This window comes from Eurytemora carolleeae, unplaced genomic scaffold (genome assembly GCF_000591075.1).
Source record: "Eurytemora carolleeae unplaced genomic scaffold, Eaff_2.0 scaffold514, whole genome shotgun sequence".
Taxonomy (NCBI): domain Eukaryota; kingdom Metazoa; phylum Arthropoda; class Copepoda; order Calanoida; family Temoridae; genus Eurytemora; species Eurytemora carolleeae.
Window position 1 is genome coordinate 139,704 of NW_019396414.1, and position 72,089 is coordinate 211,792.

Sequence of the window (72,089 nt, forward strand, 5' to 3'; positions counted from 1 at the left end):
TCATTGAATCCCGCTACTATGAAATCATTTCTTGTGATTTAAATTAGAAGTTTTCTATTAAATCTCAACAAAATTTACTGCAGTCAAAAATTGATCCCATGCTAGGCAAACTTGCCCGTCAATGCTTTTTCTCTTAAAAACACTTTTAACATATTTTAAAGCACATTTTCTTTAAAGGATAAGATTTCAAACAACAATATATTTCAATATCTACAGTATTTATGTAACAATTATCAAGCAGGAATATAATCAAAACAAAGCAAATATTCAGATATTGTTAAAGGGAAAGTTGACATTATTTTAAGCCATTCTTCATATGTAAAGTGACATTTCCGATTCACAACGGTACTCTTATTCTACCTTTGTCTGATTAGGGGTGAATGAGATATATAAATAAAGAGTCACTTGAAATTTTGTCATCATTCCCTTTAGCTTTATATACTATAATTTAGTTGCAGACTAAGTATTTAACAAAATGTAGCACCAAGGAGTTTGACAATTATAAAAACAAAGGAAATGAGTTTTAGCCACAAACTCTGATTTTCTTATCAATATATCTTTGCAACCCAATCTCGCAGACCTTGGATATTACAAACTAAGAATTATGTTAGATTAAATAGTCTAAGTTTGAAATATCAAAAGTTCACACCATTGGGTTGCAAAGATATTGTAATTAAAACTGTGAGTTTGTGGCAAAGACTCAATTCCTTTTAGTCATAATTTGTCAAATCAAAAAATTACAAATTCTCTGAAGCACTCAGCTCTAAATCCTCTGTAGAACATCTTCTCCTGAAACAATAAGTATTTTCAGAGGAATCGAAAGAATTTATAAAATGTCGTTTTGACAACTTTTCAATTGGTTTTATACTTATACCTAAATCTTAGTAATTGTAAAATAAAACTATGCGGGAAACAGATTTAAGAAGCTCCATATAGTTATTCAAATAAAAAACGAAATATCTGCAGCATTCTGCATTTCATTAACGGTAGGTTTAGAAAACGACATTTTATAAATTCTTTCAATATCTCCGAAGTACTGGGTTTAACTGTAGTTAAATTATGGATTGTTATTAGGTCCGTTGTAAGTAAACTTAAAGAAAATCTAATTTTGCAAAGTGTCAAAACTTGAAGGTTTTTTAAAGTATCTCTCAAGCCAGAAGCTTTAAATGTTTAAAAACAGACCTGAAAAAGATGTCCATAGGAAGATGACTTTTAGACTCAATAACACAACAATTGTCAAGTGTAAACAGACCCATTTCACTTATTTAGTGATTTTCAAGCTACTGTGCTTTATAGATATGACAGTCTAACAGTATCAAAGAATGTTTAAATGTCGTTTTTTTGTTCCAAAGTTTTATAGGCCCTAGTTTAGATATGAAAATCTTTAAATATTTAGATAGGTTTGAAGGTTTGTTTAGAACGCTAAGAAAACTAAAAAAAAATTTAATATTTTTTTTATAAAACTGAATCAGAAAAAAAACAATCAGAACAATTATAAAATTATCAAAAAAACATCTTAAAAAATCAGGTTCATTAAATAAATCAATGTATTTTTTGCGAAAACATAAAACTTACATAAAAGCAATGTTTGCTGAGGCAACTCTTGTTTTAGCCTCATTCCTCCTTTTCGTCATAATAGCCTAGAGATAATAAAATAAAGGGAGTGTGCGGGAAAAATTAAATTTTAAATTTTTAAGTTGTCAGCCCTGATCTTGGAATTAATGAATAAGGAAAAATATTAAACTTCATGGCCACAGCTAGTGCTGGGCAACGCTCCGTAAAGGAACGACAATTTTTTTTAATTAACGACTGATTCCTTTAATGAACGGCAAAAACTTTTAATTTTGAAATCGTTAACGAAAAAAATTAACGGAAAATAAATAAACTAAAGAAATTTATGACGACTTTTTTAATGTTTCAGCGAAAAATTGCATGTAACTTAATTTTTTTTTAAAATAATTAAATGCTTATGTTGATATTTTAAATGTCGTCTTCTAATTTTCCCAACTATATTTACATGAAGTGATAGTGAACGAAACGCGCCAATTACGATTTCTAAGATATATTCTGTTCACGCCTTTAATTAAAAAATTCGTTAACGAACGGTAAATTTAGGAAAGAACTGAATATAATCCAGCTACCTTGAAAGCTGGAAACGGTCAGCTATTTCAACTAACATTATCGAACAACTTGAAAAAAGACTGAACGTTCCCAGCCCTAGCTACAGCTATTTAAACTATACTATCCTTATTACTTATTGCCCGCGAAATAAAAAAATCGTATTTTAAAGAAGAAAAAAAACTTTTTAAGAATTAAAATCGTTTTTTAAAAAAAAAATTAAAATTATTTTAGTCTATGTTAATGCTATGGGTTCCCTCAAAAAATGTCAGCCAATTTGGTCTAACGGTTTGGCCAACTGTAATATGAGCGAAGAGCTTTATCATAGATATTGTCCTTACCCTCATCCTTGTTTTAGCAGTACAGCAGAAACAAAGTATCTCTATTGAAGCTTGTCGTAGTCCTCTACAGTACAAGAATAAGATTTATTATGTGTAAATATAATAATTACACTGTAATGCAGTATTATGCATAATTTACTGATTCAATGCACCAGCAAAAGAAACTCAACATATGTCTCTTATACATATAAAATCCTTACATCTTTGCAACCAAATGGCGTATACCTTTGATATTTAAACTGTGGCTTCTGCAAAATCAATTAGTTAGTGAAATATTAAAGGTTTACATGATCAGGTTGCACAGATAAGGGATGAGAAAACTAAAATTTTGTGACTAAGAATCACTTAATTTATTATCATTGTTTTTTTTTCGAATTATCAATTATTTCAAAATAAAACCTTCAAAAATTTCAATATTAATGAAGACTTTAATGACATGTGTATATACTGGCTAAGATTAGAACTAAACAATATTGTCCTTTGACTGTGTTTTCCTAGTTTTGCAAGAATTATTTTTGTTTTGTTTTTAAACAAATTATTCCGGGATAGAGTTGAAAAACTTTTCCTGGAATAAAAATGTTAAAATTCGTATCCTAAAAGTTAGGTAAGGACACGTTTTGACAAATGATAGCTTGTCCACCATATCTTTCCATTCTTCACCCACTCCACCCATTGCTTCTCCCCCCTCCACCCATCCCTCCTTCCCCCCCTCCCACCTCCATATATTTCCATTCTTCCCCCTGACTCCTTCAGCACACAATTTATTTTCTTATTACGTAATGGAATCACAAAAAAGTATGTTATTTGGAAAAATTGTAAAATGTAAAAATATTTTTTTTTTCAAAATATATTTTCTGGGATATTAAATTGTGCAACCACTTAAATAATATATATAATTTTTTAGCCATTACAAGACAATGTCTAAACCAGATTGGGCATAGAGATGGAGTGAACGAAATTTTTGAGAACGAACGAAATTTTTTGTGAAAAAAGGTGTTGTTCAGAAAAAAACGAACAATACCGATGGAAAACGAAAAGGATCGTTTAGAGAAATGAAAAACGATAGTTTTTTTACTGAACGAATGATTTTTTGGAACATACTTTTTATAAAATGATATTTTTTACTGAACAAACGATTTTTAAGAACAATGTTTTAAAAACTATCGTTTTTTTACTGAACGAACGTTTCCACTTGACGAACTAAATTTGAAGAAAAATGTACAATAATTTTGAGAACAAACAAAATAAATTTGTTTAAACGACTGAAAAAAATGGGTCGTTCAAGAATGATGAACAAACGAAATTTAAAAAGTCGAATGTGCCCATCTCTAGTTGGACAGAATATTGGCCAAGCCCTGCGTTCAAGAATGCATTTGTTTTTAAACAAAGTAGGGGGGAACTTTAAATCCGCATAAAAGATATTGATTAAAGAGTCCACTGACCTGTGAAGAACAAGGAAAAGTGCAGGGTTTACAAAACTGTGAACTAGAGCAACATGTAATGTTACTTCATGGGCTATTGACTGCTTGCCCTATATAAAATTAAATATATTTCTTAGAGAAATTTTGATATTTCCTTATTTTTTTATATATATCTATTTATATAGTATAACAATTAAACGTCGCAAAAAAAGTAAGCGACGCGACATTTTTAGCAAAATAACTTAATATCTACGTCATTTGTTTTGTTTTGTTCCTGGTTATCACTGTTTATGTTATTCATTATTCCTGAATAACCGTTGCATCAAGACAAGGAAACAAACATTTCATAAAATTTTCTATATTTCTTAATTTTTTTATTCTTTATGTATCTCAAAGTTCTTTTTTATTTTTTTCCACGCTATAAGCTAAAAAAGCATAAACCTTCTCGATAAAAGGCCAATTGTCTGTCCAACACTTTATTGCTAAGCGAATAATAGTGTTATATATATATAAATATAGTTTTTTTACCTCTTGCAGCTCCCATCCGTAGTTAAACAAAGTTACAAGGAAGAGAGGTCCCCAAAATATTAAATAGGCCAGAGTTATTATTAGAAACATCTGAAATAAAGAATTTATAAGGAACAGAGTTTTAATTAGGAACATCTGTAACAAAGAGGTTTATAAGGAACAGAGTTATTATTAGGAACATCTGAAATAAAGAGGTTTATACGGAAATGTAGCTGTTATTAGGAACATCTGTAATAAAGAGGTTAATAAGAAACAGAGTTATTATTAGAACATCTGTACATTGAAGATGGAAAAATCACAACAGATCTCTACAGAAAACCCACAGATAGATGCATGTACCTACCTACTTCCATCATCTTGCCACCCAGCACATATTTCTAACAACATACCTTATTCACTTGCATACAGAATTGTACGAATTTGCAGCAAACCAGAACTTAGGGATGCCCAATTCTTAAAACTAAGGGATTTTCTTCTCAGCAGGGATTACAATTCTTCAATTGTTGACTCTGCTATAGTCCGAGCTAAAGCTATACCTAGAGAAGTTGCTTTAAAGAAAGTGGAGAAAAAGGAGAAACCAGATCGAGTTATATTCTCTATCTCATTTAATCCCCAGCTGCCTTGTATCTCCTCCATCATACAGAAACATTGGAGAACCATGGTCCNCCATCTCATAATCTGAGTTCTTTTCCCTTATGTCCATTTGACAGCCCAAATTTTTATTTTGAATAATTTTTTTGTTTGTTTATATTATTGTGATTTTTACATTTTTTTTTATTTTTTTAATCGATTTTGATGGTTATTATATCGTTAGAACTGACGAGGGTCAACCCAGACCGAAATATATTTTCAATAAATGTGGAACTAACATCTACTTTTTTACTCTACAGAGGTTTGGTCCATCACCATCACTGAATTTTAAATAGAACATCTTTGATAGCGAGATTTATAAGGAACAGAGTTATTATGAGGAACATCTGTAATAAAAAGGTTTATAAACAAAAGAGTTACTATTAGAAACATCTGAAATATAGAGGTATATAAGTATTAGTAAGAGCTTCTGTAAAAAATCGTATATAACGAGCAGAGTTATTATTTGGAAAATCTGTAAAAACGAGGTATTATAAGGAACAAAGTTATTATTAGGAACATCTGTATTACAGAGGTTTATAAGAAACAGAGCTATTATTAGGAACATCTGTAATAAAAGGTTCATAAGGAACATAGTTATTATAAGGAACATCTGTAATAAAGAAGCTCATAAGGATCATAGTTATTATAAGGAACATCTGTAATAAGAAACTGAGTTATTATTAGGGACAGCTGTAAAAAAAGAGGTTTATAAGGAACAGAATTATCATTAGGAACATCTGTAATAAAGAAATTATAAGAAATAGAGTTATTATAAGAAAAGTCTGTTTTAAAGAGTTTTATACGGAAGGGTGTTATTATGAGGAAAATCTTTGATAGAGAGGTTTATAAGGAACAGAGTTATTATTAGGAACAGCTGTAATAAAGAGGATTATATGGAACAGAGTTATTATTAGGAGCATCTGTATAAAGAGGTTTATAAGGAACAGAGTTATTAGGAATATCTGTAATGAAGAAGTTTATAAGAAGCAGAGTTATTATTAGGAACATCTGTAAAAAAGAGGTTTATACGGAAATGTATCTATTATTAGGAACATCTGTAATAAAGAGGTTAATAAGGAACAGAGTTATTATTAGAACATCTTTGATAGCGAGATTTATAAGGAACAGAGTTATTATGAGGAGAGAACACCTAAAATCGTAATGTAGAACCAGTGAGAAAATTTTGAATTTACGAATTATTTTTTTTTTTAATCTTATATCCTAATATTCTATTTGTAATTTTGAAAAAAAATTTTCTCATTTCCAAATGTGCTCTCGGTAATTTTGATATTAAAAGGTCTGTAAATGTAATTTTAAGTAACCTTCCAATTATTGAGTATAACTGTCCGATTAACAAATCTTTGTATGTTCAAGTATGTGCATGTGCATACAGTCCCGTTAACAGTGGATTATTTAAAAAATATTAAAAGTGAATCCTAGCAGGCAGCTGGGTAAAATATTTGAAGTGAATCCTAGAAGGCAGCTGGGTAAAATATTTGAAGTGAATCCTAGCAGGCAGCTGGGTAAAATATCAAAAGTGAATCCTAGAAGGCAGCTGGGTAATATATTTGAAGTGAATCCTAGAAGGCAGCTGGGTAAAATATTTGAAGTGAATCCTAGAAGGCAGCTGGGTAAAATATTTGAAGTGAATCCTAGAAAGCAGCTGGGTAAAATATTTGAAATGAATCTTAGAAGGCAGCTGGGTAAAATATTTGAAATGAATCCTAGAAGGCAGCTGGGTAAAATATTTGAAGTGAATCCTAGAAGGCAGCTGGATAAAATATTAAAAGTGAATCCTAGAAGGCAGCTGGGTAAAATATTTGAAATGAATCCTAGAAGGCAGCTGGGTAAAATATTTGAAGTGAATCCTAGAAGGCAGCTGGGTAAAATATTTGAAGTGAATCCTAGCAGGCAGCTGGGTAAAATATTTGAAGTGAATCCTAGAAGGCAGCTGGGTAAAATATTTGAAATGAATCCTAGAAGGCAGCTGGGTAATATATTTGAAGTGAATCCTAGAAGGCAGCTGGGTAAAATATTTGAAGTGAATCCTAGAAGGCAGCTGGGTAAAATATTTGAAGTGAATCCTAGAAGGCAGCTGGGTAAAATATTTGAAGTGAATCCTAGAAGGCAGCTGGGTAAAATGATTGATGTATTGGATTCACTCACTCTTCATAGATATAAACTCAGTCAGAATCTATTCAATCAAATCCTTTAAACCATAAATGATATTTCTAGAAATGTTCAGATATGATCAGACCTACACTCTAATATATACATTATACAATCCATAAAAAGCTTGAAAAAGAAATTGAAAGCTATCTTCCCTCCACATTGCTTACCTAACTCTGTTTTTAAATCTCATCGACAGTTCCATATCAATAGTTGCATATCCGATTTAAAACGTTATATTGTTAATTGTTTTATTAAAAAGTTGCTGAAGGCTTTGCGTTGCCCGTGGAATTGAATAAAAAAAATTTAAGTTTTAAAAATGTCAGCTCATGCGGTCCAGCCAATTGGCCGGCTTTAGGGAACATATATACGAATGTCTTGTTTTATTATTTAGATTGACAGTTTTCAGACTAGCGAAATGCCACAGAGAGACAACGAACAAAATCTACAAAATTAAACGAAAACCTATGATAGTTTCTTTATTGTGGTGCAGTAAAGGTGTTTGTTGTGAATCGGGCATTCAACTCTTTAATTGGATCTCACTTGAAATTACATTGATAGTTTCTTTAGTAAAGAATTTGAAAGCTTAAAGGGAGTAACTGGCAATGTATGGTGGTTGAATTGATTGTGCAGTGTTGTAGAAAATCTTTCTAGGATTCATTTGAGACATATAAAACGTTTCCACGATGTGTAATTACTGAGTTGGAGTGCAAAGTTGACATTCAAAATTATGAATTTGGGTGAGAATGATTACAGAATCGGATTTTTTTTTTAAATTATTAAATGACGACGACAAAATATAAAGTAAAAATAATACAGTAAACTAATAGATGGTTAGGAACTTATTTCTAAAATGCAATTTGTCAATAAATTAATGTTAGAATCAATTATTTCGTTTTCATCATTATATCGAATTTCTTATTTTCTATGAATTTGTTTGCAGATTTCTACAAATTCTTTAAATGTCGTCTTTTCAATAACATTCCAGAAAATCTGCAGAAAATCTTAGTGAATAATGAGATGTTATAGAAACTAATAATTGAATAAGATTACTTATTTTCGATGATAAGAGTCAATTTTTATTCTCTCAACCTGTTCCTAAACAATTAATTAGTTTACTGTAGAATTTTGTTTACATTTTTTGTCGTCGTTATTTAGTAATTAAAAAAACGGTTCTGAAAACGAACCCACCCAAGTTCATGATTCTGAACGTCGACTTTGCGCTCAAACTCAGTAAATATACGTCGTAGAACCGGTTTATATGTCCTAAAAAATATGTCAACAACACTGCATACTCAGTTCAACCCCCATATATTGCCGTTCACTCCCTTTAAACATCTTGAAGTTTACCAGCTTGAAATCTAACTGAGAAACTACAAGTTTAAAGTAATTTGCTTAATAGAAATTATTCCCTTTGAATTTTATTTTATTAAATAAAATGAAATTAACTGAGTTTTTATTCTAATTCCTCTTTGTTAAAGAAGAATAAATCTTTAAATAAAGTTATTAATTATCTTTTCAAACTAAGAGAGTTTTACTTTTGTATAAGAATCATTATCAACATTGCAAAAAGTGCATATTTGATTTCTTAATTAATTTAATTTATTTAATTAATTAAATAATACATAAACTGTTCACTATAATTTTTTGTTATGACCTTAGAAAATTTTTTAGCTGCTGCTTTTTTATTTTTAAGCAGAGCTTACATTCTTCCGAAGTTAAGATTTGTCGAATTTCATTATTGCATACCATTGCATACCATTGGAACAGGTCAAAATACCCGCCAAAAGTAGAAATACAGTAGAAATAAGAAAACCGTAACCTACTTGCATTAATCCCAATCTTATTATGGTTGTACGACCTAATAAGATCATTCAAACTTTTTACTTTTAACCAATCATATTTTTTGCACAAAACTTTGCCAAGAAAGGTTAAGATCTCTTTGACTAAAAATAATCTCAAGAATTTCCAATAAAAAGGAAACTTTTCTGCAACTTTCCTGGGAAGAGGACTCAGCTCAGAAGTTTGATTAACGTATAAAGATTAACCATTCAAGATTCTAGGTCAGCTCAACCAGAGCTCGGAACTTTTGAGGAGAGTATCGTTAATATTGAACGCTTGATCTCAATATCTTATGTGGGCACTTTTCAAGTTGAGAATAAATTCCTGTTCTTACAAAAGAAATTCCCTTTAGAGGTTGGAACTTTTGTGTGAAGTATTGGTAATCATGCTTGGCCATAATAACAGATAGTTCAACAATTTTTTTGTTTCATAATCATAGATATATATATATATATATACAGGGTGATTAGCGGCGTCAGTTGCAAAGAAATTGTTCTTTTTGTTCATCTCTCCTGAATGGTGGTTTTTTCAACATTTTTTGAAAAAATTTTCTTTCTTTTGGTACTCCAATGGCCCAAAAAAATCCGCGAAACTTATAAAATGTGTATTTATATTGTTTTATCAAATTCTAAAATTTTATAAATATTGAATCAAAGGAAATTCGCAAAATTGTAATAACAAAATTCGCAATTATCAGTTCCATTCTGGTCTAATTTTTAGGAAAAAGTTGTTTTTCAATGGCTCTTCAGGTTTCAACTGAACAGCATACATTTATAACTTCAGAAGATACAAAGAAGAAAGGAACTAGAGGATTTAAAAAACTTTTCTTTAAAAATTTTACCAGAACTGAAACTTATTAAATTTTGCAAATTTTCTGTGATTCTGTAATTTAATCTTTATAAAATTTTAGAATTTGATAAAAATTATATTTTTACACATTTTTGCTTTCCTGATGAGAGAAAAAAATGGTTCGCGGATTTACAATTTTGCACCAAGCGCTGCTAATCACACTTTTTTTGACACACCCTGTATATAATTTATACATACACATACACCTTGCTTGTTTCTTTGTGTCCATTTCCAATAAACGCGAGAACGGTCTAACCGATTTGGTCCGATTTTTTGTGTGGAAACTAATATAACCCAAGGACCCAGGGAAGATTAAATTTAAAAATCTTGTCTGAATAAAATGTCGACATTCATAAGTTTAAAAAATGCATGGATTTAACCAGAACAATTCCTAGAAAATTTGCGGTATTTTTTAGAAGGAAATGAAAAATACTGACTTTTAGAGTTAAAATTGATTGCTATTAGAAGATTGGACACAAAGTGACGTAAAATGCGAGTATTATTTAATTGGTATATTTTGACAAAATTACCTTGACTCGTTCAATTCCTTCTCTTTCAACCTTGTTGAGGTAAATCTTTACTTTCTCAGGATCCGCATACAGTATCCTAAAACTTCATAGATAGGAATTGAGTATTTGCCACAAACTCTGATTTTCTGGTCCCTATATCTTTGCAACCCGATGTTGTAAACCTTAGATATTTTAAGCTATAAATTCTGTTAGATCAAATATTCTGAGTTTGAAATATCATAGGTCTATGACATTGGGTTGCAAAGATAAAGTGATTAGAAAATCAGAGTTTATGGCAAAGACTCAATTCCATTAATTATATTAAAGGAATTGTACACGTAATTTGAAGAATCAGACCGACTTTTAGGCTGCTGAAGCAAGTTGTAAAAATAAATTAACACAAATCATCCCATTCTAGTGAGATTAATATCACATTTAAAGAGGGATATTTCCGGTTTACAACGCGGTACCCTTTAAACAATTCTAAATTCTAATTTTAAGAACAAGAAAAGAATAAGAAAATCCTAAATATTTTAAAAAGAAAACTTTCAAATTAATTGAAGAATATTCCTGGAAAATAATAATTATAAAACCTTGGTTTTGTTGGAGAGGAGAAAAGAGACTGATTGTGATTACAGGAATTGTGCAGAGCAGCACCTTCGTTAGTACCATTGGGTTTCTTAGCAGTACCATTCAGTTCCTTTGGTCGGCCATTTTGTTTCTTAACAGCACCAGCTGCTAAAGATATAGCGGTTGCAGCAGCAGTAGCAGTAGCGTCGGTGGGGATACCACCAGTTGAAGTATGAGCAGAAGTAGCATTGGATAAAGTAGCAAGGTCATTATCCTCTTCTACAAGAAGTATATTTTTAACTTGGCAAAAATGGCGCTTTGTGCCCTTATTCTTTGTATTCACAGGCAATTCTCAATTTTTAAATATTAGCATTTAAAAAACCGCGTATTTTTCTGTCTGTCTATTGTCAGGTTTTGCGAAAAATTTTAATTTCTTTTGCATCTTTTTCATTTTCACCAACCATAAATCTGCTATGGTGTGATGTTAGCTAACACAAAAAAATGGGCCCGATTGGTTCAGCCGTTTTGACATTAAATGCAAACATTTCAATGGACAACCAAAAAATGTATATGGAGGAAAGACAATTCCTTATTGAAGTTTGACTTCTCATATGCCGAAATGTTTTAAATTGTTATTTATTCACACATGGTATAAAATTTTTACAATAGAATATGTCGAAAAACATTTGATGGTGATTGCTATTCTTATTTCTATCTGTTGCGTCTTTAAGGAGAAGATTGTTAAAAGCGACTCATATCAAAGAACGTAGCCTCCATACAAATTCAGAAAGTTGCAACATTCAACTCGGATTGTAAACAAATCAAATTGATTCCAAACAAATCATCAGATATAACAATCTATAATCATTGATTTTTTTAGACGCATTCATATATAGTTGATACTTCATAATATTATTTTATTTGCTTTAGATATACAATTGAACTTAATACGACGATTTTCAGTCCGCTATGTGTCTCTGCCACGCGGAATAATGCAGAAACATCGAGAGCTGAGAAACTTGGCGGCCAACTAACCGCCGTTTAAATTGTATCATATATCAAATATAAAATATGATATACGAATGCGTCGAAAAATAATCAATGAATATAGGTTGTAAAATCTGAATGATTTGTTAGGAATTAATTTGATTTTTTTACGATCCTACCCAAGTAACAATTTTGCGGAAAATCCGCAGAAATTCCCAGGAATCTTTCACAGGAAAATCCGGTGAAAATGCCTACAGCTATTCCGAGGAATTTCTCGCTACCCATTCCGAGGAACCAGGTCCGAAAAATTTCTTGAGTTGAATATTGCAACTTTCTGAATATATGTATGGATGCTACGGTATGAGTCGAATTAAGCCATTTTCTCCTTATAGACGAAACAGAGAGATGTAGCATCACCATCGAATATTTTTTTATGAAAGCTTATACCCCCCTTTCATTTTTCGCGAACACTCCCTTTAAGATTTTATCATTTTAACAAACTCTGTATGTGTAAACGTGAAGGGTAACAACAAAAGATGTAATTGAGCAAACTTTATTCCTTCTTTTGATGTAATTATTTCAGAAACTTTGTTTAAAGTTTTAAAATAAGATAAAGCCAAATAAAATTTGGGATTCACTTGTTTGTTTCTAATGCAATTAGAAGTAGAATGTTGGTTGATTCTAATTTAATAAAGTTCAAATTGAATTTGTGCAAATTTCAAAGAGAATTTTTCAGATTTTTATTTTATTTCCGGTGGGTTGAAAACAAATTAATGTTATGCATGACATATTCTAGATGAGTTTGTCCTTATAAATTACAATTCAAGCAAAAATTCAGGAAACTTATTATTTTGATTCAATATCAAAATAAGAATTCTTAGAACACCGGAACAGTAATTTTTAAATAAATAAGAATAAGTTAAAATATTTCTACTTTTGGTGTTACTTTGCAAGTTTATGTATTGTGATAGATTCAAAAAAATAGATTTTGGAAAGTTTATGCTATTGTTATGCAGGCCGAATTAATGTTCAGTGCCTGTGGGCTGTGATCTAATGAATCTAATAGAGTCTATAACATTGAGTCTTGGCATTTTTCTTCATGCTGATGCTACACATACATTATAGACTTTCTAGGAATAGAATATACAGAAACATTTATATGGAAGGACATTGGAAAATTTGAATGATATTATTGTGAAATTAACAATATTTATTTACCCACCCATACCCCAACATGACGGAAAAAAACAAAGGGTTCCAATGAAAGGTTCCCAACAGCCAATATTAAGCAAAAATAGTCTATTAATGATATTTATGTTATATTACCTGGATTAAGTATAGATGTAACTAGTGTAGCAACCCTTAAAGCATCCTCGCTAGTTTGAGAAAAGTATCTGGGTACATTCCTTTATCAATCCATTCAAAAATAATCAACTATTTATTTTTTTTTGGCAGCCAGGGTTTCTGTGCTCATCTAGTAAGCCATCAAAATACTCAATTAAATGCATAAAACAAAAATCAAGCTATAAATCGTCTTATTTTAGAGTTTTTACAGTCTCGTTATAGTTAACCATCTAAAATATAGATTTATTATATTATGAAAAGTATGTATGTATATATATACATCATAATATTGGAAATTAATTCTTAAAATTAAAGTCTGTCCCACAAAACATTATGCAAAGTATGTATGTATATATATATATACATTGCATGAATATCATAATATTGGAAATTAATTCTCAAAACTAAAGTCTGTCCCACAAAACATTATGGTTAAGAGACGACTCAAAGACCATCTTCGATCTTTTGGATCATTTGCCAGATTCATTTGTCAACCTATTTGAACTTTATACTTTTAATTTATGTCTTATTTATCTGTTCCCTTCAGTAAATTGTCCACCTTTGAAGAAAAGGAACAATTTATTTATGAAAACGAGAATAAGACTGATTCCCTATATTATTCATAATTTATATTTGTCTAAAGCAAAATTACATTAAACAATATAAAAGTTTACAATTTAATACAAATACTCTTTTCTCTGGATATCGCATTTAATGATTGACAGGGTTTGCCAAAAATCAAGTGCAACAGAAAAGGGGTTTCTTGGTTCCAGTCCAGCGTTTCCAGATTTCTAAAAATGTGGTATGATGACAGCACTGCAAGGCTTGATAGAGTTTTGCACATTGCTTTGAAACTAACACTTTGTTTGCAGAGCTTATGCAGTTTCTTTAGATTTGCTTTGATCGTGAGATATAGCCTCTTGAGCCGATTTCAAAAGGGTGAACAGACACATCCCTAGTTGCAGTACAGATGCATTATGCATGAGGAAGTAAGAAATAGTGATGAGAAAAGAGGTAAAAACTCTTAACGCAGCAGGAGAACAGAAACGGGGGGTAGGGGATAATGAAAGTAAAAAATAGCCAAGAGAAACAGATGAAAAACTATGTTAACCCCTGTGCATGAGAATAACATAAATAAAAATGAATAAAAAAGGAGAAAAAAAGAATACAAAAATACCAGTTCTTCTGCTAAAGAATAACAAAAAAAATTTTAAATCAAAGAGAAAAAACATCATTTCTAAAGATAAAAAATGAAAAAAAAGAGAAAAAATAAATAAACAAAAAATTCTCCATGAAGTTTTGAAACTTTTTGTTTTCTAGATCCTAGTACACGAGTACGTCGTAGAAATAATGAAAAAATGAGAGTCAAAGGTATGGAAAACGGAAGTAAGATTAGATGAAGCAAAAAAATGTTGTCTTTAAAATTAAAGCAAAAGTTTCCAAATATATCCGAATTTGTTCATTTCTGTAATTTTGAAGGCTTAAAAAATGGAAAATTACATTCAGGAAATGCCAAAACTATTAGCACTAATACTTTGTAATTATTGGTTCAATGATTTTACTAGTAAAATTGGGTTATATATGAATGCTGCATATTATTTCAAAAATCAAAGTCGGCTTGTAACTGTCATGCTTTGTAAAACACCCTGTATGCTGTATACATTATCTAATGACTCGAAGAGATGAATTGGTAAATGATATGAGAATGCCTGTATAGTTTAAGAAGATGATATATTGTAAGAAGGATACAGATTAAGTTGATTGAGATCCACAACAAGTTAAGGATATAATGTCTATAATGGTTCAAATTAATAATATGGTTAATGCTAATGTATTAAATTAATTAGCATCTCTAAAATCTTTCGGATAATTATCATTAATTTTTAAGAATACAGCATTTTAGAAATGTGAATTTAGTGCATAAAGAATAAGATACAAATTGTCGAATAGTAAACTTATAATCATCTTAATAGGACATTTAAAGAGGCGTGCATGTCAGATTCACAACGGTGTTCTTTAAACCTTTTTCTCAGTTACTGGAGTAATTCATGCAAGTCAAAGAACGTATTACGGAATTACAGAATTACTTTTTGAGGTCATTGAGCCTCAGAAAAAAATGATTGAAAAGTACCATTGTGAATTGTTCATTGTGGAGGGAGTGACAGCAATTATCAAAAATGCCAAAAATAGGAATTTCCCAAATGCCTGGGTATCTGGGAAGTTTCCCAAATACCAACAGATATTTGAGTGTGGTATATTTTTAAGATTTTGGGAATTTCTCAAATGACTGGAAATTTCCAAGATACCCAGGCATTTGGGAATTCCCCAAATACCCAGATATTTGAGGAATTTCCCAAATACCCAGACATTTGGGGAATTTCCCAAATGTCTAGGTTTTTGGGAGACTCCCCTAATATCCAGTCATTTGAGAAGTTTCCAAAATCTTTTAAATTTACCATTCTCAAATACCTATAGGAATTTGGGGAATTTCCCAAATGCCTGGGTATCTGGGAAATTTCTCAAATGTCTAGGTTTGAGAAATTTCCAAAATCTTAAAAATATACCTCCCTTAAATACCTATAGAAATTTGGGAAATTTCCCAAAATGCCTGGTTATCTCGGAAATTTAACAAATGCCTGGGTATCTGGGAAATTTCCCAAATGCCTTTTTTTAAAAAAAAGTAAATGCTGTCGTGTCATGCACTCTTGTTAGCCTGCAGTCCATTTAAGTAGATCTTTTTTGTAATGGATAATTATAATTACAATTTTTTTCTGAGAATTTATTTGAACTATTCCTGTATGGACCCTGCACCAGGGGACAGGATGGCTCTCGCGGCCTAAATATAAAATTTAAAAAAAAAGTATGATTATTTTATAACACTGTAAAACGAGTTTTAGAACGTCCGTCTAATTCTAAATGTGAAATATTAAAGGTTTCCAAACTCCGAATAATATGAGAAAATTCTGATTTTCTAAAATGGTTTTTCACCAGCTGTTATGTGTTCTAACATAAATGTTTTGACTGACACCATCAAGGGCAAACTTGTGATACGGGATAGCACTAAGCTTTAGCGACTAAACTAGATATCCACTGCACACACTTTTAAATTAGAGGTTAATGTTTTAAATAGGAAAAAGTTATCTATATCAGAGGCAATTGGGATTTTAAAAATTGAGGAATTATCCCAATCATTTGAAGTTAGCCAGTCAATATCTAAATTAAGCACTGCAGATCAGCTCTATCTCACTTTAAAAAGTTTTCATCACTAACAAAATTTAGAACTTGAAAAGTAAACAATATCACGCTTGATTGCAGATTTCATCTTTTCTTTCAAGAAAATCCCAAGAGTATGGGGTGAAATGAGATCATATTGCAAAAAAAAATGAAAAATATTTACTCGTTCAAACCAAATTTTAAATAATAATGGTTGGAGTGCCTTCATTTTAATACTTTGGTTGAATAAGAAAAGAAAAAAATTAAAAAGTGGGCAATAAACAGTAAATTCAAAGAATAATTAATGATTAATAAGATAATTTTACAATTTCTTTAATTTTAAGCTTTGAAACCTTTGCACCTTTGTATATTTTTAAGAATAACCTGGTTGGGCGGGAGGTTGATTTTTAAAGATCTAAGGGAAAAGTAAAAAAATTGGACATCAAAGGAAATTTTCCCAAAAGGCCAACTTCCCAAAGGTTACGTTAAGCCTTTGAAGACGCCACAGGCTGCAACGAGGGTCGAAAGCTGTGGCTAGGATGGGGTAGGGACCGAGCGCTACGGCTAGGATGAACTAAGGGTCTAGGACTGGCTTGGGAAATTACCACTTGTGATGAAAATGTCATTGGGGAAGTTGCCATTTGGGAAAGTACCTAACGTCTCGAATATTACCTAAAGTTTGAATTGGCCGCCATTGTACCACTGAGGAAGGTGGGACCAAGGTTTATTGTGATACTTGCAAACCTATAGTATTGATTTTTATCTATCTATGTATATATATATATACTTTGCTTGTCTGTTTGCTTGTGACCTCAAAACGGCTCAAACGATAGGGCCCAATTATTTGTGGGACCTCACTTAACCCCAGGGAAAATTTATATATGATCAGAATTTCAAAAATTTGCCTCTAAATCCCTTCAATCTTCATAAAATTTTGAAAATCCACAAAAATATATTATCAAATCCACGAACTGTTTATGATATCGTTAAATAATGTAAACAAAGAGTAAATGTTCTTAAAAAGAGCAACAATTAAATTTTTCTTTAGAAATCCCTTTACTTCTTTTATACAGGGATACCCACAAGGGATGAGACATCAGAGACGATTGCAGTACAAAATTTGTTTAGTCCGTTTTCTTGCATTTATGGCTCCTTGTATGCCCAATTTGCCTTATTTCTGTGCTTAATCTTTTAGTAAACAATCAAAATACTCAATTGAATTTTTTGGGTCGGCTTTACAGTGTCATTCTTTGTGGATAACCCCGTATATATAAAGTACACTGGATTAATAAATTAGAGTTTTGTTAATTTTCAGAAATAAGTTTTCACCAGTAGACATCGTTCTTAGAATACATGAAAGAATTGTCAACAAATTATATATTAAACTTTTCTATAGAACACAGAGCTAGAAGAAATAATTTTATTTAAAAATCTAGAAAATCTTGTTTAGGTTTCAGTTGGTGACGTGAAGAAACTGTAAGTGTAATAACATTCCATTCACAAAGATACCATTATAACAATTTTATTCTTTTTAAAAAATGTGAGAGAAAAATAAGGATATCTGTATCTTTTTTGTTCAGACGAAAACATAGAGGAAACCTTCGTGAATTAGACCTGCATCACTTTTTGTCGAAAATAAGGAAATCAAGAAAAATAATTCATACTCTCGCAATCGATACTTTCGTTGTGATGTACACAAAATAAAATATGCTTGTCTGTATGATTATTTGAGTGTCTGTTTGTTTTTATCCAATAAACGTCAAACGGCAGAACAGATCGAGTCATATTTTGAAAATCCACGAAAAAATTTTTTAAATCCGTTAATTTTTTATTTTTGTACAGCACAGAAAAGGCTAAAAGATTGAGCAACTATTAAAAGTTGAAAAAGAAGATGTGCCCGCAGCAACTCGATGTCATAGACCTTTTACATTTCAAACTATTACTTCTGATAGATTAAATAGTCTAAGTTTGAAATATCAAAGGTTTAAACCACCAGGTTGCAAACATAACGGGATAAGACGTTTAAGTTTCTGACAAAAAATCATTTCCTTTTTGTCCTATAATATGTCGAAAGATGTTTTATCACAGATGTTGATGACAAATCATAGATTTCATTCATAGAGCCTGTGAAGCACTGCAATGCACATAAGTTCAAAAACGGGTGTGTGGCCCATTTCTTTAGAAATAAGCATGAGTAAAAAATTGGGGTTTTAGGATATTTTTTTCTAAGCAAAACACGGACAAATAATTAAAATTGTTTACTTTTTTCTAAAATTAAAATTACAATAGGAGATATTTTTATATCAAAACCCTTGACCTTTTTAAAACACTGCCAGGTTTTTCATTTTAATTAGTGTCAGAAATGGGTCAAATCGGAGTTTGGGACTTATTCCCCCTGAAGTGAAAGCTTTGCAAATATCAGACTTCTAAACCATTTACTATGTCGTAAACTGATATTGAGAGTTTAACAGAAATAAAAGATAAACATAAAACAAACATTTTCTTTATCTCAGTTTTAGATATTTAATTTTACTAGGTTTAAAGGCGCTTCCCGCCCATCTTCTATTTTAACTTTAAATTGAGGCTCTATATCTGTGAGCATCTTCTCCTTGTACAAAATAAAACAATAACAAAATAACGTTCACGGATTTTCAAATATTTTTCGCGCATTTTTGAAATTTCACAAAAACCATAAGCAGCTTTTAGTAATTCTAAGCATCCATGAACCTATATATAAAATGATGTCTCTTTATGTATAGTAGATTACCATATTATGAAGATTCCGAAGAAAACGCACTGAGGACTGTCCAGTAATATAGGGATTGCATCTTCTTCATTATCATCCGGTAGCACAGGAGCATCATTCAGTACAGTTGTCAGCAGGTTTATCTAATCATTCATTACAGTTGTCAGCAGGTTTATCTAATCACTCAGTACAGTTGTCAGCAGGTTTATCTAATCATTCAATACAGTTGTCAGCAGGTTTATCTAATCATTCATTACAGTTGTCAGCAGGTTTATTTAACATTCAATACAATTGTCAGCAGGTTTATCTAATCATTCATTACAGTTGTCAGCAGGTTTATTTAACATTCAATACAGTTGTCAGCAAGTTTATCTAATCATTTTATACAGTTGTCAGCAGGTTTATCTAATCATTCAGTACAGTTGTCAGCAGGTTAACTAATCATTGAATGCAGTTGTCAGTAAGTTTATCTAATCATTCAGTACAGTTGTCAGCAGTTTATCTAATCATTCAGTACAGTTGTCAGCAGGTGTATTTAACATTCAAAACAGTTGTCATCAGGTTTATCTAATCATTCAGTACTTGAAATTGCGTTCACCATCCCTTTAACATTTCCATGTATCTCTAATATCCGTTTAAATAGCTGAATTTAACCCCACAGCTACATTTATCTTAACTGCACAATATATATTTTACCAGCCAACATAGAACCCATTAGTTTCCTTTATGACAATATTACATTTTTCGAATAATTCATCATGACGCCTCCCTCTCTTGGATTTTTTTATACTTTTAGGGAAAAGTGATTAAAAGAACTATTTTGAAGGGAGTGACCGGCTATGTAAGGTAGTTGAACTGAGTATGCAGTGTTGTGGAAACTTGTTTCGGATTCATTTGAGACATATTAAACTTTTTAAAGATCTGTAAATCCCGAGCGCAAATTCGACGTTCAAAACTCCTACTTTGTGGGTGGATACGTTTTTTAAATTATTAAATAACAACGACATAAAATGTGAAAAAAGTTCTACAATAAACTACAGACGTAATGTATAGGAACATGTTGAGAAAATAATAATTAATCTTTTCATCGAAAATGAGTAATCTTGTTCAATTATTAGTTTATATTTTCTCATAATTCTGGTTTCTCAGTATTCACCCAGATTTTTGCAGATTTTCTAGAATTTTTATTGAAAAGACGATATTTGAAGAATTTGACGAAATCTGCGAATAATTTCAAAGAAGATATGGAATTCAATATAATAAGGAAATCGAAATAATCGATTTTAGCATTGATTTATTGACACATTTCTTTTGAGAAATGTGTTCCTAACCATCTAATTATATTACTGTATAATTTTTACTTTATTTTTCGTTGTCTTTATTTAATAATTTAAAAAAAACTAATTCTGAAAACGTATCCACTCCAAAGTAGGAGTTTTGAACGTCGAATTTGCGCTCAAACTCAGGATTTACAGATCTTTTAAAAGTTTAATATGTCTCAAATGAATCCGAAAGAAGTTTTCCACAACACTGCATACTCAGTTCAACTACCTTACTAAGCCGGTCACTCCCTTTAAAACATTTTTTATGCAAAGGGTAAAAGGGCTAGTTCGTGTTTAAAAAAATCTGAAATAGTTCATTCCTTTTCTTCTTATTAAAGCTACAGATTTAAAAACTACATTTAAAAAAGACCTTGAAAAATGGATATATAAATATGCTAGATATTTCTTAAAAACAAAACTTGTCCGACCTTTACAATGCAATTTGCATTTTATTTAATACCTTTCAACTGATCGATTTTATAAAAGGAAATATGTTTTTGACAGAAGATAGAATATCCCTATCCTTCCATTAAATAAAAAGTTGAAAAATACTTACTGTAGATGCAGTTACTAGAACTAAGAAGCTTGTTTCTACTAGCGAACACTGTCATTGGTATTATTTACTCAATTTCTTGCATTATATAAAGATAAAATATTAATATAATAAACAATATATGAAATTATTGAATTTTGAAAATATTACAATTAATGTATGAAACTATAGCAAATTAAATTTAATTTACTAAAGAATTATAATTTTTTTAAATTTTAGCAAATTAAACTTAATTTAATAGAAAAATTATAATTTTTTTTTAAATTTAATTTTTTTTTTGAGTTTAAATAAATATTTTCCTTTGTTATTGGCTGGCAGCCAAGAATAGAAACTCCTGCTCCATACAAACCAACTCATAAACAGCTGTCAATCCTTTTTTTGAAATATATTTTAACTAGGGTTCATTCGCGAAAAAATGCTAAATTTCTAGATAATTTTTTCAAGTTTTGCATTTTTTTTCGCAAAAAATTATCATTTTTTCGCGAAAATTTATTTAGCAAAAGGAAGCGAGAACGATGCGGAAGTTTGTGAAAAAAAAAATATAGGAAATTTTTGCTTAACAAAAATGCAAAAAATCCTTTAAATTTTCGCATTTTTTCCATGAATAGAATGCGAAACGATTTCCCCATATCGCTGGAAACCCTAAGTTTATCCTTTGATCTTATATATATATATATATGTATTTTTTTGCATCTACTGCTTGTTTCAGCAAGTCAGTCCAATTTCAACATATTAACATATTTTGAAGCAGTTCAAAACACCAGTTTAACTTTACAAGTAATTGTGTAGTCAGCACTTGAAATTAGGAATACCATGAGTTGGCAGTTTTAGAAAATTGGAAGGATAAGAATTTTAATAAAATTGGCCTTTTCTTGACCTCGAGAAAATAGTTCTTCGAGGGAAGGACACCCTTGCCGCCATAGCCATTGAGCCTCCGTTAGGCAGAATAAAGCCTCGATCCCTAATTGCCATACAGTATGAGCCTCTTCCAAGTCTCCTCTTTAAAGGGACTGTATGCTTAATGTCAAGTAACCTTCAATGCACAGATGACAATGCCCGATCTACACCGGTTCCCTTAAAATCTTTGTCTGATCAAGTTTGGATTGTAAATTCATGTTTTTGCTTCTTTAAACTGTTATTTCCATTAAATGGTTTTACGCATTTCTTGCCCTAAAGAATCCATGTAGAAATTCACAGAAATAAACTCTTTTAGTGTTAGAAAAACTATGTTATCCTCCACATTTTCTATCATATTCTGGTTTCAAGGGTACTGTTGTGAATCAGAAATTACCCTCTTTAAATTACACAGATAGAAACTAGAATGCAGTAAAAAAGCTTCGACACACCTCAATTTATTTTTAGTACTTGACGTTATGTGTAATTTGTTAATTTTTATGATTACTGCTTATTTATCAGAATTGAAAACATGCGAAAAAGAATATGTTGAAAGCAAAAATACTTTAGAAATTAGATTGATTACATCGGAATTTATAAATATAAAATTATCAAAATTAAGTGAAGATAGAATTAAGTGAAGATTGAATTAAGAAAAGCAAAATAATTAATTTAAATAACTCGGTAAAGAGCAGTGTTGCCATGGCAAAGACTGATATTGTCTGGTAAATCAGGAGGCTTGAGGCCTAATTTTGAAGGCTTATGGCGGCAGGGCTGTCAATGCTTCGTTATCCAGGGCTAAACCAAAAATTGGAGAAATCTTTTGAAATACTTTTGAGCGGAGCTTGCGGAACTTTGTAATGAACACGCTTTATTTAATTCCACATATCTATATAATAAAGCTCTTCGCTCATTTATATTTATTTGTATATTGTATATAGTATTTGTATATTGTATTCGTATATTCTATATACGGCTGGACCGAATGGACTTAAATTTTTTGAGGGAACAGTTGGGTTACCCAGGGGTAACATAGGATTTTAAAAAATCGAAATATTCTTTTTCTTAAAAATTCGATTTTTTAAATCAATTTTTTTTTTCATTAGTAGATTTTAAAATTCCACGTGCAACGCCGGATAATTAAGCTAGTAATTTTATATTTTTATGATAAACAAAAATGATTGTAGAGTTATAATTAAGAAAATGCAAATTTTAGAGGNAGCAAGAGCTCTTCAAGAAGATTAAGCTGATTAATATCAAGATTATAAACTTTAAAGTTTAAATAAAACTCAACATAAATGGAAGTTACTCTAATCCACATTGTTTAAACTTAACTCTTAAAATTGTCTGGTAAGCTTTGTTTAACAAGCTATTAAGCTGAAAACAGGGAATATTAGAATATATTTCACATTTTTTATTTTAAAGGAACATAGAAGCAAATTCTAAGCAGGACTCAATTGGTTAGTGTACTTATGGGGGGGGGGGGGGGGCACAGCCAGGGTCACGAGCTTTTGTCAATTATGTTTAAAACGCTGATTTTTTGTATTTTCAGTTTTTAGAAAATCTGGGCAAAAGTGCGCGCGCCTGAGTCCATTTTGTGCTTTACACACCTATGCCATATGCCATATTCATTTTTACAATAAAACAAATTTTGGGTCCCCCTCCTCGTAACCACTCTGGGTGGGGGGAATTCGAATTTGAAATTGGCATACTACATTTTTGGAGTTCTACGCAAACGCACCTCACTTGGAATTTGAATTTGGAATTTAGAAAATGTCCGTCAAAAACCTTTATAGCACTGCGAACCAAAATAATATTGTTCTACTTAGTTTTTTAGTTTAGGGGTACACTGCCCATTAAACCCAGCTAGTTTTATGCACAAAATATCAGCTGATTGAATAATTTTGTTTTGGGTTTGGTTTTGTTTAGTTTAGTTTTCTTTTGTTTGGTTTGGTTTGGTTTGGTTTGGTTTGATCTGATTTGGTTTGGTTTGGAATCCCTAGAGGAATGAGTAGAGCTGAGCGTAAGAAATCCACCAGTGCATGGTGAAATACAAGACCTTGACTCCATCTAAATCAAATAATTGATTTAGAAAATACAAAAACTAGGAAAAAAACGTTTTCTTTAGTTCAAGAAAAAATTATATTAAAATAAATTTTTGGTAATATCTTAGAACATAAAATAGTGAAATAATGATGTGAAATTTTTTTTTTTTAATCCAAAGACCAAGCCACCATGGACTCAATGGCAGGGTGCGTGTGGTTTCTTCAATTTGAATTAGACAACATTTTGGTCTATAATTCATCAATCTTTAAAGGGAGTGAACGGCAAAGTTTGGTAGTTAAAATGAGAATGCAGTATTGTAGAGAAATCTTTTATGATTCCTTTGAGACTTATGCGACGTGTTTATAGTGCATATTTGTTCAGCGAAAACGCAAATCCAATTTTTAAAATCCTCATTGATTGTTAATTTTGAAGGGATGATTTTGAGAATCGGCTTTTAAAAATTATTCAATAACAACGACAAAAAATGTAACAAAAATTCTACAGTAAACAAATAAAATGTTTAGGAACATATTTCTCAATAGAGATGTGTCAATAAATCAATATTAGAAGCAGATATTTCCTTTTCATCATTATATTCAACTTCTTCTTCTTTACGAATTTGTTCACAGATTTCTTCAAAATCTTCAAATGTTGTCTTTTCAAAAAACATGTCAGGAAAATTTCTAAAAAACTAATTAGTTTACTGTAGAATTTTTGTTACTCTTTTCGCCGTCGTTCTTGAATATTTTTTTAGAAACCGATTCTCAAAACGTAACCACCCAAACAGATGACGCCGACTTTGCACTCAAACTCAGTAATTATAAAACAATAAAACGTATTCAAGTCTCAAATAAATCCTAAACAAATTCTCCACCATACTACATTCTCAGTTCAACTAACAAACATTGCCGGTCAGTCCCTTTAAACTTATGGAGTTGTTTTTCTTTGACTTTTTCATTTAAAACGGTTTTCATCGACAAAAAAGTATAAAAGAAACGGCTAAAAATGCAGTTTTTATAGACCAAACTTTGATCGAAAGTCACAGCTTGCTGGAAAACTCAGAGAACCAAACTTTTGATTGACCCGTTCAGCTGCCAGACAAATCCAACACTTGGCCTATTTAGTTTATCATAAAAGAAAATTTGTTGGTTTGATCCACAGCGCGAAAAAACGCACTTTGTGACCAGTGATCGAAACTTTTGTATGGATATTATTAACCTTGAACGTTTGATCTCGATATCCAATGTGGGCACTTTAAACTTGAGGATGATGATCAATGATTGATCTTTTAATTAAAGTTATCCCTCAAGGGTATGACCATTACGGGATATTAAAGAGCAATTAAGTTTTAAATAAGATTAAGATCAATGATTGATCCCGAGATTCAAAACACACAAGTTCTGACTTCAACATTTGAAACGAATCAGGAAGAGGTTTTGACTTTCATGTCTTTAGTCTTTTTGAAAAGGATTGTTTTTAAAGGAACTGTAACTGTAATTGTAAGTGACCCACCATGCAAACATGGCAATGCCCCAAGGTACTAATGCAAGGAAAGTTAATTGCGGTCGCGTATACTCCGCGTACATATTGAAACCATTTCTCTCTGGGCGGAATTTGTAAACAAGAATAGATGCATCAGTGTTCATGCAGTATCCGAGGAGGTTAAAGCATTTAATTTTGAAAATTCACATAATAGTTTCCTATGACAAGAATATTTCATAGATTTTTTTGTGAAAATGGATTCCCTGTCAGGCTGGGACATCCGTCTTGTGTTTACTTTTCCGCCCAAACACAGTACACTGCAGTACAAAAAAATGTGTACACCTCTGAAATAGCTTTCCTTGCATTAGTACCTTGCCAATGCCTTATGTGACCTATTGTCTAATCAAGTGTGAATTAATTTTGAAAATTGAAAATTGAATTTTTGGTTTCTCTTTAAAAGTGAATTTAAGAAATTATGAAAATTAAACACTTTTCAACCTTGAAAAATGGCAATGACTTCCACATTTTTGGTGAAATAAAGGTTTCAAGGGTGCTGCAAATTGGGAATGGAGGGCCACTTAAAATTACGCTTACATTACAGTCCCCTTTAATAGCGTGGGTTGGGGGAAATAGTACCTCCTAAGTCTACTTTTGAGGACTATGGTGAGCATAAGCATTGTATTTGCAAGCATGCCAAGGGAAGCAAGGACAAGGAGTATACTGGTTTCTGTCTCCGCATCCTGTCTACATGTGAACGGATGAGTCCAATTACTAGTTCTGTTCTCAAACTCATTCACTAGACCTGGATAAGTTTATATCCAATTAGAAATTGTCAAAGGAATATTTTCTAGATAAGATAGAAATAAAAATTAGCAAATAGCTTGCTGTAACTTATATTTTAGTTTTTTTAAGAAAAGATTTATAGTTAAAAATTAAACATTCCAATATTTCAGAAAAATCTAGTATTGAAGTAGAATTATTGAATATGATTCACCGAAAGAAAAAGATGCATCAGTATATTTCCGGAAGAAATGAAAATGGAAAACTTTTCCATTGCCAAAGTTGTAACTTTAAATTTTTCATTTTAAATTATGTAAAACGGGAACTTTTCAATGTCAGTTAAAATTCAGTAGGTAAATCGCACATAGTCTGATCGTAAAGCGGATGTAAACTGGAACTCCGGCGGAGACCCAATCCCTGAATGTCTGATGTCGGATATGATAGGATGAAATATGAACCTGGAAGAGGAGATTTGTTTCTACTAACTAGAACAGCTGTCATCGTAGAGTTCTCTATTTCACAGGGATCAATTACTAGACTGCAAACCAGACCAGGAATGGAATTGAGTCTCTGTAACAAACAATGGTTTTTCCACCTGATGGAGTAAACCTTTAATATTTTAAACATAGATTCTTTCATCCAACAGAATTCATAGTTTGAAATGTCTAAGGTCTACGGCATTGGGTTGTAAAGATATAGAATTTAGAAAATCAAAGTTTTTGACAAAGACTCAATTCCTTTAAAAGAATTTCGTTCTTTTTGAGGATATGTGTATTTGTGTAGATTTACACTGAGAAAAAGAAAATAAAGAGGGAATATGAAACTATAACCATATAAAATAATATTCCTTATTAAATATATCAATATCTACGACTACATTATCCTATTCATGAAACCCTGTTTCCGATACTGGGTTTCATGACGATACCCTGTCTTAAGTTTTGGGCTCAAAACTTAGTTTTTAAGCACCTTCACTCTAGGATATTCAATTTAAAACTTGGTTTCTAAATATCTTCACTCTAAGATAATATGTTTAAAACTTGGTTTCTAAATACCTTCACTCTAAGATATTCTATTTAAAACTTGGTTTCTAAATATCTTCACTCTAAGATAATATATTTAAAACTTGGTTTCTAAATATCTTCACTCTAAGATAATATATTTAAAACTTGGTTTCTAAATATCTTCAATCTAAGATAATATATTTAAAACTTGGTTTCTAAATATCTTCACTCTAGGATATTCTATTTAAAACTTGGTTTCTAAATATCTTCACTCTAAGATATTCTTTTTAAAACTTGGTTTCTAAATATCTTCACTCTAAGATAATATATTTAAAACTTGGTTTCTACATATCTTCACTCTAAGATAATATATTTAAAACTTGGTTTCTACATATCTTCACTCTAAGATAATATATTTAAAACTTGGTTTCTAAATATCTTCACTCTAAGATAATATATTTAAAGCTTGGTTTCTAAATATCTTCACTCTAAGATAATATATTTAAAACTTGGTTTCTAAATACCTTCACTCTAAGATATTCTATTTAAAACTTGGTTTCTAAATATCTTCACTCTAAGATAATATATTTAAAACTTGGTTTCTAAATACCTTCACTCTAAGATATTCTACTTAAAACTTGGTTTCTAAATATCTTCACTCTAGGATATTCTATTTAAAACTTGGTTTCTAAATATCTTAAAACTTGGTTTCTAAATATCTTCACTCTAAGATAATATATTTAAAACTTGGTTTCTACATATCTTCACTCTAAGATAATATATTTAAAACTTTGTTAAGTCACAATTACCATATTTAAGTCACAATTACCATATTTTAAGTCACAATTACCATATTTTAAGTCACAATTACCATTTTTTAAGTCACAATTACCATATAAGGTGTTAGACGTTGTGAAGTGCAGCCTGGAGAATTATTTAATCTTGAAAATATCTTTTCGTGATTCGATCTTCTTGGTTGGATCAGTATACGGTCCCACTGTTGCTCAAGATCCCGACTTCATGGTGAACCTCAGGAGAGATATTTTAAGTTAATATCTTCACTCTAAGATAATATATTTAAAACTTGGTTTCTAAATATCTTCACTCTAAGATATTATTTTCAAACCTTATATATAGCTAAATATCTTCACTCTAAGATCACTCTAAGACATTCTGTTGAAAAGATTTTTTTTGACAAATCAGCACAATTTATGCTTTTACAATATTCAAGTTGAAAGCTTTTGAATGAACTGAACTGTTTAAAATAATTATAAAAATTTAAGTTGGAGAAATTGGATTATAGACCATAGAGTTTTGAGTAAATTCCGTAACTTTCTTTTTCTGGCTGAAGCTTCTTTTTTTTATACGATAGTTCCGGATCAAATGTAACCAACATTTATTCATGAAACATATGTATAGAAACAAGACTCTAACTGGAAACAGTTTTACATAATATAGTATCCGGCTTGTGGACAGAGGCTAGGTTAGAGTCTATGTTGGTCGTATTTAGCTCTGCCACAAAAGTTCCCCCCAGCATCATCTGCGAGGTTGACAAGGAGATGAAGCTGTAGTTGGTTGTCTGGCCACTCTAGGAGGGTTTCTTCTAAGAACAGGAGAACTTGGAAGAGAGGGCAGGGAACTAGGTGGAGAAAGCAGAGAACTGAATCTAACCAGAGGCAGGGCTGCAGAGGGTGGAGAACAGTCCAGAGGAGCTTGCCAAGAACGTTCTCTGGTTGAAGGAACTTCAGGAACCATAACTTTGGTAGAGATTACATGGTGATTAGTAGGAGCTGAGAAACTCAGCAGGTCAGAACTGACTCCAGACTTGAATATCTCTGAGGGAAACTCTGGAGCATCAAAAGAGATTCATTAACAGCTTCTGCAGAGGAACAAGCTTGATCATCCTTTTGGAGCAGAACGCAAACCCAAAAGAACAAGGAGTTGATGATGTATCCAGTCCGAACCTGCTAACTTGGAACGGAGAGAACTCTTCAAGAAATTATGAGATCTTTCAACCATAACATTACTCTGAGGATGGAACAAGGTTTTCTTTGTATAAGAGATTCCAAGGAGCAGGCACAATTCTTTCCACAAGGAGGAGGTGAACTGTGTTTCACAATCTGAAGTAAGGACTGATGGAACTCCGAACCTGAAAAACTAATCCTGAGAGCAGAGCCTGAGCATAGCTAGAACACACCTAGCTGCAGAGATTGATGAGAGAGGGACAATCTCTGGCTATCTAGTATTAAGATCCATGGTAAAAAGATAAAAGTGCCAGAAAATGGAAGAGGTCCAACAAGGTCAACATGAAGATGGCTGAACCTTCTACTGGGAACAAGGATTTGTAAAACACTGGAATGGATGTGGGTTTGGATTTTGCTTTTCTGACAAGATATGCAGGAACCAGTCCATAGGCTAACATCTTTAGATAGATTTTCCAGACAAATTAACCTGCGAGAAGCTTAGGTTCCAGGGTGGAACAGACCATAAAGCTGGCAGAAGAAGGGTTGAGAGATGGTTGAGCAGTGTTTCTGGAGAGGGGCAGAGCAAGAGGCAGACACATGATGGCTAGGAAACTCCACCTGGCTGACAACAAAAACACAATTGTCCAGGTTGATTGTGAGGCCATGATCTTTGCAGAGCTGAAGGACTTGTTGAAGATGATCTTGGTGGGAAACCAAATTAGGAGAAAATATGTGAATATCATTTAAGTAGATGAAACAAAAGGGAAGGTCACCAAAGATATTACCCATCATCCTTTGGAACATTTGAGCTGCATTCCTATGGCCAAAAGGAAGGCACAGGAACTCAAACAGGCCAAAAGGAGTAAAAATAGCAATCTTTATAACATCCTGATCTCTCATAGAAACTTAATAGTACCCCTTCTGCAGGTCCAGCTTGGAGAACACTTTGGAGCCTGATATCCTGGTGGAGACATCAGAGACTGAAGGTAGAGTGTATCTTTCAGGAACTGTGACTGTGTTAAGTCACTTGTAGTCTCAACAGGGGCACCAAGATGCATCAGACTTCTTAACGATGTCCAGCAGGCTTGAGCAAGCGGAACTAGACCTCTGGATGATCCCTGCAGGCTCCATCTTTGGGAACTCAGCCTTGGCACAGGCCAATTTCTGAGGATCCAAATGTATTGCCTTTGAAAAAACAGGAGGACCAGGAATGGTGGAAGGTCAATTAAATATGTTTAGTAAAACCAGCTTTGGTGGAGTTAAACAAATTTAATATCTGCACTAAGGAATTGTTTACTATACTCTAATTATACCCTAATTTGTTCTACTTATTACGTCTTTGCATTCTGATGTGATACACGGCTTTTAATGTTTAAAACTTTGAATTCTGCTGGATCAAATAAGAAAAGTCTGCCTCATGAGGTTGCAAAGAAAAAGTGATTAGAAAATTAGGGTTTGATACAAGTGATAAGTTCTTTTGCCTCAAGTTCAAAAAATCAAATTATTCTTCTCAGATCCAGTTCCCAAATTTTTGTTAATATATTCTTTCCGTCCTCTAAACTATAAATCTTCTTTTAAACATTTTTTTTCTTTTTATGAGAATCTGATTCCACTCAACAATTCATTATCGGGTTTTAAATTGTGTACAACAAGACTTCTAGGGGCCTGGCCACTGGCCAGTGAACATATCGATAAGACAAATATTACATTAGCTTCCTTTTTTTGAAGAAATAGTTTCTTTTTTTTGTTAACCTTAAATTGACATTTTCTGCGTTCTCATTTTTTTAACCTAACACTACATGAATACTACTTTAAACATCGAAATTCGAATTCGGAGAGTGGGGGATAGCCCCCCTCCCCTCATTGCGTTATAGGGTAAAATTATCAAAATGGGTGAAATAGTGCCAGGTTTTTAAAAGGCTTATAATTTTTTTTATTATGGAAAAAAAATTAAATATTTGTAACTATTGTTTACACAATTTAAAACTAGAAATGGATATTTTTTTTACAAAAAAGTGCCAAAAGACGTTCTTTCATTACATGAAGACAAACCATATCATAAAAAATGTAGAAATGTTCATTACTTATTTATATCAGTCCATACTGCAGATATTGGTGATACTAGTATATCCTTATATAAATAAAGGTTTGTATGAACTTAGTCCATCTCACAGTGGACTAGGACCAATTTAAATTCAAACTGGGCCGACACTATGTACAAATTGTACCATGCAGCCTTAGACACGCACAACAAGTACGGGCCTGACCCTATGTACAAATTGTACCAACCTTAGACATGCACAGCAAGTACCGGCCCGACCCTATGTACAAATTGTACCATGCAGCCTTAGACACGCAGAGCAAGTACGGGCCTGACCATATCCTATGCTGGCTCGGTTTCAGAATACTTTTTTGGCGCGGCCAGACTTGTTACAGTACCCGGCCTATCATAAGCCTATTTGACCACTAGCTTAGTTTAGAGTATCTTAAATCTACAATTCATATTTAGTTGTTTTTTCTCTTTTATGGGAATAACATGTCAGATTCACAGCGCTTCTCTGGTTGATCAAGGATTACTAGAATTAAATACATATTTTTTATATGTAGTCAGCCTGAATTGTACACCTAATCCTACAGTCTTAATCCCGGCACAACATTTTCAGCTAGAAAATTAAGGATATCCACGACTTACAATTAGGTTTGATAAGTACTGTTTTTCATGGCGGTTTTTTTGATATTGAAATTGCGGTTCTTTTGAACTTTGAGGTGTCAATTAAAAGTTTTAAACCTTCATGCAGAAGTTACATATTTTGAAATATGTTAATTATTAGTTCATGCTATTAGCAGGTTAGCATCAATACCAAAATCCGTTAAACAAACAATAACATTAAATTCTCAAAGCTTTAAAGGGACTTTCGGCAAATTTCAAGTGCTTGAACATATTCAAAGAGTTGTACAATGTACATACCCGATTCAGAACGGTACCCATTAAAAGCCTTTATTGAGCAATAAATAGAAGGATCTTTATTAATGATCCTCAAAAATGTTAATTATTGTAATTTCCTTCTTTGGTTCTTGTTTTTAACAAAAACGAAAGTTATCAGTTTTTATAAAGATAAAAAAGTATACTAATCCTTTTTGCTCAGATGAGAGGTATGAAAGTTTACTCTAAATTATGTCAACAGTTCCTTTAAGAAGCTATTGCTAATGCATTATGGTCTTTGCAGATATTGGTATCAATGCGCCAGGAGAGTCAAAGGTAAGGCGGGGAACAGTTGTACACTTTTATTTAATGTTTATTTATATAAATGATCCATGCCTTGTCGTAATTTAGGTTTAGGAACAGGATCTCCAAATTTTCTTGTATTGTACAAGATTCTTCATGTAGAGGTGTGTGCACAGCATTAAAGACCTTCACGTACTGCTGGTTATTATGTACTAAAAATGGTGTGTACCTTGTACAGTTGGTATTACTTGGTTATTCTTACTTAAAATTCAAATACTGAACATTTAATAAGTACAGCGCTAAAAACTAAAGAATTGCAATTCCTCATGGATATCTCTAACCCTGATCGATATTCTGAATATCCAATGTGGAAAGTTTTAACTTCGTTCTTAATCGGCTCTTTTTCTCCCTGTGCAGTTTCCGACCAATTAGACTTCACTCATTAAATGGCGCACAAAATTTCAAATTTCCCGACTTCTCTGATTGGCTGTTCCATGGTTTCTCCAAATACTGCTCGATTGGTTGAGTTATATACACTTTTGTTGACACATAATTGAGATTAAATTAATCTTGAAATTAACTAAAAGGGAAGATCAAGCATCCACAATTCTTAAGTTTTCAGCTCAGGTGGGTTAACGAATGAAATGGAAAAAAGCCTAACTTGCCCATCTCTACAGGTGGGTTAGCAAACGTGTCCATCTCTACAGGTGGTTTAACGAACGTACCCATCTCTACAGGTGGGTTAACGAACGTGCCCATCTCTACAGGTAGGTTAACGAACATGCCCATCTCTACAGTTAGTTAAACAACCGTGCCCATCTCTACAGGTAGGCTAACGAATGTGCCCATCTCCACAGGTAGGTTAACGAACGTACCCATCTCTACAGTTAGTTTAACAAACGTGCCCATCTCTACAGGTAGGCTAACGAATGTGCCATCTCTACAGGTAGGTTAACGAACGTGCCCATCTCTACAGGTAGGCTAACGAACGTGCCCATCTCTACAGGTGGGTTAACAAACGTACCCATCTCTACAGTTAGTTTAACAAACGTGGGCATCTCTACAGGTGGGTTAACAAACGTGGCCATCTCTACAGGGAGGTTAGGTTTCTACTTGTCTTGTATTTTGCCACCATACGGATGTAAAGTGTAAAAAACTAAGAAAAGAACTGTTACCATGCTTTAGAAGAGTGAAGGATTAAATTAAATTGAAAAAAATATCTTATTTTCATTAATAGTTATTATAGAAATACTTTGGACCGGATATAAATGACTAATAAAACACTTAAGAAACATTTGTGAACAAACATAAAATCTTTAATTTTCAGAATTGACAATTGCAAATATCTTTTCTACCATGAGTCAATATTTTTCATTTTTAAAATACAATCCAATCTTAAAATTAAACTTGGTTATCAATTCTTAATGAATTAAACAGAGCTGGAATCTTTTGTGATGGATTCTCCTAATCTCAATTGCTTGATATTGATATCCACTCTGTGGGCACTTTTAATTTGAGGATCGAATGTTTCTATAAAAAAATAGACCATTCCATAAACCGCGACTGGGAACGATAACCAAGCATGAGGAATATCGAAAAAAAATATATTCTGCAGATTAAAGAGAGTGTTCGCGAAAAATGAATAGGAGTAAAGGCTGATATCGAATTGAATTCTACATTAATCGCTACTAATTTTACTATCTGTTGAGTCTCTGAGAAAAACATTGTTAAAAACGTAGCACCAATACAAATTCACGGAGTTGTATTATTCCACTGAGATCACAAATAATTCAATTAAATTTAAGACCACTCATTCAGATATTACAACCTACAATTGTCGAATAAAATTTTATATGTAGATAGTAGATATTTCATTATATTTTTTATCTTATGTGTTATTTTTGAATAAAGACGACATTTTCATATTTTCCAAGAATGTTCGAAAATCCAGCGCCAGCCGAGAATACAAGTTTTAAGAGAAATATTAATTTTAAAAACCAATATTACATTTAAATATTATGAAATATCAACTATAATATAGTAATACATCGAATTGAATTCGGCGTTAGTAGTTTGTAATAACCAAATAAGTTTCTTTTTATTTAATTGAATTATTTATAATCTAAGTAAAGTAATACCACTCCGTAAAATTGTATGGGCTCTACGCTCCATGTTGTATTCAATTAGACGTCAACCTATTTCCCCTTTCGTTTTTTCACGAACATTCCCTTTAACAAAAGATCAGATCAAGAATTGATATTGATATCCACAATACCGAGTTCCCAGCTCAGATAGAATATTATCATAATACCTTCTGAGGTTAGATTTGAGTAGAATTACGAGGATAAGGAAAAGATTAGTTAAACCACCCAGACAACCAACTCCAAGTAACAAACCAGATCCGACCTAAATAATATATTTTTATACACAATAATTATTATAAACAATAATGTAATTTATTAATTTACATAAATGTAATTTAATTGACGTTTGATAAAGGACCAAATTATCTTGAACTTTACACATTTGTGCTATATATATAACATTTACATGAAATGTACACTTTAAACTCTTTTTCATGCGCAAAGGGACTCAATAAATTCATACTGAGGGATAGTCTTATTTCCCTTCTATATAAATATTCTCTGTTCTTAGCAGAAATTTTTATCCCCCTGGCAAAAAATCCCCCCCCCCGTAACTTTTTACATTGAATTTGTATAATTTTATTTCAAAACCACAACCAGCACGGGGGGGGGGTGGAAGGTGTAAAATGTTTTAACAGGATTTGTTTATTTATAAAAAAATCTTCATTTGGAGTAAAAAAGTGGCGGAAGAGGCAAAATTTTATTTTAAAAATCAAAATTAAAGGGCTAGAAGGTGCCTGCTCTCTTTTTTGCGCTCCTGATTTTTCATGGGGGGGGGACGTCCCCCCAGTTTTCCATTACTGTTAAAGTAGATTTTATGTTGGATTAAATTTCTAATTATAAGCATAGTTTAGTTTTTTTTTTAAAAGAGCTTTTGGGAAGAATGAAACAGTTTTGAAATTTTAATATGCAACTAAGTTATTTGTCTTTCTCATCCTTGGACGCAAAATAAGAACTAGAAAAGCTAGGTCTTGTTAGGAGTAAAATTAAATAAATTTGAAAGTTTGTGTTCAAAATTTGTTTTTCTCAATCGCAATTACTTTTATGCCCATATCCCCGCATGGACTTTTCGAATCCCAAAATAGTACCCCCCTATCCCCCTATCTCTCCCTCCCCTCCCCCACCATCTCTGTCTCAATTTCCTTCCTGTAATACTTTAATATATTCTATATATTTTTGGAAATCTCTTAGGCTGTACTTCCAGAATCTACAAAAATTCTATATCTTGTGGAAATCTTATAGTTAACTACATTTACAAACCTAAACATTTTAAAAGTTTCTGGGAAGAGTCATTTAAAATATAATTTACAATTATTCACTTTGAATAAGCTAATTCCGGATAGAAATCATAATCATTGGAGTATTATAGAACACTCCTTTTCATTGGAGACCCCCTTTCATTAGACACCCCCTTTCATCGGAGACCCACATCGCCATCTCTTCGGGGCTTTTTATTGAAAATTGGGGGTTTATGAAGAAAAAAGCTTAGGGTCTCGAATGAAAGTATGGGAGTCCCCGACGTAAATTTGGGGTTAATAGATAAAAAATGGGGCTTTCCAGTGGAAAGTTTGGGGTCTCCAACAAATAAAATGGTCATGGAGGTCTCCGATAAAAGTGGGGTTCAGATATTACTCCAATGAATACAGTTTCTTTCCATAACTTAAAAAATTGTCCAATAATGTTCACTGAATTTCCTTGCTTTTGGTATAAGCTTTCCAAACTGATTTGAAATATTAAAATTCAAATTTCAGCAAATGGAACTAGAACATTCAAGTTTCCAACGGGAAATCTTTTAGAAATATGCGAGATATTCCTTAAATATTAAAGCTGGCTATAAAAAGACCGTTTTTATAGCATTATTTACAATTATAATAAGTGTAAAGGACATGTTTAAAAAAACTACTCTTGGGCCCTAGGATCGAGCCCCCCCCCCCCCCGAACCCTACACAGTGGGGTATTTGGGGTCAGCCAAAATAAGTTTATTCCATAAACCTCTTATTTACGTCAAACAAGGCTTGGCCACTTAAGAATTTGTTCTTCGAGAGAAGTCTTTTAGTTGTTTAAATGTTAAATTTTACTTTAGAATTTCGACCAAAAATCCGCTATTTCATTGAAAACTCTTATCATAGAAATTTTCAACGCGTTACTCTGACTAAATCAAGGTTTTGGCGTGCTGCCGACGCCCCTTAATCTTTTCTTTATGGCTGTTAGAATCTATTTATATATTTAGATTCCCCCGAAACTAATTTGCTTTCTTGTGCTTTTGCTATGAAATATATAATTCTTTTCAGAAATAGTCTCTTTAACAAAGGCGACATCTTAATATTATTGGGTTTACAGGATCCATTTAAGGATAAATATATGAACGTGAAAGTAATTGTAAATTGAAATCATTAACCCCGCCCCTAACACACATTTTTCAAAAGGGACTATGGGACTGTAATCGTAATTTCAAGTGCATGACCCTCCATGCAAATAGGGCAATGCCCGATGTACAACGGTACCTTTTAAACCATTGTGTGTTCATCATATACAGAGATCTCTGTGTGTAAACTTATCGTAAACCGCTTGTCTATTGATATTTATTGAATATATAACAGCTTGAAAACAAATTGTTTAACAATTAAAAACGTTTTATTAGATTGATACTGATATGTCTGACGTACATCCTTGATCAGTCAAAGGTTTTCAGCGTATCGTTGTGAATTGAGGAAGCCCTCTTTAAATGAAGGTTTACATGAAATTACGCTTACAGTCCCGTTTAAATATACAGAAACAAATGAATGTGGTTGAAAGTAAATGAAAAACTTTAAAATAAATTCCCTATGGTGTAACCAGAAAACAGAAATACTTTTTTAGGCTCAAGTTATCACATAAATACTCGAGCACAGCAAGTGCACAGTGTAAACAGACCCATTTTACCTAATAAGTAATTCAATGGTATTTGCTTTGTAAGAACATCAAATGCACTTCAGTATTGCTTTAATGTCGTCTTCCTATTCTACAGTTTTCTGGTATTCACCTAGTATTCAGGGAACCCCTAGGCTAAATCCAACATTAAGAATCTCATTCTTCTTTTATTTGTTATGAAATTGTATTTTCTTCATAAACTTTTTCTTTAAAGAAATGTACTCATTATTACTCGATCTATTAATATTCCAGTAATGTATTAATAACTACTGGCTGGAAATTGATATATCTTTACAGTAAGAATTAAAGAAGTATGGAATAGGAAGAGTCACGGAAGTTCGTAGTAAGATTTTGACTCCACTGGAGACCACCGGAGGGAATTCATTTTCACTGGAGGGGTTTGAAAAAAATACTTTTTACAATTTAAAACTTTACGCAGGGTGATTTACATTCCACTGGAGGGATTCAGATATCCTTCCAGGGGGTTTAAAATTCCATTGGAGGGATTCAGATATCCTTCCTATATGGGTTTATAATTCCACTGGAGGGATTCAGATATCCTTCATATGGGTTTATAATTCCACTGGAGGGATTCAGTTATCCTTCCTGGGGGTTTATAATTCCACTGGAGGGATACAGATATCCTTCCTTGGGGTTTATAATTCCACTGGAGGGATTCAGATATCCTTCCAGGGGGTTTATTATTCCACTAGAGGTTTCATATAACTTTCCAGGGGTTTATAATTCTACTGGAGGGATTTAGATATCCTTCCTAGGGGTTTGTAATCCTATTGGAAGGATTCATATATCTTTCCTAGGGGTTTATTATTCCACTTGAAGGATTAAGATATTTATCCAGGGGGTTTATAAATCCACTGGAGGGATTCAGATATCTTTCCAGGGGGTTTATAATTCCACCGGAGGGATTCAGATATCCTTCCCATGGGTTTATAATACCACTGGAGGGATTTAGATATCTTTTCAGGGGGTTTATAATTCCACTGGAGAGATTCAGAGATCTTTCCTGTGGGTTTATAAATCCACTGGAGGGATTCAGATATCTTTCCAGGGGGTTTATAATTCCACTGGAGGGATTCAGATATCCGACAAGGGGTTCATAATTTCATTGTTTGATTCAGATATATTGAAAATGCATTAATATACTTGGATATTAGAAACAAAATCGCTGAATGGATATTGGAAACCACTCACTCCAGAGGAGGGATATCTAAATCCCTACAGTGGAATTATAAACCCCTAGAAAGGAAATATGAATCTCTCCAGTGGATTTATAGACCCCCTGGAAAGATATCTGAATCCCTCCAGTGGAATTATAAACCCCCTGGAAAGATATCTGAATCACTTCGATGGAATTATAACCCCCTAGGAAGAACATCTGAATCCCTGCGGTGGAATTATAACCCCCTAGGAAGAACATCTGAATCCCTCCAGTGGAATTATAAACCCCTAGGAAGAACATCTGAATCCATGCGGTGGAATTATAACCCAGGAAGAACATCTGAATCTCTTCGGTGGAATTATAACCCCCAGGAAGGATATCTGAAAGTCTCTAGTGGAATTATAAACCCCCAAGCAGGATATCTGAATCCCTCCAGTGGAATTATAAATCCCTAGGAAAGATATCTAAATCCCTCCAGTGGAATCATAACCCCCCAGGAAGGATATCTGAATCCCTCCAATGGAATTATAAACCCCTAGGAAGGATATCTGAATCCCTCCAGTGGAATTATAAACCCCTTGGAGGGATATCCGAATACCTCCAGTGGAATTATAAACCCCCAGGAAGGATATTGAATCCCTCCAGTGGATTTATAAACCCCTTGGAAGGATAGCTGAATCCCTCCAGCGGAATTATAACCCCCCCGGAAGGATATCTGAATCCCTCCAGTGGAATTATAAACCCCTAGGAAAGATAACTGAATACCTCCAGTGGAATTGTAACCCCACTGGAAAGATATCTGAATCCCTCCAGTGGAATGTAAATCACCCTGCGTAAAGTTTTAAATTGTAAAAAGCATTTTTTCAAACCACTCCAGCGAAAATAAAATCCCTCTGGTGGTCTCCAGTAGAATCGAAATCTTACTATTAATGAGTCGAATAGGAACACGTTTTAAAAAATCTGTTAGTGTATTTAATTCTACACAAAGCGAATAGTTTAACTGTAAGTAGTTAATAAATGCCTTATTTTAGTGAAATGGGTCTGTGTACACTGCACAGTGCACAATTGCTGTGTTGTGTTTTTGAACTATTTTGGGTCTAAAAGTCGTCTTCCCATTCTAATTTTCAGATTCTCACTCTATATACTTATATTGAAAGCATTTTTATATAATTCTAGGAAGATATTCTTTACCAAATCCTGCAATATTTGTAAAATCCAATTCCTTGTAGTGCTTTTATGCACTTTATACTTTATCTATATATTTTCCATTCAGAAAGAATATTGTTAAACACCAAGGCTACTATAGTATAGCTAGAATACAGTGGAAGAAATGTCGTCTTTATCAGTTATTTTCTACAAGCATACTCAGTAAACTAAATGAGTACAGTGCGAAAGTATGTAAAATTTAAATATGATATGTTTTCACTCTTAACTACTCTCATTGAAGCGATACTGTGTTTTGAAATTAGGCATTTGAAGAACAAAATGTGTTCAAATACGTTTTGTTTTCTTATTAAAGTCCGTAAAATCAAAAATTTTGTGTCAAATACTATGATCCAGATCGTTTGATCTCGAAATCCACGGAGAATCTGCTTGATCTCTTGATTTTGGATATTTCTAATTTCTCTTATTTCTTATTGGTTGAACACTAAATTCCTTGGCTTCTGATTGGTTGTTGTTTTTTTATTTAATAATTTTAGCCTGAAAACATTGTAATCCTTGCCTCCATAAAACTAGAAAATTTTCCAGATTTGTCTGTTTTCACCGGCTAAAAAACATATTTTTGACCTAATCGGTTTATCAGGTTTTAACATTTTAACATTTTTTGGATGCAGTCATACAGCACGCCACTCAAATTATAAAGAAGTCAAATAGATAAAGAAAAAAACAATCATTTCAAAAAAATAAACTTTAACGAGGACCTGAAAATTTAAAATGTAACGAGGTATAGGTTGAAATTCGTCAAATATAGACAATATCTAGCTATAAACGCCTAAATTATTAAATTAATGCTTTAAACTGTTTGCATATTTTTGCCAAATTATTTAGCACAATATTAAAAATACTTAATTAAACCTCCAGGTTGCCATTAATGATTTCACTTCCAAATAGACAATTTAATGGTTAAAGGAAATGTAGGAAGAAATGCTAAGATGGACTTTAAGCTTAATTTTAAGAGACCTTTCACTTTAAGAGGAACATTCACGATTCACAACGGTACCCTTTAATATTCTGTATAAAACACGGTTTTCGAATATTTGAATGTAAATTTTTGTATTCTGCAACTTCAGTAAATATTAATATAGATGTTTAGGGTACCGTTGTAAATCGGGAATGTCCCTTTTTGAATAGAAGGTAATTTGAAATTACGCTTACAGTCCCTTTAGCAAGATAGCGTAAAGCCATCGCTGGAGTCTTCTTTTTTGTGGGTAACCCCAGGTATTATACTACTAACTATACATGTATATATTATCTTTATGTTTGAATATATTGGCAGTCAAGCAAACCAATATATAAAAAAACAAATATTTAGAAGAAAGTACTGAATATGATTAAGTTAACATCGAGCTAGACAATTAAAGGAGAAGGTCAAAAATTATGTCACTTTACTGGCTCGACTTTGTGACCTCGTAACTCCTCTAGAGGGGTTATGTATTCAGCTACACATAAGGAATTCAAGACATTCTTTTTCACAATAGCTCTTCAACAGAGGAGTTATGCTGATTTCAATCTAACCTTCAATTTTTACTTTAGTTTGACGTAAGGCCTTTAACAATTTGCATATTAATAAACTTTGCCGCCGCCCCCCCCCCCCATCCCCCATCCTAGTCTATCCCTAAAGCCCTACGCATGCAGGGTTGTTTATAAGTTTACAAATAATTATTTAATCAATTTCTAATTAATGCTGATGATTTTTTCAATTTAAATGTACTCATTTTTAATTGATTTAAAAATCTTTAAAATTCGCATAATCCAAATCTATGTATTGGGAAAAGATAAAAATGAGCTGTAATCATTTCCTTTCTTTCAATAGATTAAAACATTATTCAATAGATTCTATTGTAAAAGTTTGCACAGAAATACTGATAGAAAAGCTTCTAACTGTTGTTTCTTTGCAATATCTAGTAAAACAAAACATACTGAGCCTTACAATAACAACATTGAAAGTATTTATATTCGAAGTGCCTCCGGCCCCCACCCACCTCCCATAAAGGGGTCAAAATTAAATAAAGCGTGATTAAGATTAGATTTATAAATATAAAATAAATATTTCGGTTGAGTGAAAATGAGGTTAAAAGATGGATATTTATTACAGTTTATATTTAGGTTAATTGAGGGTGAACGGAGGCAATAATATATCCTTCTTCTACAGCTCTAAATCATCATTATAACGAGTACAAAGCACAACAATAAAGTAAAAAATGTCAAGTAGGAAAAATCTACATGTAATGGGTGAAAATGGGACGTTTAACCAGGACCTCTAGTTTACCGTGACACTAATGTGGGAGCCCAGCTTTGGTTGGAAACTAAATTTCCCCTTTGAAAGTCAACCTACATTACTTTGAATGTTTAAACCAAGCTCAGAACATTCATGGGTTTACCAATCATTTGAGGCAAATGGAACTCATGAGTTAGGATCAGACATACAAACAGAGATTACTACTTTATATAAAGTTGTCAGTTTGAGCTTTATTATTCATATTCTGATTTAAACGCTTCTAGGATTTTCACCCATATTTGTTCAATGCTCAAGCTATAGACTCACAAGCACGTTGCATTGCAACTTCCAGCCGGAAAGGATGTTTTCGCGAAAAATTTAAGGGGTTAGGTTAATTTCAAATTGAATCCCTGAAATATCGAGAGCAAAGACATCTAGCGGCCAAAATACAGTATATAAAAAATATGATATTTAAACTACATAGGAAAGCCCCGAATTAAATTTGACAACTATAACTTGTAATATCTAAATGTAATTTCATTATTTACGGTTTGGGTAAAATAATGACATTGAGTGCCAAGTGAAATCATTAAAATATCGAGAATAGAGACACCCAGTGGCCAAATAATAATCCTTCAAAATGCATCATAAATAAAGAAAAAATAAAAATATTATTATATTCAAACTACATAGGAATTCGACAACTAAAACTTGTAATATTTGTATGATAAGTTTTGAATTTTATTTTTATTTTTTAAATAATGGAACTCAACGAATATTTATGGATTCTATGCTCTTTGGTATGAGTAGTTTTTAGCCATTTTCTCTTTAAAAACAAATAGTAGCGGTTTATATCGAAATCAATTCGGGATCAGCCTATTTACCCATTTCAATTTTTGGCAGACACTAAAATTACTAGTGGAATTGTATAGAAGGTCCAACCACGAATAAAGTTTCTAACAAATCCGCAATTTATTTTTACAAAATTTAAAATATATATTTTTAGCTCTGCTGTAGAAATAAAGATATCATATTAATCCTTAACCAAAGAAAGATGTAAAGTGGTCTCAGAACGTAACCACCCAAATGGATGATTTTGAACGTCGACTTTGCGCTAAAACTCAGTAATTATACATCATTAAAACGTTTAATATGTCTCAAATGAATAAAAATTTTCTCCACAATACTACAATCTCAGTTCAACTACCATACATTACCGGTCACTCCCTTTAAAGGGTACCAATTTTCAATTGAATACAAGCCCCTCTTTAGATTGAGGGTGCACTCCCTTCAGTCTATTCAAATTCTATCCGACTTCAATATTGAATTCATAATTCCTGTACTGTAGAGTAAACCCTGCTGCTAGGCTATCATCTCTAACCTTTGTATGAAAAAGTCTAAATGTTTTACAATTCTTAGTCTCAATTTTCAACATTAGTTTTGTATGCTTCTCATGGATGGAACAACTTTTAAACTCGAGCAGGACTTTTCAACTTCTCAAGTTTACAGAAGTAAATTACTGTTTTCGTTTCAACTTTTAGTTAAACTTACACCAGACAACTAGTTGGTGCATGTCTCTGCAAATACTAAATTAGTTCAGATTCTTTATTTTTTAATATCATTTTATCGTTTTATATCTACTAAGTTTATCTTACTGCTGAAAAATATTACTGAGGAAAAAAAATTTGTATTTTGAAAAAGGTAATTGTATAAGTGTCTCACAAGGTAGCAATACTTTTTATGTTTCAAACATATGTTGCTTTGATTTAAAGGTTGTAAAATCAAAGCCAAACGCTTTGCGACACTTCAAAATCGACCCTGTCGACTCTTCCATAGCTGATATTGCGATTTTAAAAAATTATTTCTTATTTATTTTACATCGCAGGCCTAAAATACATTTTCGAATAATTGGAAAAGAACTCTGATTTATTTAATTTATCGTGGCTAGTACCAACATCAACACCAAACTTGTTTAATGAATTGAGTTTTTGCCCCAAAGTTAAATTTTTACTTCCTATATCTTTGCAATCTAATCGTGTAAGCCTTTGATATTTTTTATTTTCACTTTGAACACGGTTTTAACTAAAAATGAAAACCCGAATAAAAATATTTACTGTACAATGTACAATTTACAATGAACATAAATATTTTATTCCAACGAGGCTATAGTATTTAGAGTGATGATGTACACTAATCCTTTACTAATTGTTCTTAAATGTACAAGCCACGTACTCCACTTACTTGCTGCGAAAGCGTACTGCATATCTGTGTGTACTGAATGATTAGACCATAATCTCATTACATCCTTTATCAGTAAACCGTCTTTATTGTAAACTTAAGCCGAATATTATTGCAGATAGTTAGCTAGCATCCCGCCTGCTTTATTCTCTTTGTATATAAAGTACAGGAGAGCAAATTTATGTGGGTTGCCAACACTGGAATAATTTCAGAATTCAACAATGTAGATTTCAGTTTTATGGCTAGATCATGAATATTCAGCTGTATATTCCAGGAATACAGGGTTTAACAGTTTCTAAATCTAAATGCGTATTCAAGAAAAACTACAATTGTAATTGTGTAAAGGCGTCTGTGGAAAAAACGTTAAATTTCTTTGCAGAAATTATGCATTCTGAAAATATGGCATTCAGGCAGTATGCCTGAGGACTCAGGCATTAGGTATGAAAGCGCAGCTTTTGACCGAAAGCGAGAGACATGTATTCGTTAGAAAAGTTAACAAATTTGAAAAGCCTCAGACCAATACTTTTTAAGTTATGCAAAAAAAGCTATAGGGGGTCAAGATACCCCCTCCCACACACACACAGTTGGAATAGGGTTAACAGTTTTCTAAATCTAAATTTAGCACATACAACTTGTTAATAAAAACTCTTCCTTGCGCCCTTATTAAAAGCTTTGCGTACTTCCTATAAGTTTCATTGCCAGCTTTTATTAAGTTTTATGAGATCAATGAAAACTTGATCCTTGCATGACCAGAATACTCTGGAAAAGGAAGATGACTTTTAGCTTCATATTTTTTCTTGTAATATTCCAATGAACATCAGACACAGCAATTGAAAATGTAAACAGACCCATTTTACGCAGTAGGTGATCTTGTAAGTTGTACTAGTGATACTATTTGCTTTGTAACATCTTCAAATACACTTAATTGTTGCTTACATATCGTCTTCATATTTCACACTTTTCTGGTTATCACTGTAAGATGTTTACTGTTTGGTTAAATGTTGAACTAAAATATAATAATTTTTTTTTAAATTATGTATAAGAAACATTTTTTGCATTAAATAATGAGACTCGTATTTCCCCTTTAACCCTTGATATTAATCACACAGAAGAAAAATAGCCATTAAGAAGAAAAATGGCTGCAAGAGATGAAAAAAGCAAGAACATATATTATACATGAAACAAACAGTTACATTGAATAATCATTTTGATTGAACAATATAAAGTTTGAATACATAAACAAAGCAAAAATTATTTTTTAATGTTTCGGTTTGTACTTGAATTGAATAACAAAAAAATATTTGTTTTTACAAAGAAGAATTATTTTGCACTAATTGATAATCTTTAATCTAAGCAATCTGGGCACAAGATTTTACTGTACATGTTTATAGTTTGGTTAAAATAGATTGTTTAGTCTACATAGGTCGATTTATTCATAGTCTACATAGGTCGGTTTATTTATAGTCTATATAGGTCGGTTTATTCATAGTCTACATAGGTCGGTTTATTTATAGTCTACATAGGTCGGTTTATTCATAGTCTACATAGGTCGGTTTATTCATAGTCTACATAGGTCGGTTTATTTAAATTATACATAGGTCGGTTTATTTATAGTCTACATAGGTGGGCTTATTCATAGTCTACATAGGTCGGTTTATTTATAGTCTACATAGGTCCGTTTATTTATATTCTACAAAGGTCAGTTTGTTCATAGTCTACATAGGTCGGTTTATTTATAGTCTACATAGGTCGATTTATTCATATTCTACATAAGTCGGTTTATTTATAGTCTATATAGGTCGGTTTTATTAATAGTCTACATAGGTCCGTCTATTTATAGTTTACATAGGTCCGTTTATTTACAGTCTGCATAGGTCGGTTTATTTACAGTCTACATAGGTCGGTTTATTTATAGTCTACATAGGTCGGTTTATTTATATTCTACATAGGTAGGTTTATTTAAATTCTTTATAAGTTAGTTTATTTATATCCTACACAGGTCGGTTTATGTATATTCTACATAAGTTAATTTATTTATAGTCTACACAGGTCGGTTTATTTATATTCTACATAGGTCGGTTTATTTAAACTCTACATGGGTCAGTTTTTCTATCATTACCTGATCATTTGGCAGACAATGGAATTGTGATTCATTTCCCAATCCTGATTCTTGGATCTCTATGACCTTGATTGGAGCAACCATGCTAAAATCAAAACAAACACCAATTTTCAATAGTTTAGAATGAAAGCGCCAAAAATCGCGAAATCGTCTTTTGATTTATAAATGATTGCTAAAGAAACGACAAAGGAAAAGAGAGTTTTGCCCCAAATTATAATTCTTTAGCCAAATGTCTTATGCCTTTTTTGATATTTAAAACTCTGAATTCTGTCATATCAAACAGTCTCAATTTAAAATATTTACACAATAAGGTTGCAAAGATTAAAAATGTGAGTTTGTAGCAAAAACTTAGTTCCTCTTTAATAACTACAAAATGGTCGGGTTTTTTTAAAAGGGAAAATTGTCCATTGTCCAATTCTCAATTCTTGGGTGTTGTTGAGTTATGTTTTGTACATTAATTTTTGACAGACATTCAATATTTTATATTTTCTCAATATTTTTATATTTTTTCAATATCTTTATATTTTTTCAATAATGCTTATATAAATATCAAGTGCTAATGTAAGAAGTAAGATAAATATAAGAAGAAGGAAGGGGGGGTATATAGTAGAGGGGGAGGAGGGATGTAGAGGGGGAGGGAGGGAGGAGGAGATCTCGGAAATGTGAAGCTGGATGGAAATTATACCTTTCAGTGATGGATATTTTATAAAAAAATCCATCATATCAAATGAATCTTATAAGTTCAATAGGAATGATAGCGAAAAGTTGTAAAAAAATCTTCGTTTCAAGTACATCATAAAAACAATAGGTTGCAATAAATGAATGATTAAATTTTAGCTTGAATGTTCTACGATCTGAGAGTTTGCAACTATATAAACTTATAAGCTGAATGAAAGTAAATCTAGTACAAATTAATATCAAATTCATGTTGATATCAGCCTGTACACCCTTTCATTTTTCGCGATTTTCTATCAAATCATTTTTATTGTTTAGATGTTAAGAAAAGAGTTTACAACCTTAAAGAAAGGATAATGTATTATATTACCAATAAAAATATATTACAAATACATCTTTACAGTCTACGAAGAATCTGTACCATGCCCGGGGGGGGGGGGTAGAGATTTATTTATGGTTGATGGGAAACTATTGAAATATGTAACCTGGCAATTTTGTCCCATGTCGTCCGTAACACACTGTTAATTGCATTATACACAACCATGTCACATGGCGTCCGTAACACACAGTTGCATTATACACAACCATGGCACATGGCGTCCGTAACACACAGTTGCATTATACACAACCATGTCACATGGCGTCTGTAACACACAGTTGCATTATACACAACCATGTCACATGGCGTCCGTAACACACAGTTGCATTATACACAATCATGTCAAATGGCGTCTGTAACACACAGTTTGGTTTATACACAACCATGTCACATGGAGTGCGTAACACACAGTTGCATTATACACAACCATGTCACATGGAGTCCGTAACACACAGTTGCATTATACACAACCATGTCACATGGAGTCCGTAACACACAGTTGCATTATACACAACCATGTCACATGGAGTCCGTAACACACAGTTGCATTATACACAACCTTGTCGATTAAAAATATTGTAATTGCTGCCTTAAACATTAAAATCTTTTAGAAAAAAAATAAGTAAGTTATGAATAAATATTGTTACCTTTAAACCAATATTTCAGATCATTATCTATTTTGAGAAAAGCATTTTTATCTAAAAAATCATCGTGCAGTGTTTACTGTATATATAGATCTGAAAAAAATATGAAACCAAACTTTGATATTTTAATATTTCACACGGAAAAATTTGATTTTTGTAAATATAAAAAAAGCTTCAAAGTTAATTATTTCACAGATGTAAGAATTAAAAAATTAAAGTTTGATGAAGCGTTCTGTTTCTTTGTGATTATTTCCGTTTGTATATTGGAATATTTTCATAAATGCCTTGAATAATGTATATATTAATATTTTAAATTAAATAAAATATCTGAAGATATTTAATCCTATGAAACCCTCTAACACAGTGGTTAATATTTCACTAACTAATATAATACATCTTATATATCTAAAAATATAACGTTGTAATCTCTGTTTGTCTGTTTGAATGTCTGATCATTACTCAGAAACCCTTTGACATATTTGCCACAAATTTCGATTGGAGGAACTCGGGAGAACCATGTTTGAGACTCTAAACTGAGTGGGTCCACTTTTATAGGAAAAAATAGCTAAAATCGTAATTTATGGCCAAGCATTATGGCGGGAGTAACTATGAGTACCCTGGGCAACGCTGGGTTCTCAAACTAGTTTTATTTAGAAGTAGATGAAGTGCCTGGAGTTGACCATGGAATAAAAAATTTGAATTAAAAAAATATCGATTTTTGGAACAAATTCTTTAGTTACACACAGTCACGTGATGACATGTTCTCAAAGTGCTGTATAATTATTAATTGTCCTTAGTTAGCTGAATTATACTTCATAAACTTTCTAATTGGGTTTATATGCGAGTTGTATATCCAAGGATAGAGACAACCATTAAAATTTAAAATATAGATAAGGTTGCAAGCTCTTTCAAATCGAAAAGAATTTTGCCCATATCTTTTTTTAATTCTAAAGCTAAAGCATTATATTCTAAAACTATACATCAGTAAAATACACAGTTATGCCGTCTGGTCACTGGGAACCTAAGGATGCAAACTCACACAAAAAATCTTTTTTAAACTTAAGCTAAAAACTTAAAGTTTCAAAATCTACTGGACTTCAATAAAATTAGTGGGATATATAAAAAACCAAGGCATTGCGTCATTTCAAAACCAACCCTGTCTTAAGAATCTAAGCAACAGTTTGGATCAATGTGATAGACTACAATATGGGGATTATTTTAACCCCCCCCCCCCTCAGTTCCTAAAACGCTTATTGAGCCATATTATGGAAGTGTATATACATAACCCAACTTAAAGGCCATTTAAGTTCAAGACAAGTTCTGAAAGAAGTGGCTTTTAGTTTTTAAAATACTTCTTAACAATTTTTTGAAAAGTTTGTATGTAAGATTATTAAAAAATTGTGCAAAACCGTTTTAACTGAATTGTAGGTTGTAAGATTTAACAGAATATTTAAGAGTATGACTAATAATTTTTTTTCTTTTTTTACGACTCATAGCAAATTATAATGCTTCTAAGAATGCAAATGTTATTTTTGATTACGTAATCTACAGGAATCGCATTTTTAGAGTGAGGCGTCGTTTTTATCAGTTTTTAATGCTTTAATTTTACATTATTGTGAGGACTTCTATTTTATGAATAATAAAAACTGTTTGCCAACTTATTTAAAACGTTACACTTCAGGGTTTTCTCTGAGCAAACATTTTAGAAGATGTCGACATATTTCTATCTTGTTTGTTCAATTCTAATAACTTAATAATTCAATTTTTCTGCATATCTTTGCAGTCACTTTTTATATATGTGTTAGCTATAGCTGGAGGCCAAACGACCGAGCCAAATTGGGTTATTTTTTTTAGGGAACTCATGGTACTCTGGAAGTGACATACATATAGGCTAAAACAAGTATGGAATTTTTTAGCTCGGGTAAACGGCGGGAGTAAATATGAGTAACCTAGTTGGCAATAATTTTCTATAATGTTACCAGACGATACGTTTACTTTAGGTCTTATGTTACTTTTAAAAATATAAATTGGTAAGATTGTTAAAAAGCTAAACAGCGTACCCAGAAACTAGACAATTGTTACAAAGGGGAAATGTGTGCCCAGAAACTAAAAATATGCTACAGGTGAACAGTGTTCCCAGAAACTAGACGATATGTTACAAAGCTGAACAGTGTGCCCATGGAAACTAAACAATTTTTACAAAGCTAAAATGTGTGCCCAGAAACTAGACAATATGTTACAAAGGGGAAATGTGTGCCCAGAAGCTAAAAATATGCTACAAAGGTGAACAGTGTGCCCAGAAACTAGACGATATGTTATGAAGATGGGGTGTGTTCCTGCAGAAACTAGACAATATGTTACAAAGGGGAAATGTGTGTCCAGAAACTAGACAATATGGTACAAAGCTGAACAGTGTGCCCAGAAACTAGGCAATATGCTACAAAGGTAAACAGTGTACCCAGAAACTAAAAATATGCTACAAAGGTGAACAGTGTACATAGAAACTAGACAATATGCTACAAAGGTGAACAGTGTACCTAGAAACTAGACAATATGCTACAAAGGTGAACAGTGTACCTAGAATCTAGACAATATGTTACAAAGGTAAAATGTGTACCCAGAAACTAGATAATATGTTACAAAGGTGAACAGTGTACCCAGAAACAAGACAATATGTTACAAAGGTGAACAGTGTACCTAAAAGCTAGACAATATTTTACAAAGGTAAAATGTTAGCCTAGAAACTAAAAATATGCTAAAATGTGAATTATGGAATAAACTTTTAACAAGTTTTGTTATTTCCTACATATAAAAATAATAGATATTTTAAGACAAATATAAAGTCTAATTAAAGAGACTGTAAGCATAGTTTAGTGTGACCCTCCGGGCAAGGCTTGAAATTACCACAGGTAATTTTGAATTCCTTTATCTGATCAATAATGTGGAAGAAATGATTGTTTTTCTAGATTAAAATAATTCCGTAACATGCTTCGTTCCTTTGAGTAGAAATAAGCAACTAAATTTTGTTGACACGGGCAGCCGTAGTACATTTGAATTTCCGAGCCGGGTCAACCTTTCTGGTCCCAGTTTCTATTGTATTGCCCAGACATTGGGTAAACAAAGCAGACACTCAATAGAACTAGGTTGATGCGGTCAGCCTTTAAGTTGAATTTACTTTTAGTAAAGGGGCAGAGGTAGTTGTTGAGAACCCACAGTTGAAAATTCTTTTTAATTAGAAACATTGATCTCTAATTCATCCTTGAAGACACAGCTTTTGGGAATCGGACATAACCATCTTTGTATGGAGGCCTCACTTAAAAATACGCTGACAGTCCCTTTAAAGAATTAGAATTTGATTTAAGTTTAGGAGTAAAGTAAGATTCTTGTAATGTAAAAATAGCATGTTTTGTGTCTGTTGTGAATTATTGGAATGATAAGCTTATTTATTGTATAATGTTACATTTATATTTGTTTTGCTGCGAAAAGTAGGTCATGTGTTGAGAAATTATTTCCTCAATACAGCTTTACTTTTTGGATTATTATGTAAAACCAGACCAGACCAGATTTAAGCCGGAGACTAGATTCAACCAGAAGACCAGATTTGATCAAGAGACCAGCTTTAAGCCGGAGTCGGATTTAAGCAGGAGACCAGATTTGAGCAAAAGACCAGCTTTAAGCCGGAGACGGATTTAAGCAGGAGACCAGATTTGAGTCGGAGACCAGATTCTAGCCGGACACCATATTTAAGCAGGAGACCAGATTTGAGCAGGATACCAGATTTAAGCCAGAGACCAGACTAAATCCGGAGACCAGATTTAAAAATGGAGACCAGATTAAAGCTGGAGACCAGATTTAAGATGGAGACCAGATTTAAGTCAGAGACCAGACTAAATCCGGAGACCACATTTAACCAGGAGACCAGATTTAAGCTTGAGACCAGATTTCAGGAGAGACCAGACTAAAGTCAAAGAAAAGATTTAACGGATTCTTTCATCAGAGTGCAGTCACATGTTTGGTGAAGATTAAGAACCAATATAAATTGTATCGGCAGTAACACCCCTCCATATCATATCTATCTCATCATCTAATTATAGATTAAGATTAAGAACCATTATAAATTGTATCGGCAGTAACACCCCTCCATATCATATCTATCTCATCATCTAATTAGAGATTAAGATTAAGAACCAATAATTGTATCGGCAGTAACACCCCTCCATATCATATCTATCTCATCATCTAATTAGAGATTAAGATTAAGAACCAATATTAATTGTATCGGCAGTAACACCCCTCCATATCATATCTATCTCATAATCTATTTAGAGATTAAGATTAAGAACCATTATAAATTGTATCGGCAGCAACACCCCTCCATATCATATCTATCTCATCATCTAATTAGAGATTAAGATTAAGAACCAATATAAATTATATCGGTAGTAACACCCCTCCATATCATATCTATCTCATCATCTAATTAGAGATTAATATTAAGAACCATTATAAATTGTATCGGCAGTAACACCCCTCCATATCATATCTATCTCACCATCTAATTAGAGATTAAGATTAAGAACCATTTTAAAGAACCAATATAAATTGTATCGGCAGTAACACCCCTCCATATCATATCTATCTCATCATCTAATTAGAGATTAAGATTAAGAACCAATATAAATTATATCGGCAGTAACACCCCTCCATATCATATCTATCTCATCATCTAATTAGAGATTAATCCTGAGATCAATGCTAAACAGTAAACTAAAACGTGTGCTTCAACTGAAACATTAAGATTATTACCAAGCTAACCCACCTTACTTAATTTTAAGTTTTGATGAAAACTATTTTTCCAATTTCTATAAATCGTTTTGTCTGTGTGGTAGAACGTGATAAAACCCACCAGAAGGGTTGAGCTGGATTTTTCCATCCGAGCCCCGGAATTGCCTGAAGGAGAGGGAAATTGCAATGTAAAAACTTAATATAAAAACTTTATTTTAGTATCTCTTAATGAACTTAACACGCACCTCTTTAGAAAAAGTTAATTCAACCTATATGAAGCATAAAGTCTGACAGCGTCAACCTTGTTGCACCGGCTAGTCCTGTCCATGGAGCTAGGAACAGTACAAACTGGGACTGGAAAAGGTTGACCCGGCTCGGAAATTCAAATTTACTACGGCTGCCCGTGTTAAATTACTGGTGGCATACTATCAAGTGACCCTCCATGCAAAGATTTCAATTTCTGATTTACAACGGTAACCTTGAAACCATTATCTAATCAATAGAAGGAAATATCTATTCTTTTTCTAGGTAAGTGTTTAATTCAGATAATTTCTTCATAGTTTCCTGCAGTAGAAATGCTCAAATAACATTTGTAAAAAAAACTCTATTTGAAAATAATCATTTTTCCAAATTATAAATATTGATATCTATTTTATATTTGATCAGACAAAGCTGTAAAGGGTACCGTTGTGGATCAACAATTTTACGGATTTGCCTTTTATGCTCCTTTGACGACAAAAATTTACAAACGATAAAAGGCAATAAAAGTATGTTTTATAAGTCAAAGTGGGATCGAAAGTTGCAGTTTACACAAACCATATTCACCTTACATTTAGTTGTATACCCCGAGGGCTGGGCGTATTACTTCTTTTTTGAAATCGTTTCCTAGGAACAATGCCCAGTCCTATATACCCCATGGTAATCTGTATCTGTGTAAACTTTGGTAAGGCGAAGGAATATTTAATTTAATTTTCTAAATGGTTGCGCAACATTTAAATGAATATGAGCAATAGATACAGAATTCAGATATTGAATATTTTAAAATAACACAATATACGTTTTACGAGAATAGAAAACTACTTTATTTATTTTATATGATACAGTGAGAACCAGAAACTAATGGAATAGAAAGATGACATGAAAGCAATACGTTTAAGTTTATATTTTATGTTGTTACAATGAGCAATAGTTTTACTAGACACTTATTAAATCACTAATTAAGTGAAATGGGTCTGTTTACACTGCTCATTTAATGTGTACCATGGGGTAATTGGTAAAGATTGGCGCGGTCGGCTTTTTTCATTTCATTCGTTAATCGTTCATGAACGACCCATTTTGTTCATTTGTTTTCAATCGTTCAAAAACAAATTATTTTGTTCGTTCTCAAAATTATCATTCATTTTCCATTTATTTCGTTCGCTTTCTCACTGAATAATTATTCAGTAAAATCGTTTGTTCTGAAAAATCGTTCGTTCAACAAAATCATTTGTTCATTTTTAAAAAGTTTTTCGAAGAAACGTTAGTTTAGAAAAAACTATTTAATTCGTTCAGTCGTTTTTTCAAAACATTCGTAAAGTTCGTTCGTTCTGTAAAAAAAAAATAAACAAAATCGTTCATGAACAATCAAGATCGTTCAAAATCTTTTAAATCGTTCGTTTTTGTTTTTTTTGTTTGTTTTAAAAAAACGATCATTTTTTCATTTCTCTGAGCGATCCATTTTATTCGTCCATCGCTAGTTTTTTCTAAACGACCCCTTTTTCACAAAAAAATTCGTTCGTTCTCAAATTTTCGTTCGTTCAAAAAACCAATGACCTTCTCTACTTATTGGACTATTTACAATCATAACTTGAGTCTAAAAGTTGTGTTCCTATTTCAGAGTTTTCTGGTTATCACTGTACATGTTGGTAAGTACATGGAACTGGAGTCAGAACTAGCAGCTTTTGTGTTGTTAATCTCAAGATCAAGTATTCTAACTGAATACTGTAACAAGAACGAACGGATACTTCATAATAATAAAATCACGAGTAAATAATTATATAGAGATAAAATTGGTTTTTTTTTACCTCTAATATAGTGTTATTTAAAAGCTGAAAGTAGTGTGTTATGATTGTGCATAAAAACAAGCTGTACTACAAGACTATAAACCATAAAAACAAGCTGTACTACAAGACTATAAACCATAAAAACAAGCTGTACTACAAGACTATAAACCATAAAAACAAGCTGTACTACAAGACTATAAACCATAAAAACAAGCTGTACTACAAGACTATAAACCATAAAAACAAGCTGTACTACAAGACTATAAACCATAAAAACAAGCTGTACTACAAGACTATAAACCATAAAAACAAGCTGTACTACAAGACTATAAACCATAAAAACAAGCTGTACTACAAGACTATAAACCATTTCCAATAAATTCTTCCATAAAATATTTTGCAGACTAACAGAAAGAAAAATCAAAGTTTAAATCAAATAAATATTTGAGTTTAATGTCAGATGCATAGACAGAGGAGGGGGGGGGGGCTATGGGGGTGCTGAGCCCCTCGTCCCTGTTTTGTGAAGAAGAGAAAAAGTAAGGTGTATCCATGTCACTGTAACTTCCAGTTCATTTCATCATGTACCGGGCCGAATTTCAATTCAGTACAGTACAATATATGAGGCAAAACGGGACAGTTTACAAAATGAACAAGCCCCTTCCTGGGGAATTCTAGTGGATCCTGTCTGTTGCGAGGTTTGGTTTGAACTGATCTGGAATATCCTCTGTATCTCTAGTATCCTCTATCCTTCTATCCTCCTAAATATATCTGACCGAGATTACTCCACAAGTTGGGACGTTTCTCCCTCTCTTATGAACAAGTTGGGACGTTTCTCCCTCTCTTATAAACAAGTTGGGACGTTTCGCCCTCTCTTATAAACAAGTTGGGACGTTTCTCCCTCTCATAAAAACAAGTTGGGACGTTTCTCCCTCTCTTCCAATCAAGTTGGGACGTTTCTCCCTCTCATATAAACAAGTTTGGGCGTTTCTCCCTCTCTTATAAACAAGTTGGTACGTTTCTCCCTCTCTAAAAACAAGTTGGGACGTTTCTCCCCCTCTTCTAAACAAGTTGGGATGTTTCTCCCTTTCTTATAAATAAGTTGGGACGCTTCTCACTTTCTTCTAAACAAGTTGGTACGTTTCGCCCTCTCTTATAAACAAGATGGGACGTTTCTACCTCTCTTATAAACAAGTTGGGAAGTTTCTCCCTCTCTTCTTAATAAGTTGGGACATTTCTCTCTCTCTTCTAAACAAGTTGGGACATTTCTCCCTCTCTTCTAAACAAGTTGGGACGTTTCTCCTTCTCTTCTGAACAAGTTGGAACATTATCCTTCTCTTTAAAATAAGTTGGGACGTTTCTCCCTAGTTTAGCATTTTTTCTTAATCTTATAACCACACCACCCCTCAAAAAATAATGTTTGCTCTCTTCTTACTTGTTGAATAGGCGTTCCAAAAATAAAAGTTATTACAGACCAATACAATAACCATTATTGGGTCTAAACAGAGTTTTAGATTGGCATGTTAAATAAGTAGATATTGAGGTAGTATATACCTGAGGACTCCGGCAGTCGGAAAATTTGATCCTAAGAAATCCCAAATTGCAAACAGTCTTAAAATGGTTAAATTTTAAAGATTTTCTTTTGAATTTATCTAATAAATATTGCAAACATTTAAGCTAGGAAGAAACCAATTTCAAGAACGTGCTTTTTAGATTTAAACTCAAGGTCTTCTATTTGTAAAACAAACAAAAACTAATTTAATTTCTGTCCGCAGGCTTTTAGGACAACATTTCTTTAAACACAAATAAAAGTTAAAACCATTTTATTATTATAACATAAAATTGCTTATTTTATACGTTGTGCTTATTTTAATTCATTTTCAACATAATTATGTTAAAATGTGCCACAAACTCAAATTTTCTAATCTCTATATCTTTGCAAACAGATGCAGGTGTTTGATATTTCAAACGTTGATCATTGATTAAATATTTGATTGAAATTACTACGACATAGCGGTTGCAAATGTATAGGAATTAGAAAATTCGAGTTTGTGGCAAAGACCCAATTCCTTTCTATTTTTAATCTATAGAAAATAGGAAAAATAACCCCCCCCCCCCCAAGCTTATAGCTCCTTGATATATGATAATAACCCTTCAATATATAACTATAGAAGTTATGGTAGAGAAGTGAGAATGCTTTCAAGATTAGTCGTTAAAACTTATTTATCTTTTTTTTATCTCACGAAGAGGTTTCTATTTATATTTAAAGTAGTAATCTTTGCTTGTTTGTTTAAATGTCCGATCATAACTCGTGAACCCTTTCCTTGGAGACTCAAGTACCGGGCCGACTATGAACCTGCTAAAGGAAGCTGTACGGTACACATGCAGTACAATTTATGGTAAAACGAGATGCAGTACGCCAAGTGAACAATCCTTTTCAAGGGAAATGTATGTGCTTTGACCGATTTGCCTCAGTTTTTTAGTAGGAAAGTCAGTAGACCCACCGGAATGTTCTTGGCTTCTATTCTAAATTGAATTGGTTGACTTTAATAGTAATTGGTTTGCAGGCAAAGCTGGGTTCCCAAGCTATAACTATATATATAGTTCTATATACAATATACATATCATACAATAAATGTAAAACATACATCGTTATAAAGAAAAAAAACTATCTCAAAGAAACTAAACTCTTATTTTCTCATCCCTATATCTTTGCAACCTGATTTTGTAAACCTTTAAAAATCAAACTGATCGTTTAAGGCGAGTATTCAGTTTCTTTTCTTTCTTCCTTTGCTACAATAAATGTACAATGTTCAAATCAATATCGGAAATTTTATTTCATTGTTTTCATCATGGTTTTCTACCAAATTCAATTTTTATTAAATCAGTAACTTTTCTGAGGGCTTATTTTAATTTTAATATTATAAGTTGTGTCATATAAATTAATTCAGAAGTTGAAATTATCTTAATGCTCCATGGATCGTGTATTTTCTTTATTGTTTTTCAAGCAGAAATTCGAAAGTCACAATATAAAATAATCAATTTGTATAAAGAAAGCTGACATCTCATTCATTTTTGATCAGAAAAAGCTTTACCCCTCAATAATTGGTTAGTTACTTGAACTTACGACTATTCAAAATTTAAAAAAGAATTCAAATTGTTTGTTGTAATCATTTGCAATTCCATTCCTCTTTTCTAGCTAGTTACAAAGTTAACAGTAATTTCAAGAAAAGCTGGATTAGTTGTAGTTGTAGGTTTTACAATAAACTTTACATTTTCCACCAAAATCTTTAATTTAGTTTTCAACTTTAACTAGTTAACAGCTTGACAATTTTAAATTGGGATTCCAGCGAACGAAAACTTTCGTGAAAAGATGCGAAATTTTGGCAGACATTTTTTTTCGCGGAACAATTTCCCCATTTCGCTGAAAACCCAACTTTCAGAAATGGTTAGCGAGATCCGTCCAAAATTATAATTATAATTATATCTAGGAAAATTCTCAAACTAGTCAAATAATGATATGGTATCAACTATCTAGTAACATCCATGTAGTGATGCAGGCAATAACTAAGTTAGTTTTTTTTAGAACTTTTAAAAGGGTTTTTTAACATAAAAATGGCAGAACACAAATACTGTATTCTGTAAAAGTCTGCTTTTCACTATAGGTAACATTTTAAAACTGAGTGAAAATTGAAAGGGGGGAATAAACCAAAAAAAAAAAATTTTTTTTTTGCTTGTGTCTCTTTTTAGGGTCAAAATTTGGCATCGTCTTTCTAGTTTTTTAACTTCTCAGATTATTGTTTAACCTTTTAAAAGTTCAAAAACCTAAAAAAATGTTATAAAAAAAGAACCAGTTTATCGGTCATTGTCTACAACTATAACATGCCTACACTTGTATGCAATTTCCATTAGCGCCTGATCCTTTCAGGGGCCATGTGTTGTGTGTTTATTCTGAACCAATAGAAATTTCTTGGCAGTATCATCTATCTTTCTATCTATCTCATCTTCCAACTAGAGATGAATCCGTATATTGGGGCTAAACATGGAAATATTTACTTCTACTGAAACTAAAGTGCTACAGAGAACCCTGAATACAAGGATATACAATCTTCTCTGAAGTTTCATCCTTTCCGGGTAACCCTGTATCTAAAAAATACATAAAAAGTTAGTAAAAAAATTATTTTAAAAACGGGATTGAACTGACTATTTAAAATTTGAATTACATGTTCTTTCTGTTTTCACACTTGTTTTTCTATTTGTTTTTTCTCTTTCTTTTGGAAAAAAAATTGAATTCCACCAATGAATACAGAAATTGGAAGAATTGATGAAGAAAAAAAGAAAAGAAAATTAAAGGAAAAGAAAGTAAAAATTAAAAGAGTTCAAGGACAGGCTGATTAAATAAAACCTTTGAACTCCTTTATCTCGCCTTGTCCTATAGTTAGCTTTCCTAATAACATTTTTAATATTAAATTATCTAAACCTCATTCCAGCTTGTTTTCACTTGTTTTATAAACATCATGGAAACAGTATCTGGCATTATCTTATTTTTGTGTAAAGTTTTAAATTGCCGATAATCTATTTTGATCTATTTTGTTGTTGAGATAAATTCAATACAATCTTCTTTCTTTCAAGAGATAAGAGCTTAACAAGATATCTTCTCTTTTTACAAGAAAGAAAGATTTGTAAATTCAGAAAAACGTTTAATTACAAGTGTTTTAAATTTAAAGGGACTGTTATTTAATTTCTGTATATTTTTTAGTTAATTTTTTTTATATTTTATTTTTAAGAAAACGTTTTTAACGGATTTTGAAAAATGTGAGTGGTGCGCGGCATTTATAGATAGTTGCGCAAGCGACAAGAGAAATAAAATTATAAAATTATGAAATGTAAACTATATACAAATGTGGCGAAAGATAATCGATGACTCATAGGTTGTAATATCTGAATGATTTGTTTGAAATTAAATTGATTTTTTACGGTCTAAGTCGTATGTTGCAATTTTCTCAATTTGTATGGACGCTAAAAAGTTATTCGGTATGAGACGTCTTTAACAATTTTCTCCTTATAGATGCAACAGATAGAAGTAAGATTAGTAACAATCTAAAGCGCTTTTTTATCGCATTAAGCCTATGCCCCCTCTCATTTTTCGCGAACACTCCCTTTAAATGTTTATAAACGAACCTCATCCCCTTTAGACGTATCAACCCTGTCTTTGTTTTTTTTTTACTGCTTTTTGACAAACATTGCCGACCCATGATTCCCCCAACCGAGGGAGGTTCAGCCACTTAACGTCCCTTGGGACAATAAAGTAAAATAACGACCCACTCTGCGAAGTTTTGTGAAATTTATTAGAGAAAGCGGAGTTTCCAAGTTATGTACGTTTATTTATATTGATATTGGATCGGCCCAGATATGATATATTATGTGATTGTCAAGGAAAATAAATATATTATGTATAAATATCCTTATCTACTAGTAAATCAATTATTGAGATACAGCCTACAGGCATAGTTTAGCATACACGCAAATATGCCCCTTTGGTAAAGGTAAATTCAACCTATATGAAGCAAAAAGTCTGACCGCGTCAACCTTATTTCACCGGCTAGTCCTGTCCATAGAGATATGTACAGTACAAACTGGGACCGGAAAAGTTGACCCGGCTCGGAAATTCAAATGTACTACGGCTGCCTGTGCATATACAATATATATACATGTTACAAAGTGAACCTAAGATTTATGTAACAAACATAGATAAAGATAGATTGCGCATAAGACGACATTTTTCATCTTGAAAGATATAAATGTACAGAGATGCTTTCAAGATTTTCCTATTATATAGATTAACTAGGTCGGTTGTGAACATTGGCTGCTCTTATGTCATTGAGTACCTGTGGTGTACATGAGTTCTGTAGAGAGAAATTTAAGTTAGTTTAGTCCTTTTCATGTACTTCTTCAGTTCTCGTCAATATGATATATTGCTCAGTGATATTCTCAAAATAAAATTCACTCCTGAGTGGTTTAATAATATTGAAATCCATTGAAACACCAAACCACCCCCCGCTTATCATTGAAGTACACTTTGACCCCTGGAAATATGAGTTCGCGGACTGTACAATTCTTGGTGATTTTGCGTACATGAGCTATCTATGTTTATTTATTTATCTATGGTAACAAACATGTTTTACATTCTATTCTTGAATAGTGGTACTACCTGAATTAGCTTTCTGCGAAAAAAGTTGGGAAATTGATGTTTTTGTACATTTTTAAATACTCTTTTTTTCAACTTGTTCAAGTGAGAGTTCTCATTCTTTTAGAATTACAAAAACAGAGACAAAAACTTTTAAATCTCAAATCATTGCGACTTCCAAGTTCCAACAGATCCTTTTCGTATTAATAATCTCATTAATATTTGACTTCAGATATCTAATTTGTACTATGAATGGACAAAAGATTTGAGTCTGTGCCGGAAACTCATATTTTTAAATCCGTATATCATATAAACCTGATGGTGTAAACCTTTGATATAACTATAACTTAGATTGTTGATCTATAACAAACTTTAATATTTGAAATATCAAAGGTCATTGACATTGGGTTACAAAGATAAGGGATTAGAAAATCAGAAATTGTTGCAAAAACTCAGTTCCTTCCCCCATTTGAAGGCATTAATACCTGATTTAAAAAATGTTGTAGAAGATATTAAGTTCAGCGACCGAAGCGATATCTTCTTGTGCAATAGTTTCGCCTTCAGGTGACAGTGATACAAAGGTTGCAAGCTCTTACGAAAAGAATTTAGCAAACTACATCTTTAAAACACAAGATAAAAGTTCTAAAATGTACAGTGTACACTGTCATGGCCGAGTTATCGAGGTAAAGCTAAACTAAAAGCCAAAACGTTGCAAGACTTCAAAACCCGCCTAGGCTTGAAAACTGGTCCAACTTTTCAAATCAGTTTGGAACTATGTGAGATAAAATCCCTGTTGTTTACACCAACTGTCCTTTTCAAATCAGTTTGGAACTATATGAGATAAAATCCCTGTTGTTTACACCAACTGTCCTTTTCAAATCAATTTGGAACTATGTGAGATAAAATCCCTGTTGTCTACACCAACCATCCTTTACAAATCAATTTTAATGCCCTCACAGTTTCTGGTGTAACAATGTTTTTAACAAGGAAATAAAATAAAACATATTTTATCTAAAAATCACTTCATACTATTCAATGCATTTATTGCATGGAGACAAAACATTAATTTTAGACCAAAAAACAGTTTGGAAATCAACACATACAATCGTTTTTTGGTTTCAAGATGAAGTTATGAAATCAATAACATTTTCCATGTCTAAAGATGTAAAAATGTATATTACAATGTCAGCTTAAATAACAACAATTTTTTTATTTGTTTTGATATACCGACCAGCATTTTGACCATCCAGTACTCTAAGTGATATAGCAAATTAATTAAATGGGGGCGTGCTAAACGTCCCCCTCCCCTACAGTCTAGTTAGGGTCAGATGCGCAGAATAAAACCCTAAATTATTGAATTCTTTAAAAATTATTTCGAGAAAAAAGTTCATGGATTAATACTTTTTTGTTTCTTCTAGATTAAAAAAAGATACAGATACAAATATATAAATAGTATATCATATCCATTATCAGAATTTTTAATAATTTATTACGTAAGTTTATTAAACAAAATACTCGAAAGTAACCCTATATCTTTCCAATCAAAATTTAAGTATGGTTTCTAGAAAATGGAAATAATTATTCGGAGCAAACTCCATATTTTGCTTGCAACAATTTGCACTAGTGCATTGCACACAGATAGAAAGATAGAGAATTTGTGTATTATAACAAAAATTTTAGAAAAAATGATTAAAAATGCTTTATAGTAAAAATTTGTGCTAACAAAATTTTACGCCCAATGTCAGCAACCTTTTTTACACAAATTTTGCATGCGTGTAATATTTGCAACATTTCACGCAGTTCTGTGCAAAAGTTGACCTACTTCACAAAGGAATTGAGTTTTTGCCACAAACTCAAATTTTCAAATCCCTATATTTTTGAAATCCGACGATGTAAACCTTTGATATTTCAAACCTAGACCATTTTAACTCACAGTATTACTAATTTGAAATATCAAAGGCCTACGAATTCGGATTGCAAAGATAAAGGGATTAGAAAATCAGAGTTTGTGGCAAAAATTAATTCCTTTTTGCAGAATTGCGGAAAAAATTGTTACCCCTGGAGCAAAACTGTTTACCTATAACTTTAAACCAATGGGTATTATCAAAGTGCAAATACAATTTTGAAAAATAATACTTAAAAAATTAAAATGGATAAATACGATATTTCATTTAAATCCTCAGATAAATTTTCCCACTTAAAGGGATTGTAAGCGTATTTTCAAGTGACCCTCCATGCAAAGATGGCAATTCCCGATCTACAACATTACCCTTGATAGCTAAGTCTGATTAAATATAATGAATTAGATATCTTTGTTGTTGTTTTCATTTGCGAAAGTGACTTGCGCATTTCTTGTTTTTATGAAGCAATGGAGAAACTTACAGAAACAGAAGAATTTTGGAGTCAGAAAAATGATCATTTCTTCCACATTATTAATCAGAGTCTAAAACTAAAGAACGAAAAGTTTTGACTTAAATTTAAGTTCAGGGTTAAATGCCACTTCTGACTTAATTTAAACCTGAACTTTAACCGTGAGGTTAAATATTTAACCCTGTGGTTAAATATTTAACTCGCCGAAATGGACGAGTTAAAATTTAAACACAGGGTTAAAATCTTGAAATCCTGCATCTTCCCTATTTGTCTATTATTCAATCATCATTCAGCTGCAGCTGAGAAAGCGGCATTCAACTTAACGATATATTTAAAAGTGAAAACCTTGTTAAAGAAATTTCACGTTTTAGATAAATTAATTTTTGGATGTAAACCCAAAAAACGCTTGTATGTTTTGTTTTCGGTTACGTAAGAACAGCTGATTAGCGATGGTTATGTAATATTCTCCGTAAATCCTTTTCTCTGATTGGTTCAGATTTTTCCCGGGAAATTCAAATTTAAAATTGAAAAAGTTTAATAATAAGGAGGTATTCATTATTTTACAGAACTTTTAACCACGAACTTAAAATTCGCGCATTCTTTAGTTTTAGACTCAGATTAAGGTTTAAGGGTACCATTGACACTTGGCTATTTCCAACCTTGCATGGAGGGTCATTGGAAATCAAATTTAAATGGACTTCATGGTTTCTTTGGTGGTCCAGTGTGGAAAGTTTGCAGTGATCTTTAAGTGGCACAATTACCAGAAAACGAAGGATTTTATAGAATTAGATTAGTTGGCTGACAAGAAAAGAAAATCTTGTGCAAAACTTGGAAGTGCAATTCGTTCACCAAAAAGAATGAGAATACTTGGATGAGTAAAATTCATAAAGAAAACTATTTATAATTAACAATATCTAAGCTTTAGAGGAATTTAAAGCTTCATGCTTTCTAGAAAAAATTTTAGAGTTTTAAACGTTCATCCCGTATGCCATTGGAAAAATGTTGTGTAATCAATAAATGTTTGAGGCAACTTTTTTTAATTTTGACCAGTCATAGTCATGAGAGGTTCTACAAAAAATGAAATCCCTCTCAAATTTATCATTCAAATATTTATATCTAAAAAAAAAGAAGAAATAAGAATGCCTAAAAGTATTGCAATTAGTATTCTCCTGTAGAATGCAGCTATATAATTGTTCCTGGTTCCTTCAGATCTTATTCAGAACAACCCTTCATCATTATAATACAGACTGAAAATATATAGAAACAATTACAATTCTTTATTCAGTCACGTAGAGGATTGCCATTTGGGGTTATATGTAACAATATTTAATTATTTGGGTCTAAATGTAACAATATTTGGGGTTGCATGTAACAATATTTGGGGTTGCATGTAAAACCATATTTGGGGTTGCATGTGACAATGTTTGATTATTTGGGGTTGCATGTAAAACCATACTTGGGATTGCATGTAACCATAATTGGGCCTTGGGGTTACATTGCATGCAATAATATTTGGGGTTGCATATAAAACCATATTTGGGATTGCATGTAATCATAATTGGGCCTTGGGGTTGCATTGCATGCAATAATATTTGGGGTTGCATATAAAACCATACTTGGGGTTAGATGTAACCATATTTGGGGTTGCATATACAACCATATTTGGGGTTGTATGTAACAATATTTGGGGTTGCGTAACAATTTTTGGGGTTGCATGTAAAACCAGATTTGGGGTTGTTTGTGACAATATTTCCAATCTTAGTATTGTTATGAGTGAAACTTCCAGAAGTGTAAAAAGTATTTTTTAAATTTCTTATTGGTCGATCACACTAAGAATAAATTTATTAAGAATAAGCTGGAAGAGGGGCAGGGGTCATAAAATCCTTAAAATGTATGACAGGTGTAAGTACTGAGATCCAGGATTATCTTAAAAAGGGGTGTGCAATTTGTTATAGATTTTAAAAAAATAATTAATTTTCATAATCAACATTTCAATAATACTAAAAAGAAAAAGAAATAAATTATAGAGAACAATTTCTTTCAATCTAAATCTCCCTTCCCTCACGGGAGATATGGGAGTTCCTGATTTTAAACGTTCTTTAAAGCTAATATCCGTTCCGTTCCAATATTTTCAGAACGCGTTCTTTGCGTTCCATTCTTTTTTCGGAACAATGGGATCGTTCTTGATAGTTCAGTTCTTTTGAAAGAACGATCGTTCTTCAAGAAAGACGTCCAGCCCTACGACCTTGTATGATGAAAAAAGTTGAACCATCAAGATTGAACACAATTGATATGTTGAAGGATTCCATTGTAAATTAATTACTGTAAGTACGTAATATTCAATGTCCCCTATTTTTGCATAATTTGGCTAATTTATGCAATTTTAAAACATTTTTTTAATGGAAGGTCTTCTATTGAACATTGTGTATTGTTGGAAGGTCTACTATTGAGCATTGTATATTATTGGAAGGTCTACTAGTGACCATTGTATATTGTTGAAAGGTCTACTATTGAACATTGTATATTGTTGGAAGGTCTACTATTGAGTACATTGTTGGAAGGTTTACTAGTGACCATTGTATATTGTTGGAAGGTCTACTAGTGACCATTATATATTGTTGGAAGGTCTACTATTGAACATTGTATATTGTTGGAAGGTCTACTATTGACCATTGTATATTGTTGGAAGGTCTACTATTGAACATTGTATATTGTTGGAAGGTCTACTATTGACCATTGTATATTGTTGGAAGGTCTACTATTGAAAATTGTATATTGTTGGAAGGTCTACTATAATTGAACATTATATATTGTTGGAAGGTCTACTATTGACCATTGTATATTGTTGGAAGGTCTACTTTCTAAGGTCAGATTGATGATTTCTTTGTTGGAATATCCTAAACCTTTTTCTGTATTCGCAACCCTGACAGTTTCTTGTGTATATAAATGAAAGTAAAGAGTCGGTTTCCTTTAGAAAAGTAAAGAAATATAATACATCAAGTTGAGCTTGAAGATTCTTACATCAATTGCAAGGAAGAAATGTAGAAAAAAAGAAAGAAAAAGTTTCTCCAAGTTTTAAAAAGAACCTGTTTTTTGTGATAATTTTTGCTAAATATTGCCTAACAAGTGTGCACCCCATCTATATTCATTTATATAATAAACACTTTTCTTATAATTATATATAAATATATAAGAATAAATTTATTTTTTTTAATTCGAAACAGCTTTTTTTGCAAAAAATCAATTTTTTTAAATTTTATATTTGTTTCTAAATTCGATTTTTTTATTCTATGAAAAACGCTTTTCAGCTAATTAACTAGTTTTTTATAAACATTAACACAAAAATTTTGAAATTCAGAATTCAAAGAATTAATAAGTCAAATTTTTTTATTCTAAACAACATCGTGAAGTCTTTGTTTAACCGCTACCGCTGAGTTGTTTCTCAAAAGTCAAAAACCAAAAATCAAATTGTTCCAAAAGTAAAAAAAATGTTTTATCCAACAGGTCGTATTAACCAAACAGGTTAATCTTTTGTGAAACTTAATATTTCACAAAAAGTAAAAAAAATTTCCTAGATTTTTTACTCCAAATCCTTGAGCAAGATAATATTCCCATTGGGATCCTCCCCTACTCAATCTTCACAAATACAACATGGTCAGAATATACAATTTACATATTACCCCTCCCCCCCCNGGTGTCTTAATAATTCCACTGCGCATGCGTGCAAGTACTAGTCCGAACCACATTCTCCTCATTTTCTCGTCCGAACCACCTCGAAATCCTCGTCCTTTCAATATTATTTTTTTGAAGTGTCCGATTCTTGAAAATAAATACATTTTTTAAAAATATGGCGACGTTAGGGCATAAAGCATGACTAGAATAAAGTTTTCCAAGGATTTTTAGATGTTGGAATCTTCAAATCCACGAGAATGATGCCAAACATTATTTAGGTTAAAAATTGAATCTCTTCTGCCTCCAAAATGGATAACTTTCACAAATAAAAGTTTATACCAAAGATTCGCGTGAACATGGTCTTTAATCTTTCCATTTCAACCCATACAAAATATTCATTGATTTTTGATTTATTTACAAATAAGGTAGATTTGTTGTCCCCACTAAGAGATCACTACTGCCTGCCGCATGCTTAAAATTATAGAAAAAATAATGTTCAATTTATGTTATTCAAATCATTTGCTACAATTAATTGGTCACAACCCTATGAATTCAAACAGTTCTTAATCATATAAAAATTGTAAGTCATATCTCTAACCCAATTTCAGCTGGAATATTACAGAAAGTTGTTTACATTGAGTTTGAGAATGTTTTGCGGCATTTTCCGCGAAAGAAAGGGCTCTTGACACAGACACTTTTTTGTAGAACATCGTTTATGGAGCATTTTCATTTTTTACACAAATCTAAAATTTAATTGGAAAAATTTTATATTTAATCTATGCCCTAACGTCGCCATATTTTTAAAAAATGTATTTATTTTCAAGGATCGGACACTTAAAAAAAATAATATTGAAAGGACGAGGATTTCGAGGTAGTTCGGACGAGAAAATGAGGAGAATGTGGTTCGGACTAGGGATTGATGTGGTTGGCCTTCCTCCCCTCGTGGAGGGGTGTATCAACTTTGTAATATATAAATTGTCGTCTTCCTTTTTACACTTGACATTGTGCGTAGTTGGTCGATTTTTCTGTTGCCATCATTGTACTTGACAATCTATTTGGTATTTTGTGATATATCCATATCAATTTATTCATAATTTCAAATAAATTGTTTATAATTTCGAGTGCGTTCTGTATTTCGATCTTACATAAGGGTGTGAGTCTTTTCTTACAGTGCATATTTACCTTTTAATTTAACTTTTTTGTTCATTCAAGATAAATCCAATTGCCTAGGTTTGCTTTCTTATTCTAGCTTCACAGGATTATACAGTTTCTTCTTTTGAACTAACAAATCTAATTTTAAACTTTTTTCCTGGGAAACATCAATGTCGTAGACCTTGGATTTTTCAAACTATTAATTGTGTTGGTTTAAATAATTTAAGTTTAAACATCCTTTCATCTTATAAATAGCTTTATAATTCACATTTAATCTTTTTGCCTTGCATTAATGGCCTTACATTTTTTGCCCTTTTAAAACGTGCAGTGTCATATAGGGTTTCTATCTCAAAACCGCTGTGCACAAATTATTATTCTGTTCTTTAATTTTTGCTTCCTCCGATCCAAATTTTTTTGGGACAACTTGTAAACTATATTTGAATTTTGCAAATATGGGTGTCTGTGTGATTTGTTTGTATATTTGTTTTGATAACAAAAAACGACAGATTTTTTTTTAATTTTCAAAATCCATCTTGAGTACTTTAAAGGTATACTATGGACAAGTATCTTTCGCTCATTGACATCTCTGAATGTCAGGGATAATAACACCTTACTTAATTAGTACCAGTCCGGCATTTTCTTGTCTGTACTGGGAATAGTTCCGCCCTAATCATTTCAATTTTTCATGATTTTCGCCATATCCGCCTGCCTTGTCCTATGACTGGAATTTAAATGTATCTAGACTTTACAGTTAGTGCTTCGAGACTTATTCTGGAAAATATCTATTTAGAATTTGCCTTTAGCTCAGCTCCTTATATCTTGGGGAATTTGAGGGTTGAAATGGATTTTCTCTTCTGTAGAGGAATGTAATATTAGTGCGGAATTTAAGTCAGTCAGAAGAATTTTTTCATTTTAAATTTATTGTTTTCTCAAATACCAAGACTTCTGTAGAAGATCTTACTTAATTTTACTTATCGTTCTAATAAAAAAATCTTATAATTATATAATTATAATTATGGTTTCACAGAGAATTCTGCGCAAATTTGCCTCTGGATTGCGCAATCTTCTGCAGGAAATCGGGCACTGTTAATTGGCCAATATTTGTGAAAACAGTACACATTTTTGCTTTACTGAACTTTTGATTTTTAGAGGAAAAAAGGTTCGCAGATTTTTTTGGGCGATTGGAGTACCAAAAAAAGTTACAAATTTTCAAAAAAATATTGAAAAAACACCATACAGGACAGTTGCACAAAAAAGGTACAATTTTGCACCAGGCGCCGCAAATGACACTTTTTTTTGACTCACCCTGTATTTGCTAAATATTGAATTTTAAAACGATTTCATTCAGTTCAAAATTACAAAGAAATCAAAGATATCGGAATTAGAAAATTATAATTCATGGCGAATGATATGGTTCCTTTAGTTTGATCAGTTCTGCCGTTTTGGAGTTTATTGGATGCAGACATCCTAACAGATTATTAGGCAAAGAAATTTATCACAGATTTCCAGACAGCAATTATATTTGAGCTTCAACCTTCAAGACTGGGTCGACATTTAAAGTATCACTCTCCCCGCCCCTTGGCCTTTCTTTTTACTTTACTAATAATACATTTGTGTAGCTCTGGACATTTAAAATATAAAACTTGAAAAATATTGTTTCTAGCTTCATTCTAGAAAAGTATATTGTTGGCAAAATGCTGACAGATTTCTGAGTGAGATCGTGCACATATTAAATAATGATATAGATTGAGATGAAATTCAAGTCAGACAGAATATTATAAATTAAATTGAAAAGAACAAGGTTGGAAATAAATTAAATTAAAGTTTAGAATGACAAAAGTTAAAGAAAGATTTAAAAGTTTTGTTTGATACATTGTTAGACAAAGAAAATAATTTTGATGTGGGAGAACACAAAGTTGAAAAATCGAAATCAAGATTTAAACATTTTTGCAAAATTGCATTTTTGTTTTGCTATTGTTAGGTATTTTTGGCAGGTGTCTTAATAATTCCACTGCGCATGCGTGCAAGTAATAAAAAACAGGTTTTATTTTTGCTTTATTTTATATTTTAACTAATCGTCTAGATCTAAAATCTTCAAATAGTTCAAGACTTTAAAATATTAAATTAAAAGACAATAATACCTCTATCTTTAAAAAATAGATAGAATACTTCACTTCCCTTGTATTTTCTCTTAACATGAAATTTCTAAAATGTTACAAGTTAAAAAAAATTGAATAAACCAAGTGATGCGCCCAATCATTATTTGTGATATCAATTTACTGAAATTATCAGAACTTTTTATTTACCAAGATATTTTAATTTGTAAGTAAAGATTTAGCTTTTAAGCCGCCGGCCAAGGAAAGATTTGTGCCAAATACTCAGGGCTTTTGAAACATTTTCTATTTTCTTTTCACATTTTGGCAGAGGTCAACGATAATTAATCTGACTTTTAGGCAGTTAATCTATATTTATACTTTGCTTGGGTGTCTGTTTCTTTGTCTGTTTGTATACAATAAACGTCAAAACGGTTGAACTGATCAGGTCAAATTTTTTGTGGGACCTCACGTGACCCCAGGGAGTGTTTAAGGTTGATGAAATTTTCAAAAATTTGTAAGATATTGAAAGATATTAAAATTGATTGACAGTTTACTTGTTATCAGAATTATGAAAAAATAATCATCCAAACTTAGAAAATTAAAAAAACTGGGATAGAAATCCATGGAATCCAGCAAATTATTTCAAAGATCAGAGACGACCTTTAAGTCGTCTTTCTTCTGGCATGTTACGTGTAACACCCTTTAAATGGTTGAATGGCATTTAAGCGAACTTTAAAGGGAATTTAAATGTATTTTCAAATGACCTTCTATGGAGAGATGGCAATAACCGATACACAACGATACCCTTTAAACCTTTGATTGACCGTTGTGAATCGGAAATGTCCCTCTGTAAATGAGAGGTCACTTAAAATTAAGCGTACAGTCCCTTTACGCTGAAACTTTCTGTTTCTAAGTTTCCAACTGTGAGGCAGATGTTGTTTCTAAGACTTCTATCCAAAATGTCAACAAAGTATATTTTAAGTTTTCCCTTGAAGCCCCTCTCTTGAGTCTTGAGATAGAGTTAGATAAATTGTTTCAGATTCTTTCCCGAGAAATGGAAAATTTGAAGAAGAATTCATTGGGTGAAATAATTCAATAATTTTCCTTTCTGCAAGTAAAGCAGGCCCGTAGATGGTAGGGGGGAGGGCACATATATGGTTTAAAGGGGAAATCTGACATGCAAATCTGTTAAATGGGTGGTAACTTGAAATTACGTCAACAGTACCTTTAATAAAGCTCTGCCTAGTCTTATTGTTCTAACCCATCTGGTAATCTGATTCCTTCTTAGACAGAATATGTTAAAAACGTATTAAATTTTTAAACTTAAAGCTTTTAGGGCGCTTCGCGCCGATCCTCTATTTTAACTTTCAATCGAGGCTCGATGTGTGAGCATCTTCTCTATGTACAGGATAAAACAGTAACAAAAATAAGTTCGCAGCTTTTAAATATTTCTTCGCACATTTTTAAATTTAACAAAAATCTAAAGCTTTTAGATACAACTTTTAGAAAATTCTGATTA

The 72,089-nt window shown here is 32.1% G+C and overlaps 1 protein-coding gene across 3 annotated transcripts; it reads right to left on the reverse strand.

The window, feature by feature from the left end:
* Positions 1-672: 672 nt before the first annotated feature.
* On the reverse strand, positions 673-48,357 carry LOC111702868 (uncharacterized). Of its 3 annotated transcripts, XM_023474653.1 has the most exons (19): positions 34,853-34,942; positions 32,635-32,753; positions 26,806-26,859; positions 26,204-26,369; positions 24,039-24,109; positions 21,445-21,479; positions 21,149-21,196; positions 19,292-19,413; positions 17,197-17,268; positions 16,106-16,147; positions 15,021-15,104; positions 13,294-13,361; positions 11,004-11,259; positions 10,432-10,507; positions 4,409-4,498; positions 3,902-3,990; positions 2,460-2,523; positions 1,576-1,640; positions 673-789 (listed from the first exon to the last, which is right to left on the reverse strand). In XM_023474653.1, the coding sequence occupies exons 3-19, from the start codon at positions 26,846-26,848 to the stop codon at positions 738-740; spliced, it is 1,443 nt and encodes a 480-aa protein (XP_023330421.1). In that variant the 5' UTR covers positions 26,849-26,859; positions 32,635-32,753; positions 34,853-34,942; the 3' UTR covers positions 673-737. The 3 variants fall into 3 exon arrangements, with proteins under 3 accessions (XP_023330421.1, XP_023330423.1, XP_023330422.1); XM_023474655.1 differs by lacking the exons at positions 26,204-26,369; positions 26,806-26,859; positions 32,635-32,753 and adding exons at positions 46,572-46,656; positions 48,273-48,357 and having other exon boundaries at positions 34,853-34,947; XM_023474654.1 differs by lacking the exon at positions 32,635-32,753 and having other exon boundaries at positions 26,806-26,917; positions 34,853-34,940.
* Between the last annotated feature and the right edge of the window lie 23,732 nt (positions 48,358-72,089).

What these genes read in the sequence shown, in the direction of transcription:
- LOC111702868 (XM_023474653.1), bottom strand. Translation starts at nt 26,848, where the DNA reads ATGACAGCTGTTCTAGTTAGTAGAAACAAATCTCCTCTTCCAG. An exon ending in TACATCTATACTTAATCCAG is followed by an intron (nt 11,260 to 13,293) that starts GTAATATAACAT and finishes TACTTCTTGTAG; the next exon opens with AAGAGGATAATGACCTTGCT. An exon ending in TCAGCAAACATTGCTTTTAT is followed by an intron (nt 790 to 1,575) that starts GTAAGTTTTATG and finishes TTATTGTTTCAG; the next exon opens with GAGAAGATGTTCTACAGAGG.